This window comes from Bactrocera neohumeralis, chromosome 5 (assembly GCF_024586455.1).
Source record: "Bactrocera neohumeralis isolate Rockhampton chromosome 5, APGP_CSIRO_Bneo_wtdbg2-racon-allhic-juicebox.fasta_v2, whole genome shotgun sequence".
NCBI lineage: Eukaryota > Metazoa > Arthropoda > Insecta > Diptera > Tephritidae > Bactrocera > Bactrocera neohumeralis.
In genome coordinates this window covers 57,336,107-57,408,195 of record NC_065922.1, presented here as the reverse complement: position 1 = coordinate 57,408,195, position 72,089 = coordinate 57,336,107, and the positions used below count along the sequence as shown (strand labels likewise).

At 36.5% G+C, this 72,089-nt stretch overlaps 1 protein-coding gene and 1 long non-coding RNA gene across 2 annotated transcripts; one reads left to right on the top strand and one right to left on the bottom strand.

The window, feature by feature from the left end:
- Positions 1-42,793: 42,793 nt before the first annotated feature.
- Positions 42,794-48,769, bottom strand: LOC126758791 (chitinase-like protein Idgf4). Its single transcript, XM_050473171.1, has 3 exons — positions 48,563-48,769; positions 43,666-44,226; positions 42,794-43,604 (listed from the first exon to the last, which is right to left on the bottom strand). Exons 1-3 carry the CDS (start codon positions 48,672-48,674, stop codon positions 42,958-42,960), a joined length of 1,320 nt encoding a protein of 439 aa, XP_050329128.1. The 5' UTR covers positions 48,675-48,769; the 3' UTR covers positions 42,794-42,957.
- A 92-nt stretch (positions 48,770-48,861) lies between these two features.
- On the top strand, positions 48,862-66,846 carry LOC126758810 (uncharacterized). The gene is made up of 2 exons (XR_007666895.1): positions 48,862-48,948; positions 65,696-66,846. It is a non-coding gene; the product is annotated as an uncharacterized LOC126758810 (long non-coding RNA).
- Positions 66,847-72,089: the final 5,243 nt, after the last annotated feature.

Here is a 72,089-nt window from a genome sequence, read left to right as displayed (position 1 = left end):
CTTTTGTATACTGAAAAAAAAAGAATATTTAAAATTACCATTTTCTCGCTAAATGCGTACTATATACATATGTATATCCACATCTAACTGCTTATATCAATTTGAACTCAATCAAATACCTCTGGCTCTCAAACTGTTGTTTTCGAAATTCCACTGTTTACACATACTTATAGAGTGATGCAAACAGTGCAATTGCAGCATGCCAGAATGACATCCACAGCAACAGCCTGAAAGTATGCAGATATTTATTTCTCCACACATTATTCCTGTAGTATGTGGAAATTAAATTACCAGCAAAAGCTTTACATAGAACCCATTAATTTAACTCCCAACACCAAACACAGGATTGTGTGCTGCACTTAGCAACTATAAAGCACTGCAGCCTGTCGCAACTGCGGCTTCTTATACATTTCATTTTTGCCATTTGCAAATAATATATAATATAATAATTCTCTTAAAAAACTTACCTAACCGTCAGTTATGAAAAAGTTGGAAATGTTAACAACGCTTTAGAATATTTATTAAAAAAATTTTCGCGAATAAACCGCTCGCGCATTTGTTTTTTCGCGACGACACGAACACACTTTTTTTGATTCCCGAAAAACCGAGTGAAAGATCCTACAACTACTTTAATTTCACTTAATTACAACACTAACACTAGCACTAACACTTAAATTTGCACCAAAATTCAACTTTTTACTAATATGCTTTAGGATTTTCACAATTTTCACGGATTTCGATGCACGCGTCGGGGAAATAATTTCGGAACTGTTTGCAAGTAAAAGATGGCGCCGGAAAGTTTCCATTGCGCAGAGCTGTATTTATTGTCAAATTGCTTGACGTATGCTATTCACTGTGAATAATTTTATTTTAGCGCCTTCTAGCGAAACTCCCTGCTCATGACAATTTACATAAATTTCGATAAGGAGCCAAATGAAACGCAAAGACATTTTATGTGTTAATTTGATTTTGGCACCCTTTAGAAGAAAATTTTTCTAATTGTTCTCATTGACAATTGTACCGAGAATATACATATATGTATATTAGGGCGGGTCGATTTAAAAATCGCCTATTGCTCTATGAAAATCGTATTCTAGGGATCAAAATAAGATACTTTGCCGAAGGAACCATGCCTCTAAAACGAATTTTGATGTTCCATTTTTGGTGATTTACATGAAAAAATCAGCTAAATAGCTATGTTTTTTCTTTATTTTTATTTATTTATTTATAATAATATCTATTTTTTCACTTAAGAAATTTATTTAGTCAGAACATATGTAAATGAAAAAAAATAATTTAAGTGATGATCTTAAACTAACAATAGACAATTGTGTTTGCCCTTGAGATCGCAAATGATCCTAAACTAACAATAGACAAGAAACAATTATGTTTGCCCCGAAGATCAATTCTGAATTGATTGGTTACGTAGGACTGGAACATGAAACCGCTGAATACAAAACAACCAAATTAAATGGTTTTTTCAACGATAAAAATATATCACTGGATACATTAATTGGAATATGCACTGACGGTGAGCCAACAAACACTCGCCCACACGGTGGAATTATACGACGATTCGAATTGCTGTTAAAAAGACCATTGCATTGGCTTGTTTGCCTTCTACACTTCAACGAACTTCCTTTTCGGCATTTGTTTGAAGCTTTGGATAAATCAACCAGCACTGGACTAAGATCGGCAACCGGAAAACTGAGCCGTCAAATCGAAACTTGTGAAACTCTTCCGGTAAGTTATTGCTATCACTCATTTATTATAATTGTCAACCATTTCTAATTATTTTATTATTATATATTTTTAGGTGGTGGACGGCTTCCAGAATATTGAGTTGCAAAATATGCACCCTGCTCGAGAAAAAAAAGAATTTTCCACCGATTCGAAGTACTTATACGACATGGCCCATGCAATTTCTAGCGGCGTGGTTCCGGTGGATCTGGCTAACATCAAACCAGGGAAAATTGTACATTCTCGGTGGCTCACCAAGGCCGCTAGATTATTGCGATTATATGTGACAACGAAAAATCCAGATGCAAATTTAAGAATTCTGGTTGATTTTATAATTAAATGTTATGTGCCAATGTATTTCAATATCAAGTATTACAGCTCTGTCGTGTACGGCAGTGCATTATTGTTCAAGTTCATTGGTTGGTCACGATTTCTAGAACCTCGCTTACGCAAAATTGTCAATAAGTAATTAATGATAATTCATATTATGCGCATTCGGAAAATATCTTGTCATCAATGTTGTTTGATGATAGGAAAGAAAAGCGCGACTGTGCCATCAAGAAAATTCTACGCTATCGATCCGATGTTGACGAGCCAATGGAACTTAGAATTTATAAAAAACCAGATATAAATTTTAATTGCACAAGTTATACGGAAATGATCAATTTGAGTGATATAAATATCGTATTTGAACCACCATTCACGCGAAGCATTCCGTACGATACTTCTTCTTCTTCTTAATTGGCGTAGACGCCGCTTGCGCGATTATAGCCTACGTGGCGCCAATTGGATATTCCAAGCGAAGCCAGGTCCTTCTCCACTTGGTCCTTCCAACGGAGTGGAGGTCTTCCTCTTCCTCTGCTTCCCCCGGCGGGTACTGCGTCAAATACTTTCAGAGCTGGAGTGTTTTCATCCATCCGGACAGCATGACCTAGCCAGCGTAGCCGCTGTCTTTTAATTCGCTGAACTATGTCAATGTCGTCGTATATCTCGTACAGCTCATCGTTCCATCGAATGCGATATTCGCCGTGGCCAATGCGCAAAGGACCATAAATCTTTCGCAGAATTTTTCTCTCGAAAACTCGTAACGTCGACTCATCGGTTGCTGTCATCGCCCAAGCCTCTGCACCATATAGCAGGACGGGAATTATGAGCGACTTATAGAGTTTAGCTTTTGTTCGTCGAGAGAGGACTTTACTTTTCAATTGCCTACTCAGTCCGAAGTAGCAGCTGTTGGCAAGAGCAATCCTGCGTTGGATTTCCAGGCTGACATTATTAGTGGTGTTAATGCTGGTTCCTAAATAGACGAAATTATCTACAACTTCAAAGTTATGACTATGAACAATGACGTGAGAGCCAAGTCGCGAGTGCGACGACTGTTTGTTTGATGACCGGAGATATTTCGTCTTGCCCTCGTTCACTGCCAGACCCATTTGTTTTGCTTCCTTGTCCAGTCTGGAGAAAGCAGAACTAACGGAGCGGGTGTTGAGGCCGATGATATAAATATCTTCGGCATACGCCAGCAGCTGTACACTCTTATAGAAGATGGTACCCTCTCTGTTTAGTTCTGCAGCTCGAACTATTTTCTCCAGAAGCAGGTTGAAGAAGTCGCACGATAGGGAGTCGCCTCGTCTGAAACCTCGTTTGGTATCGAACGGCTCGGAGAGGTCCTTCCCGATCCTGACGGAGCTTTTCGTGTTGCTCAACGTCAGTTTACACAGCCGTATTAGTTTTGCGGGGATACCAAATTCAGACATCGCGGCATAAAGGCAGCTCCTTTTCGTGCTGTCGAAAGCAGCTTTGAAATCGACGAAGAGGTGGTGTGTGTCGATTCTCCTTTCACGGGTCTTTTCCAAGATTTGGCGCATGGTGAATATCTGGTCGGTTGTTGATTTTCCAGGTCTGAAGCCACACTGATAAGGTCCAATCAGTTTGTTGACGGCGGGCTTTAATCTTTCACACAATAAGCTCGATAGAACCTTATATGCGATGTTGAGGAGGCTAATCCCACGGTAGTTGGCGCAGATTGTGGGGTCTCCTTTTTTATGGATTGGGCATAGCACACTTAAATTCCAATCGTTGGACATGCTTTCGTCCGACCATACTTTACAAAGAAGCTGATGCATGCTCCCTATTAGTTCTTCGCCGCCGTGTTTGAATAGCTCGGCCGGTAGTCCGTCGGCCCCTGTCGCTTTGTTGTTCTTGAGGCGGGCAATTGCTATTCGAACTTCATGGTCGGGTAATAGAACGTCTGCTCCATCGTCATCGATTGGGGAATCGGGTTCACCTTCTCCTGGTATTGTGCGTTCACTGCCATTCAGCAGGCTGGAGAAGTGTTCCCTCCATAATTTAACTATGCTCTGGGCATCAGTGACTAGATCACCTTCGTGGGTTCTACAAGAGTATGCTCCGGTCTTGAAACCTTCTGTTAGCCGCCGCATTTTTTCGTAGAATTTTCGAGCATTACCCCTATCGGCCAGCTTATCAAGCTCTTCGTACTCACGCATTTCGGCCTCTTTCTTCATCTGTCTGCAAATGCGTCTCGCTTCCCGCTTTAACTCTCGGTATCTATCCCATCCCGCACGTGTAGTGGTCGATCGTAACGTTGCGAGGTAGGCAGCCTGTTTTCTCTCCGCTGCGACACGGCACTCCTCGTCGTACCAGCTGTTCTTTTGCTCTTTCCGAAAACCAATGGTTTCGGTTGTAGCTGTACGTAAGGAATTTGAAATGCCGTCCCACAGTTCCCTTATACCGAGTTGTTGACTAGTGCTCTCAGAGAGCAGGAGTGCAAGCCGAGTAGAAAATCGTTCGGCTGTCTGTTGTGATTGCAGCTTTTCGACGTCGAACCTTCCTTGTGTTTGTTGGCGTGCGTTTTTTGCTGCACAGAGGCGAGTGCGAATCTTAGCTGCAACAAGATAGTGGTCCGAGTCGATGTTAGGACCTCGGAGCGCACGCACATCTAAAACACTGGAGACGTGTCTTCCAACATCACAACATGATCGATCTGGTTGGTAGTTTTTCGATCCGGAGACAGCCAGGTAGTTTGATGAATCTTCTTATGCTGGAATCTAGTACTACAGATAACCATATTTCGGGCCCCGGCGAAGTCAATCAGCCTCAACCCATTTGGGGATGTTTCGTCGTGGAGGCTGAATTTACCGACCGTAGTGCCAAATATACCTTCTTTGCCCACCCTGGCGTTAAAGTCGCCAAGCACGATTTTGACATCGTGGCGGGGGCAGCTCTCATAAGCGCGCTCCAAGCGCTCATAGAAGGCATCTTTGGTCAAATCGTCCTTCTCTTCCGTCGGGGCGTGGGCGCAAATCAGCGATATGTTGAAGAACCTCGCTTTGATGCGGATTGTGGCTAGACGTTCATTCACCGGAGTGTACGATACATTGAAAGAATATTTAAATCAAGATGATCCACCGTTTAATGATCCAAAAATTCCATCACACATACAAGGAACGGAACGACATGTTCAATTGCTAGCTAGCGTTTCCAAACGCGTTATACCGGAAAATGTAGAGGCTGTTATGGCGACGACATTAGAGAGCCGTGCGAAATTGCCCAGACTTGAAAGTAAAAAAGACTTCAAACAATATTTTTTTTAATTTCTTTTCTATAAATCACTTAAATTAATTTTTTTCATTTACATATGTTCTGACTAAATAAATTTCTTATGAGAAAAAATAGATATTATTATAAATAAATAAATAAAAATAAAGAAAAAACATAGCAATTTAGCTGATTTTTTCATGTAAATCACCAAAAATGGTGATTTTTTGAAATGATTGTATTGGGAACCCCCCAGGGGAGTTCCAGGGGGTGTGCCACTGGCATGGGTGGATTGGCCGTCCAAAGTTAGTGGGGGTCGGTCATACATTTGGACTCGATTGGAGCACTCTAAATGGGTCAAAGTGGGATTTTTCAAAATTTGCCCCTACCCAAAGGTTCGACCCAAATTGGGGGACATCAAAATTCGTTTCAGAGGTATGGTTCCTTCGCAAAGTATCTTATTTTGATCCCTAGAATATGATTTTCATAGAGCAATGGGCGATTTTTTTGCCTCCCCACAAATCGACCCGGCCTAATGTATATATATGTAATAACTGTTTAATTATCCAATAGCATTCCTTCCTGCATCAAGTTCTTGTGAGTTGCACCGTGGGTATGTGTTAACATCTGTTGTAATTCTTTCTACGTATTTTAGTTTCGGTAATTGTGATTTCCTGGGTAATAAGAACCTAGTCGAAGCGATATGGCGACTACTTATGATAATTATTAAGCTTTGGTGCCACCTAGTGGAGATTTCTTTAAGATTGGCTCGCCTTAATTGCATGGGCACATATATATGTATGTACATATATTATGGAAAGTGATAATTTGGTCCAAAATATAAATTATATTTCTGTATTATATATACATATATACATATGTATAATTTAATTTCAAAATAAATTTTGATAATAATTTAACTCTACCGCCACCTATTTTTTATATATGAGCTCTCACTGGAAGCTGCTAAATAATTCACTCCTCATAGGGAATGGAAAATTTTGCAACACTGTGCTTCGCCATGATCCGCCGCCATTTAGGTTAGGTTAGGTTAGGTAAAACGGCTGATCAGAGATCGCACATGGAATAGAAGTAGTCCTTTGTGAAGCCATTGAAAATCGAACTCCCGCGCTCGAACTTAGAGATCGGCAAACCGTTTAGTATCCAATACAAATTTGCAGAGGCGCTTAATTTCAATGCCCGCAAGATCGGTGGGATGTCTGAAGGTATGTGCCCCCAAGTGCCTAGGTCTTGATCTCCCAAAAGCAGGACAGTCAAGAAGGAAGTGCTGGCTAGTTTCTACTGCATCTTCTTCTAAGAAGCTTCTGCATGCGGTGTCCGGTAAGATTCCCAGTCTTACAGCGTGTATGCCAAAAGGGCAGTGGCCCGTCAAGAGTCCCATCATTAATGAGAGGCTATTTAGCCAATTCCATATAAAATTCCGTGCGTGTAAGATGAAATTTGCTTATTGTCGTAAATAGCGTAAAATATACAAGTTTTTGTTATAAAATCGAAAGTTAAGTGATCGGGAATGTATAGATAAGTGAAATAAATGTGAGTGCAGTGTTTTCTTATAGGTTTGTTAGCAAAGTGTGCAATTATAGGATCGTTAGGAAAAAGTGAGGTTAAGTGTAGAGAGGGCTCGCAGTGCGTTTGCAAAAAGGAAAGGTTTGAAAGTTGTTAGTATTGCTGAAAAATAAAGAAAAAGCAGCGACGTTATTGGATGTGCAGAGATTTCTAATATAAGGTAATTGTTTCCTCACCAATTTTGATATTGGACTCCTTTCAGGTGTGTACCCACAAATTTGTAAGCTGCGCAGGCAACGTTGCTGCAGAGAACGTATAGTTTTATAAATAGATTTATACATTTAAACATTTATATTTATGTAAACAGAGAACGTTTTTAATATAACATTATAAACTACATATATATTTAACTATTATATTATAAACGTTCTCTGATGTAAATATACATATGTACTTTCCCTGGCTGCTGTTTCTCCTTGATTTGCTTTGTTGAGCTTTTTCGCTGTTGGCGAATTGGCAAGAGCTTTTGTAGAAAGTATCCTGTTTGTAGATCTTTTTGTACTTTCCACATTATATAATCCACATCATTCTTGGATTTAGGTGCTTGCAAGTACTATTCTTCACAATTGTTCAATAATACTTTTAAAATGTGAGTTGAGATAATTTATTTTGACAGTTTGGGAGCCATATGAGTTAATAGTATTTATTAGTGCTGTTATTCCTTAGTATGCAAATAAAATATAATATGATATATTTATTTTTATAAAGGCGAATTCTAGTCTAGAAGCCCGAATATCGAGCGGTCTATTGTAATTGATGGTAAAGGTAAAGGTAAATAATTTGTTTACTATCAATTTAAGTATAATCATTTTTATTTTTATTTCAAGAGCACACAAAAAAACTGAAAGTGACGGGTACTGAAAAATGAAAGGCAAGTTGTTTCATGAAATTGTTTAAAATATTACAAATTAGTAATTAGTTTATGTTCATTCATATGATAGAGAGATATTTAAAAAATATTCATTTCAATGTTCAAGTAGATCCGCAGATTAGAAGTAGAGATACGTAGAGAAAAACCGGTTTAAGGGGTTACGAGGGTTTCAGAGGTTCAAAAAGTGTATTTTTTACTATTTTTACAATATATTTAATTTGAACAATTCAGCATATTAAAGTTACATATTTAAACAAAACCAGATTTTCTAATATTGTATTTAAAAGTTTCAAAAATTCAGCAATTGTAACCTCATTTTCCATCGCATTCAACATTGTCGTGGACAACATTACTTACTATTGGTTCATCAAAAATGAAAAATATTTCGTTAGTACATGAATAAATTTGATTATTGGATGAAGGAAGAGTTCTTGATAGACTTTGAGTAAAAAACATATTTTTCGTAAATTTTTCAACATGCATTGGATGGAAAAATTTCGTTATAATGAAAAAAAATAAATAAACGCATCTTTCGTTCAATAACTAGATAATGTTATTTCAAAGATGGCCACAAATTTAAAAAAAAAAAAGTTTAATAAACTTTTCCTGAAACCGTGGCCTGACGGCATTTCCGAAGGCTCTATCTCTTTACTTCACTCTGATCAATTTGAAATTTTACAAGAAAATTTTAAACATATTGTAATATTTATTAAAAAAAACCCGAAAATTCTAAACACACCTAACCTCTTAAAGTTTTAAGCTAAGGCTAAGCAGACCGAGTTGCCACAACTAAAATGGCCATAACATTAAAAGTAATTTGAAATGGGTTTACGGAGATATATTTGTATATATCAGACAAGATATGTATGTATATGAAAGAAATTTTTTTCGATTTTTTAAATTTCTAGACTAGAATACTCCTTTAAATAAAATGTTTTTTTGAAATTTGTGTTCGCAAATTTAAAATTTTTGTATTGTTCAATGTTCAAAAAATAACGGAAATTTTAGTTTTTCATTGTCGCGTTGAAAACAGTCCCCATTGGTCGAAACACTTGTCAAATTGGATTTTGAAGCAATTTTCATCTATCTTGTAAAATAATGGCCTTTTAAGGTTCTCTCTATTTTGGAAATAGCAAAAATCAAATGTTGTCTTTTCTGGCAAATTAGGAGGCTGTGGCATCGTTATGGTGCTGTAGAGTAATTTTATCATTTAATGCTTATTAACTTTATCTGCAGATATTCAAAACGAAATGAGCCGAAAAAATCCAATTACACATATGTACATATGTAAATGATCCAGATGACGAGAAAAGTTGAAATCCAGGTGACTGTCTTTCCGTCCGTCGGTGCAAGCGACGTAATAATGATAATTTGGTATCCGCAATCTTTAGTAAAAAAAATTATAAGTTCGTATACGGAACACGTAATCGGGCCACTGCCACGCCACCAAAACGCGATTAACCGAAATCCAATAAAAAAGTGACATAACTAAGGACTGCTTTACGATATACAATTCTATATGTGTTAAGATCTCTTAAACAACCAAATTCGCCTGGCGCAAGTATTGTGATAACCCCTACCGACAATGTGAAAATGGATGAAATCGAATAATAATCCTAAACTAACTATTAAAAGCGCAATAAATCAATTACTAAGTGCGCCTGAGCCATTAAATTTTATCTCCGAGATGATGTGAGAAGGCTCTGTTGGAACCGGTGCGAAAACTCGACGATGGGCGTGCCACCGTTCACTTTTTGGTGAAATCAGATATCTTGGGACCCGACTGACCGATTTCGACTAAATTAAGGGCGTACCATTCTTCTTATATTTCTATGTCACAGTGCGAAAATGAGCAAAATCGGCGTGTGATTTGATTCTTTCATTTACCAATACAAAACCAAAAAGTAATTAATATGACGGGATAAATTTTGCAGTAATAATTCCTTTGAAGTATGCCACCTTATGATTAAAAATTCTCCAAATCAAACTAAACAGTTCAAGCCCCTAGGTGTCACATATGTATGTGAACTCCATTTTTTGCGTTTCGGTAAGACTGCTTCGATTGCTGTTGTTGTTGTTTTCAATATGAAGCAAATTTGTTGTTGTTGGATGAAATGGAGTGTGTAGAAGAAACAAACAAAAATTTAACGAAAATAACGGAGTATTTCTCACAAAAACAATACATTTGTTTGGTGCATATTGGCGTCAGAAGTTATTACACACATTTTATTCGTGTCAAAGATAATTACACAATGTCATATTATATGGTTTATATTAAGAATTATAAATTTTTAATTTTTTTTTAATTTTAATGAGTCACTATTTTGTTACTTCTCTATTGGCATCAATTACTGCTTGCAACCTGGCCGGGATAGACTCAATCAATGTGTGGATAAAAGAAAGAGGTAGTTTAGCCCAAATATTTTTAATATCTTCAATAGTGTCATTTAGGTTTTGATTTTTATCAATTGTTCGTTGTTGTTTCATGAAACCCCAAACATTTTCAATGATGTTAAGGTCCGGGCTTTGAGGGGGCCATGCAAGAACAGCTTGATCTACCTCAATTAAAACTGATACGCATCCCCAAAACATTACAGATCCTCCACCGAATCTGTTTAGAGGCTGCCGTGCTTTGCTTTTGAGAGTTGACAGTCGATGCATATACTTTCTTCCAAAAGAACTGGAACTGAAACGACTCGTTAGTCCACAGAATGTTGTACCAGAACTCTATGGGCTTATTAATATGCTCTCGAGCAAAGGCAAGGCGTTTGGCTTTGTTGTTTGGAGTTATGTCGATCACTTTGCGAACTACATACATAGGTCTTGATTTCCATGCTCTTCATCTTGCGACGTAAATTACCTTCACTAACTTTCTTCCCAATTAGTTCCTCCGAATTTTCTGCAAGACGAATAGGGCTTATTGTTGGATTTGCCATAAGGACTCTCATTAATCTTGTTTTTTCCCTTTGGCCTATAACGAGTTTCGGTCCATTTTTCTTTTTATCTTCTAAATTCCCACAAGTGTCCTTCTTTTTTACTAAATTGTACACAGTTTTCCGCGAAATTCCATAAATTTTCAGAAGATCCGAAGTCGAAGTTCCCATTTTAAATTTGGTCACAATCTCGGATGGTGTTTCAATATTTAAATGCTTCCTTTTGACCATTTAAGTGGATTAAATTAACAATATTAATTTTTGCGCAATCCTCTCTAAGAATCATGTAAAATGAGCCTACTTAACTCACAAGATAGCTAAAAACTAATGATCTTTACACGAATACAATGTGTGTAATAACTTCTGACACCAATATGCATCAAACAAATGTATTGTTTTTGTTAGAAATATTCCGTCATTTTCTTTGAATTTTTGTTCGTTTCTTCTACACACTCCATTGCATCCAACAATAGCAAATCTGCTTTATACTGAAAACAACAACAACAATTGAAGCAGTCTTACCGAAACGCAAAACATTTTAGTGATGTGTAGTAACACATTCGACACATTGATATCAGCGGCCTCAACACCCGCGTCGTTAGTTCTGCTTTCTCCAGGCTGGACAAGGAAGCACAGAAAATGGGTCTGGTAGTGAACGAGGGCAAAACGAAATTCCTCCTGTCATCAAACAAACAGTTGTTGCACTCGCGACTTGGCGCTCACGTCACTGTTGACAGTCATAACTTTGAAGTTGTAGATAATTTCGTCTATTTAGGAACCATCATTAACACCACCAATAATTTCAGCCTGGAAATCCAACGCAGGATTGCTCTTGCCAACAGGTGCTACTTCGGACTGAGTAGGCAATTGAAAAGTAAAGTCCTCTCTCGACGAACAAAAGCTAAACTCTATAAGTCGCTCATAATTCCCGTCCTGCTATATGGTGCAGAGGCTTGGGCGATGACAGCAACCGATGAGTCGACGTTACGAGTTTTCGAGAGAAAAATTCTGCGAAAGATTTATGGTCCTTTGCGCATTGGCCACGGCGAATATCGCATTTGATGGAACGATAAGCTGTACGAGATATATGACGACATTGACATAGTTCAGCGAATTAAAAGACAGTGGCTACGCTGGCTGAAAGTATTCGACGCAGTACCCGCCGTGGGAAGCAGAGGAAGAGGAAGACCTCCACTCCGTTGGAACGACCAAGTGGAGAAGGACCTGGCTTCGCTTGGAATATCCAATTGGCGCCACGTAGGAAAAGAAGAAACGACTGGCGCGCTGTTGTTAACTCGGCTATAATCGCGTAAGCGGTGTCTACGCCAATTAAGAAGAAGAAGAAGTAACATTTGATATGGCTGTATGTATTACTAGCAAAAACAGATAAAATCTTTCTTCTATATGTTTTGCGATTTTAATAAAAAAACATTTTCGAAGTGCGTAAATTTTTGAAAATATTCCAAAATTGAATGTTTTGTATGTACACTGTTTGCGTGTATATGCATTTCTAACGTTTTTTTTTGCGACAAGCCGCAATGTGTCCACAATAACGTTTGCCCATTTTTCCACGGTTTCAATATCTCATTTTATCATTCTTATTTGGTCTGGCATTATTTTTTGTATTTTTTCGCTATTCTCTTCACATTTTGATTCTTAAGACTGCTCGCAAAACCTGGCAATTTTCCGCCACTAGCGCTATAATCGCTGCAAGTGGCACCTGCTTTCCGGTTGAGCGAACGAGCTGAAACTAAGCTACAAACAAGTACACACATCTTCAGTTGAGAAAAAGAGTTTTAGTACCCCTGAATATTCCTGCTGTGAGAAGTGACACCCACAATTACACCGTGGCCGACAACACGTAGTTTCTTTTCGGCATTGCTAATACATACACCTATTTATACTCGTGCCGTTTACCTCGCTTTTCTTTAATATTCGTTTTCTATGACTTTTCTCTTAACGTCCATAATTTGATTTTTTTTTGTTTTCTGGGAGTTGCAATGTTTGTTTGCTCCCAGTGAAAGTTGTGTGTATGTGTAGGAAGTCTCTAGTGTGGGTATTAGCACTAGCAAAATGCTTACTCCTCGTCCTCCTCTCCGTTTACTGCGCTCGACGGCCGCCAGTTGCTGCCATTGAAATTTATCTTCCATTCATCTAAGCGCCATTTATATGCCTCCACTTGACACCTAAGCACATACATGCATACATATACCCACTCCGCGAAATTCGCCAACAATATTTTTCTTCACGTTGCATATCATTTATCAGTCTTGACGACAAATTTGTCATTCCGAAATCTGTCAATTCCTGCTTTATTAATATTACACCGCACACAGATTTCCAGCTGCTCGGCCATGTGTTGGTCTAGTCAAAATTCTTAGCCTCCTTTCCATTTTCCTTACCTTTCCATGCACATAATACAAACATAGGCACGAAGCGTATGTTTTAGTTCGACACGAAGGTTTACTTGGTTGTGGCCGTTTTACTACAAACATTTATTCTGTGGTGGCTGATTTAACATTTTAAGAGTCAATTTATCGTTGGCCTAGGTAAATATTGCAAGTGTGTTCCTCACGTATCGGCACACATTCAAACGGTCTGTAATAAGTCGCGTCAATTTGATATTCGTTCGACTTTATGCTGACAATAGAGGTTAGTGAGGTCACTTAAGTGATTGAGGGCAAACGAGCTCTTGCAATGGACACAGCGGCACAGTGGGTTGTGAACAATTGAATGACACTAATAGGATTCCGCTCAAATATTGAAACTTGAAATAAATTTTAAGGTCGTGTGATATGAGGCTTGTGTTGCATATTCAAGGTCGATTCTCTTCATTTTACTCCAAGTGGAATTCTTCGTCGATCTGCTTTCTCTATCGCTACGATTTAACTTAATCTCTACTTAACATTATTGTAGTGTGCGTCTTGGTGTTACCGTGTATTTTCAATATCTCGTTAGTTTTTATGCTGCCTTTTATATTTCGGGAATTGGCAACATAGTGTTGCAAACTTGAAACTCACAACTTTATGGTAAAGTTTAACATTTTTGATGTTATCGAGGTTGGATAAGAGTAAATCAATGATTTAAGGATGGTGTAAAATCCATCGGGGTCGTAGATCACTACATACTCGTATGAATTTCGTGAAGGTTCTGCATTGTTGTTCCGTCCAAACTGATATTGATCATTTGACCTATCATGGGATTGAGACAACTATAGACATTATTGGGGCCAGCATACTTTCAAAATTGCATGTGTATTTGACTCTAAAACAATTTATTCACGTTGGATTCCATGCAATTTGTTAATCTCTCAAAAAAATGCTCATGTCGAATGGTCGAGAGAAACGTTAAAATAATAGTACAATATCGGTGATTCGAAACATGTTTATGGCATGGATTTACGAGTATCAAGATGAGCTGAATCTAACGAACGTTATTTGTCCACGAAGCACTTTGAATCAAATTGTTTTCTGTTTTTTTTTTTTTAAATCTTGGCATGTCGCAACAGAACAATGCAGTGTGGTACTCATCCATTTGTTTGACAGTTGTCTATCAAGAAATCAGGAAAATCGACCGCCGAAGACGGAAAACGTTTCATCAAGATAATGCGAGCTCTCACACATCGACTGAAACAATTGCATTTTTGAGCATTCAGAACTTCGATTTGATGAGAACTCATCCTTGTAGTGTTAATTTGGCACCGAATGACTTCCTTTTATTTCCGTACATAAAATATAAACAACGTGGTCAACGTTTTTCGACAACGTAGGAGGCGGTTGATGAGTTCGAATGCATTTTTGGAGATACCTCAATGAGAGTGCTAAAGTGCTTCGACAATTGGTTCAAACGCATTCAAAGGTGAATAGTTCGTAATTGAGAATATTTTGAACAGTAAAACATTATTCGATTACACTGGTAAACACTGTTTTTGTCACATGATAACAGTTTTGTTTCTATCACATCCAGTTTTCTTGTGACAGCTACATATTAATTTCTGAACTCATATACATACGTTTCTTTGTTTACATATCTGCATTTAGTCGACTGTGTAACTATTGTGTTTGCTAAATTGCATTTTATTTACATTAGTTAGATCGTAAATATGCCACGAAAGTGTTTGAACAATCCGGACAATTTTTATTATGTGTGTGGAGAATTAACTTTCTACATCTCAGCGTCGAAATTTCGCATCACTAATTGAACAATGCTATTTAGACTATTTTGCTTTTCCTGTGAGAAATCAAGACAAATCTTGGGTTCCACATAAATGTTGTGTAACGTGTGTGAGGCTCCTTTTAGGTTGGGCTGAACAAGAACCTAGACATTTGTCATTTGCTATACCAATGATTTGGACGGAACCAAAGGATCATGTAAGTGATTGTTATTTTTGTTTGACTCAAACAAAAGGTATTACTACCAAATCCAAACACACTATCCAGTAACCAAACTTGTCTTCGGCCAAGAGACCCATCCTACATAGTGCCGAACTGCCTGCGCCGAAAAATGGAGATGGATTTTTATATCTAAAAGAAAAATTACCGTAAACTCAGCGAGGCGAAAATCAAAGAGGGAATATTTGTAGGCCCACAAATACGGCAATTGATGAAGGATAAGAGCTTTGAAGAAAAACTGAATGATCAGGAAAAACTCGCCTGGAAATGTTTTGTGAATATAGTTCAAAATTTTCTAGGTAACCATAAAGCGGAAAATTACAAAGATTTAATAAATGAACTTATGGTATCATTTAAAGCTTTGGGGTGTAGTATGTCCTTGAAAATACATATGCTGGACTCTCATCTGGATTTCTTTCCGGCTAATTTGGGTGCTGTGAGTAACGAACAAGGTGAGAGGTTCCATCAAGACATTTCCTTAATGGAGAAGCGTTATCAAGGGAAATGGAGTCCAGGAATGCTAGCAGACTATTGTTGGAGACTACCGGAAGCCAAATATTCAAGAAAATCATTAGTATCTATTAGATATTAGGTAATATCTCTGTAAGTGTGGCTGAATTTTGTACTTTTTACGAAAATATATGTTTTGATGTCACAAGAAAACATGATGTGTACATTTTTTTTCATTGATATATTATTATTTGGTGGCCCTAGTATATTCAAAATTTGATATAAATTTTCATGTGATAAAAAAAATTAAAAATTTGTCGACCAGTGTTATTAATGTTTGTTTTTGTATTCTAACCGCGAGATATAAAAGGCAACCCTCGTACCATCGAGTTTTAGTATCAATTATATTTTTGGTTTTTACTTGGAAAACATGTTAAAATGGTGTTTGTAAAAGGTGATCCATTTCGAGGTTCCTTATTTTTTCACTTCGAAAAAACATTCTTTGGCATTTATTTTTGAAAATTTTCTCTTTCAAATGTTAGCCTCGGCTACGTCACAGATAAATCATCCATTAAGTCCTCTTTTCCATGACTCGTTCGAGCATTTCGACTGGTAAATGGCAAATGATATGCCTGACGTTTTTCTTCAAGGCCTGAATCGAACCGGGATTGTCAGCATATACTTTAGACTTTACATATCCCCACAGGAAAGAGTCTAACAATGTGATATCACACCTCCTTGATGGCCAATCGACCGGCCAAAAACGTGAAATTATCTGATCACCGAAGTTTTCCATCAATAAATCCATTGATTGATGCGATGTGTGGGAAGTAGCGCCGTTTTGTTAAAACCAAAACCAGCTTTAATTTCAGGTGTCAAACGATAATTTTTGAAGAAATATGGACCGATGAATTCACCGGCCTACAAACCACACGAAATTGTTTTTTTTTTTCTGGATGAAATGGCAGCTCTTGAATCTCTTCAGGTTGCTCTTCATCCCAAATGCGGCAATTTTGCTTGATTAGATTCCCATTGAGCCAGAAATGGGCCTCATCGTTGAACAAAACTTGTTGACCATAAGTTGAGTGATGCGCAAGAAACACATTCTTTACAGAACCTTAATTTTCGTAATAAAGTTGAACGATTTGTAAACATCGTTCAGGCGTAAGTCTGTCTATGATGAAATGCCAAGTAACTCTGAACAAAAATAAAATGATAGCTTGACAAAACTCACGCGTGATCTTTCAAAAAAAAAAGGCTTTTGAAAAAAGTACCTTTACTTGGATCACCCAAAAATATGCATTGAAGGGTTACCTGGATAGGGTATAGTAGAGCTTTAGTGTTTTTTTTGATAACAACTCCTTTCATGTACGGTTGGTTTTGCTATGATAACAACACCCAACCAATCTTTGATATTGAAGAATAGTTTGAAGGCTGGAACCAATACACTTATGGTCCTAAACTTTCGTTGAACTTATTTTATTAGCGAAATTTAAAGAAAATATATCGCTCATTTCTTAAAACATGCTTTACACTTTTCTTACTTCCAAATGAAAAGATATAGAATTGTTTGAATTTTCGTATCAGCCGTGATACGATGAAAGTTCAACCCAATGGGGCTCTACTCCGCAACCAGGAATCCGAGTGGACGCATGAGGAAAGCTGAGAAATGTGACGCCATAACTCCCCGATCGGCTCTTTGTATTCCATCTGATGATTTGTGTTAATGATTTGCTTTGTGTTTCTTCTGAGGATGTGATAGTATTATGTCAGACTTGTTCTATAAGTCAATTTTGGTACAATATAAGAATAATATGTGTATTTATTTCAATGGATGCTAATTTTAAAACGGTAAACAAAATTTCAAAACCTGTCTGCAATAAAAAGTTTTTTTCAAGTGCCGAACTACATACTTCAACCTATTGGATTTTCGGCAACATTCTTTATTTGTATAGAACAAAGTTGTGCAATAAGCACACTGTATACTTTGTGTGAGCAATCCAATCAAGCGAATATCACCGACACACAAAAAATGTGAAAGTGTCAACCAGATTGTAATCGCATTCGGTCTAACCCCACTGCTATAAAATTCACACACATACACACAAATGTTCAAAGGACAGTATTTCATTCCTGCGTAATTTTTACCTACATACATATGTATGTATAAAAATATTTTTCTTGCTTTGGTTCGAGACATTTACTGGTTGCCCTTTTAGTTTTCCTTGATGATGCTTATATTATTTTATAGATGACATAATTTTCCAAAAATACAGGTGACATAGTCCGCACCTCAGGACAGGCACATACTTACACACTTAAGTAGGCAAATATGTTTTAACATTTGTGCTTTAGTATAATATATTATACATATGTATGTACGTGCACATGTGTGGTTCTAAGTTATCTTCAGACACATCTCTGCTGCACCTTTACACTTTTTTAAGGAGCGCGTTTTTATTGATGATATAAATAAGAAAAGGACAAACCAGCGCAAGCATATGCTTATAAAGTGCACACATACATACATATGTGCCCATGGGCTCATATGTATGAGGAGAGCGTCACATACAAACACATATATAAACGCATATGCCATTACGCATAAAATGTTGTCAACGAAATGGCAGGACATGAAAGTGAAGTAAACGCATACGCATTGCGCATACGAAATACCAAGGACGATCAGCTTACGGGCATGTTCCATATAAGGCGGGCTGGCGGTGAGTCTGACGGTAACATTGCTTTTACGAGATTACTTATGTTGCACTAATGAAATGATGTCCTTTCCGTAGCGTTTTTCCCCTCCGTAGCCTTCGCTCGCCTTCCTCGTTTTGACTTTTATGATACATATACCATATTCCAAAATTTTATATTTATTTTGGTGTGGAGGTGTGTGTGCGTGTGTACTCAGGCGCGTGATAAGTTGTTGTTTATCAAGCCAATGAAGCGAACGAATTGATTTTGGGACAAATGCTCGATAGCCAAAAGATAGTGTTGGTGTTGGAGATACGACTTTTGAGCTCACACCACTGCTGCTATTCACCAAAGTTGCTGTGACAGCTAGAAGGAAGGACACTGTACGCGGGGTGGTAAAGTAATTTAATGATAAGAGCAATTTTCTGGCTTGGTGGCACAGTGTTTATAGAACAGATGCGTATCAGATGTCCTTCGAGTGAACACGCTGCCACTTTGAATGCGCGGAAAATATTGATAGTAATAAAAAAATACTTAAAGTGATGAACATTGCCGCGGTCGCCTTGAGCTGCGGTCGTCTTCAGCTATCAATAATCGAATTATGTTCATGCATAAACCTATCAAATGATAATTCTATGAATTTTTATTGGCAAATTATGTAAAAGTGATTTGAATGAGGCGCTATTACGAGTCTAGGCAGCTATGCGAGTTATGAAAAAGAACAATAACAGTTTTAGAAAAGCATTCAAAATGATATAAACTGCAAAAAGACATTACATTAAGCGCGTATGCTATGCGTGCAAGAGCGGATTTCTAGTTCTAGTTGCATTTGGGCCGAATATAAGAATCTTAAGCTCAGTAAAAAGGGAACCAATCGAGAGTAAGAAGTTTTTATTTTTGTTGTTGTGCCCAAAGTAAAGCTTTAACTGAAAATCTCTTTCTCCATACCATAAATAGCTTGATTTGAGTTTAAAGCTTCACTGCTTTCGAGTTAAAAGTTTTAGCTGAGCATTCATCACAAGAGTCAAAAGAAACGTACCTATCAAGGTACTGTATTGGGTAGTCTTTTCGTATTTCTAATCAAACTTCAACATATTTTTTTTTTTAATAAACTTTAATGAACCAAATATGTACCATTTTGGTCTACCACTTTTTGCCATTTCTCCGCTAAAGAAATTATTCCATCAGTGTAAAACTTTTCTGCTTTCTCGGCGAAAAACTGCGATAAGTAATTTTCACAGGCTTCTCTTGAAGCCAACTTTACTCGATTAAAAGAGTTCTGCAATGACCGAAACAAATAGTAGTCTGACGGTGCAAGGTCAGGGCTATATGGTTGATGCATCAGAACCTAGCCAAGCTCTAACACTTTTTGCCGAGTCGTGTGTGGTCTAGCGTTATCTTGATGGAAGCAAAGCACTTTCTGTTGATAAGTTCTGGCCGTTTTTTTCGATTGTTTGCTTCAATATCATCATGGGTTACCCATGTTGTCGTCGACGTCAACTAGTGGTAATTCCCACGACAGACGGTTCTACGCACCGGAATTGACCCGGATTTTATCCGGCCAATGGCTGTTTTTTCGGCGATCTAACCTCGTTTTGGATCGGTAAGTGTTAATCTTTGTTTGTCGTTATTAGAGCACTTTTTGTCTCCTGTTACTATTCGCTTCAAAAATTGTTCGATTTCATTTCGTTTGATTAATATTTCTTCATAATTTTCATTCATTTTTGAACAGCTGTAACTTTTCTTCAGACTTTGTTTAAGCCTTTCGTCCATGCTTTAATATTAAAATATTGATAAAGTTTATGTTGCATATTAAATTCAATTTCCGAAAAGACTTTCAGGCGTATCAGGGTAAGACGAAATGCTTTAATGACGTACAGGATTGGCAAGATCATGTGCAAGAGGTACGGCTCAAACATTTTCGAAAGGACTACAGGTCCTGGCAGGTCACAACCTACCTCCATCACATGCAAGCAGATGAGACATAAGTAACGATGATACATGCAGAAAGTGCAAGGAAGTAGGCACGAAAAAGACGCTGACCAGCTCTATCTAGAATTCGTGTTAAATATCTATGAGCTTCGCAGGTTAAGGGACTAGATGAATTTTTAAAATTAGATATGAAGTCGTTCTCAAAATTCACTAAAAGCGTTGTTTTCCTGTATGACACATACTTCAGCTCAAATTAAGCTACACTTAAAACTGACATTACTAAGAATCCAATAGGCATATGTATGGCGTGACACCCGGCCAATACAACCCAACCTAACCTACTCCACTACTGGTTACCGCGCTTAAATCGTATTTCTCTTACATAGAAAACTCTGGCATTCGTGACACAAAGTAACACCTGCTGCCTTACCTGATGCATACTCGTATAGCCGCAAGATGAGAGCAAATGGCGATATTCAGTTGGCACTCATAAATACTTCGGTTCAAATAAATATTAGCATAATACTGGCTTCTGGCTCAACATTCTGGCCAAGCAGACATGCTACATGTGTGAGTATGGAGTTTATTTATATACATATATGTACGTATGCATATTTAGTTTCGTATGCAAGCACAAAGTTATCTATGATGAGGCAAATAGACAAAACCACGTTGAAGTGCAGCAGTTGATAAAAGATTTGTCTCAATGTGCACTATGTGCAAGTATTGCGAACGGAAAATGCAATTCCAGCTGCGTTTTAGGACTATAAAATCAAAATGCTTTTTATTTTGCGTTTTACGTTTTATTCGGGAAAAATTCACAATATTTGCGGTATATGTATGAGTAAATGTGAAATTGCTTGTGTGGTTGTTGCATGCAGCGAACTGAACTATCACTGTTGGCTGATTCAAAAAGTATTTCTGTGGTTACATCTTAATTACACTTTTGGCTTACGCTCGTCGTTGGCTGCCAGTTGACCTGACCCACATATGTTGCCGCAACTAAAACAATGCGTCCGTAGATTCAAAATTAAAAGTTCGTATGTATGTATATACATATATATACATACATATACATATATATACATACATATATATATATATATATATATATATATATATATGTATATATATATATATACAATCATGTTTATATATGTGCATAAAAAGGTAAAGAGAGAAAAAAGAGTTGTAACTGAAGTTGGTGGTATTTTTTATGAGAACCAGTAAATTGCAAATATACCTACATACATATGTGTGCATTCATACCTTCACATATGCAGCAACGGATTGCGATGTTAGGAAACAAATTTCTAATCAAAAACATCAAATTGAAGCATATATTCCACAGCGAAAGCGTCCATCGGCAAAGGGTTTAATTAAAAATTTTTGATGACCTGGGCACAATAAATCTACCACAACAGTAAATCTGTTCTTGAATAGATTTTGCATAAATACGCAAAGAAAGGTTTAAAAATTAATATAAAAAGTACATTAAAGGTGACGAAGTAAGTGCAGTAAAGAATAAAGAATTCGAGGGTCATACTTTAATTTCTTTATTATTTCTTACATTGTGACAAAAAAGTATCCGGGAATTGTAATTAAATTCCCCATGGAAGTGGTATTTAAAAAAATGTATTTTTAAGTTGTCCTTAATTACTATCTTAAATATTAGAGCGATCTCTCAACCGTTTTGTTTACAGCAGCTGATTAAGTCGATACTTTGTATTTGTAACCAAATTTCGTGTACGGAATCATTGGGAATATTAGAAAAGGCTTACGATGATTCAGTTTTATTAACTACACAAGCTTACAAGTGGTAATAAGCCTTCAAAGACGATCGAGAGATCGTTGAAGACATACCACGTTTTGAACGATCTTTAGCCTCTTTAACTAAAAAAAAAATTAAAAATATGGTGTTTAAAATCATTATGCAAGTGTTAGAGAGATGATAAGAGAGCTTGACATCTCCCGCGAGTCCGTTCGAATGATTTTGGTGCAGATTTTGGGTATGAAACGCGTTCTTGCTCGACTCGTCCCTATAAAGATTTTTTTTTAAAGAATACAATTGTGACCGAATTTAAAGCTATCTATCAACCTCCGTATTCACTAGATTTGGCTTCGTGAGATATTTTCTTGTTCCCCAAATTAAAATTGCTGGTCCGTTTCAGTCAATCGAATAGATAAAACAAAATTCGCTGAAGGAGCTTAGGGCCATCCCAAAAAGTGCTAATGAAAAGTGTTTCAAGAACTGGAAAAATTGTTGGAATAAGTGTATTACGTCTGGTGGGGATTACTTAGTAGACAACAAAATAAATATTGATGAATAATTAAATATTTTTCGTTTTATTTTCAATTTTCGTTTATTTTTTTGTCACAATTTATGTATTATAAATTGTAGAAATATTTAGAATCATTACTTAATATGCTTCCTGCCTGCTGTGAATCTTTATTTTAGTGATGGCGTCCTGCGTCAACCGGAACAATTGGTAGTCAGAAAGTGCAAGGTCTAGACTATAAGGTAGATGAGGCATAACTTCCCAGCCGCTCTTCTCCAATTAGTTTTCGACCGATATTGCAACCTGAGGTTGAGCGTTATAGTGATGCAAAATTATAGCCTCGTTTCTATTTACAAATTCTGGGAACTTTTCGTCAACTGCTCGTTTCAAATTGATGATTTGTTGTCGGTGGAATTCCCCATTAAGGGTTCCGTCCGGGCTTAGAATAATACAATGCGCTCTTCTCATCCAAATACAGATCATTAATCGGCTTTGCCGTTGATTTTGCTGGTTTGCCCGATTTCACATATGTATAGTATGTTTTGGTTAGGTTATCGAAATGGATCCATTTTGTATCTCCAGTCATAATCCGATGTAAAACCGTTTTATTTTTATCGCGTCTAAGTAGCACTTAAAACGTCTCTTGGCTTCATTTCATATGACACCAGATTTCCTTACAGATGAATGTATCCTATTGCTATTCAACGTTTTGAAATGACAGCTTAAGATTCTTCGAAATCTTCTGGTGCTAGTCAATAATCTTCATCGAGTTATGCCTCTAGAGTCTCTTTCTAAAACTCTTTGGCGGCCACGATGTTGTTCGCTTTCAAACCTAAAATCTTCACTTTTAAAATATGCAAACCAATTTTGACACATTCACTCAGCTAGAGAAAATTCACAGTAAACATTTGGCAAAACGATGATTTTCGTCTGAGGCTTTCACCATATTTTTTTGACACAAATTTCGACATACATTTTTGAGTGAAAAAAAAACTACTTCAAATAAATGAGATGTACCGCGAAAGATGTACAGTGACAGTATCTTTCCAATGTATGCTCGGAATGTTGGAAAAATGGAATAATAATAAAGTTACGCCATCTCTTTGTAAATCGCGCGAATATAGTAACAAACAAATGATACTATATAGGATTACCTTCTTTTTGTTTATTGGGGCAGACACCACTTACGCGGTTATAGGTTATATATTGTTTCAAAATAGACGAAATTAACTACGATTTCGAAGGTATGACTGTCAACAGTGATGAGGGAGCCAAGTCGAGAGTGCGACGACTATTTGTTTGATGACAGGAGATATTTCGTTTTGCCTTCGTTCACTACCAGACCTATTTGCTCCGCTTACTTATTCAGCTGGAGAAAGCAGAACTAACGGCGCGGTTGTTGAGGCCAATGATATCGATATCAAAGTGATATCATGTCATCGGTTGTACTTTTTCTATTCAGCTCGAATTATTTTCCAACAAGTAGAATGGAAAAGTCGCATGGTAGGGAGTCGCCTTATCTGAAATCTCGTTTGGTATCGAGTGGCTCGGAGAGGTCCCTCCCGACCCTGACGGAGCTTTTAGTATTGCTCAACGTCAGTTTATTAGTATTGCCTAATTATCACAAATAAAGACATATATGACGCAATGAAAGTGACTTAATTTCAAGATTGAGATACAACTTTGGAATAAATGATAAATACTTCTCAAAAATATTTCAGAAAAAATGCTTAAAATATGTTTGGCTTCGTATAATTGTTTAAAACACTTCGGCGTAAATTAAGTGCATAAAGTACATATATTAAGCACCACCTGATGGGCACGGGCTCACAGCCTGCCTCCTCATAAAAACGCGCACAAACAAACATGCAAATTGCGATTGCCAACTTTTATGAATGTCGGCACTTACGCGTGAAATTGTAATAAACTTCCCCATTTCGGCTTGCTCGCCAACCAGACAAGCGGCGACTACTGCAATTTGGAAAGTAATAATAAAGTGAAATTATTCATGTTGTAAATTTGTAATAAAGTGAAATATTGCAGTGCATTTACGCATATGAATGAACTTACACACACCATCCAACTAACACATATGCAAATGAAAATATTAATTTGGTAAACGTAAAGCCAACGTGCGCCTTTTGCCCCTTGCATTCGTGAATTCAACGAATGTGCAAAAAATGCACTACAATGGGCTTCATTAATGGGCCAGCGAGAACACGACGCTCTTTCAGAGCTCCATATGCATAGCTACGACCACACTTCTATGTGCTTTTATTTGTTTATAACAAAAGCACAAATATTTGTAGCCGAGTGGGGCCGAAAACATGTAAATTATGGGCCACCACAATGACAAGTGCTGGCCATAACGGCGGGTGCGCATGTGGGAAGGTAGTCAAAAAAATATACCATAATAAACGTATTCTGCGTCAAATATGCAGGATTTAAAAATATCCAAAAAAAATATCGAAGCAAAAACACAGAAATTAAAACCATGTCTTTTAAGATAACATTTGTAACAAATATGTGTGTATGGACTATACCGGATGAGAATATCCCATAAAATTGTATATCCTTTGACTTAATGTTGTACGGCGAGTGCAAAAAGCTTTTGGAGAAATAGGTCATTTAATATTTGATACTATAGTAGTCGATCCAATAATATTTTCACAGATATTTCGAAATCTGCGACATGCTATTGATTAAACTTGATTTATTTAGAACCAAAAAGTATAATATCATGTGAATACATATTAAATTAGGAGGACCATAAAATCTATTTAAATGAAACTTAGTGCAAGCTGACGATATCCACCCGTAACTTAACTATCTCTTAATTTGGCGTATGCCTGGACTTTATTCCGAACATATTCGGATATAGTTTAAATGTCATCATATTAGCATTAGTGAAGCTGATTCAATTATAATTGAATGGATAATAATAAAATAATTATTTATCACTACCAATTATAACAGCCATATATCCATAATAGCCATAATTGGTAGCGATAAATAATTGACTAATGCATTAAATCATCTTTGTCTTTGTATAGGCTTTTTAAACTAAGAAATATATTTGAGAATTAACTTTTACATCTAGTATATTCTAAAATATAATCTAAGTTGAGTTAGCCAGGGAAATAACTTCAGGTGCATTTGTAAGTTATGTTAGATCTAGGGAAGTTTTCACCTGATTTTAATCATTTTAGGCACAAAGATGTTGCGTCGTTAGAACAGCACGCTCCCCAAATTTTATTAAAATAACTCACATATTGGGCGATATATGCAGTAGTAAGTCAGCTGGAATTCCGAAAATCTTTCTGTTAGGTATATGTGGGCTAAAGAAATTATTGTTCCGATTCCACCCATTTTCAATATACAGGAATATCATAATTACAAGAGGATTCTCTACGAAATTCTGTAATATATGTATATCACAGATTGACCTATGTTTTCGATAAAAGGTTCGCATTTGGAATTTTGATCAACACTTTCGATATATGGGGACTTGAATGAATTTTGTGATAAGGTGGCCTTCTTTAAGCGTGCTATCACAAAACATTTATTGGTGCATTATTAGTATTCTGGAAAATGAAAGAACAAGAGGAATTTTAAATTAATCTAAGAAGTAGGCGCGGTTGTAGTTCCATTTCATTTGTTTTCGCACTGGAACATAGGAATGTCAAGGTAACATTATATGCTAAATTTATTCGACATCGGTCGAGTAGGACCGGATATATAGATTTTCACTGAAATCATCATCGTCCATTTTTGACTCGAATTCTATAAAGTCATCTTATATCATCCCAGCTGTAAAATTAAATGCCTCTGGCGTACTTTTTTATTGATTTATCGTGCTTTCAGTAGTTTTTAACGTAGTTTTTTTTGTTGTTGTAGTGATAGAATTCTGCAGAGTTGACAGTCCTTGGCCGACTAAAAATCCGGGTCCGTTCCGTTTACGTAGACCCGACCGTTTAAAGCTTATTTTAATGCTTTGTTATGGCGTTTTATAAACTTCCGATTCATGTTTTGTTGGCATTCGGATATTTCAGATATCTGGGGTTCAACGTCTCGCCTTCCTGATAACACTGGTCTACATCAAAATTGCCTTCTACATGAAAATATACTATATTGATTGCATTTCACTCGTTGAACATAAATATACAAGTTAAAATTCATAATTAGTTCGTATTGTGCATTTATGCCTTATAAATATAATAGAGGGTAGCGCGACAGATTTATGACATTAATGATGATAACTCAAAATATTTAGTGATTATCCGCGGAAATTTTATTATTTCACATTTGTTTGTTGTGTTTAACGTTGACTGTGTTTTGTTCAACAGTTAAAAAGTGAAATTGTTACCGTTTTTTTGTCATTTTCAGTGAAAAATCTACAGTTTTCGTTATGTCGCGTAAATGTGTTAATAGTGCAGACAATTTTTGCTACATTTGTGGTAAGGTGACCCTTACTAACCAAAGATGCTCAATAACACAACGTTTAGAAACTGCTTACTTCTATTATTTTGGAATTAAAATTTAAAACCAAGACAAATCGTGGGTACCACATTTTAGTTGCACAACTTGCTCCACAAATCTGATTAAGTGGCTAAACAAAAAGAAACGTTCATTGCCTTTTGGTGCACCAATGATGTGGAGGGAACCTACCAATCATGCGAATGACTGTTACTTTTGCTTGACTCCACCCATCCAGCACGGTATATCACGAAAAAATAAACGAAGCGTAGTATACCCTGGCGTAGCCTCTGTATCGCGACCTGTACTACATGGAATCGATTTACCTGTTCCTCGAATACCAGCAAGATTCTGAAGAAGCGATTAATTCAATGGAAGTTGACTACAATGAGCCTACAACCTCACAATCGCCACAGTTTGTGGGTGACAATATTTTTTGTGACGAACCTCATAGAATTTCGCAAGATGAACTCAGCGACCTTATACGAGATTTAAATTTGCCAAAAGATAAAACGGATTTAGTAGGATCGAGACTTAAACAATGGTATTTGCTTAAACCGGATATCAAAATCAGTTTATACAGATATCGTCAGAAGAACTTGATGCCCTATTTCTAATCCGAAAACCAGCTTGCATTCTGTAATAACGTAAATGGCTTGATGAACGCTTTGAACATTGAATCCCATCCACAGGAATGGCGGCTGTTCATAGACTCCTCAAAATTAAGTTTAAAAGCTGTTCTCTCCATAATGGTAACACACAACCATCGATTCCGTTATGCCACGCTGTGCATACTAAAGAAGCATACGAAAATATGAAATTAATTTTAGATGCTATATCATACTCAGAGCACGAATGGCAGATTTGTCGTGATCTAAAAGTCATAGCAATGGTGTTGGGTTTACAAATGGGCTATACCAAGTACTGTTGTTTTTTGTGCGAGTGGGATAGTCGGGCTAGATCTTTATATTACATAAAAAAAGATTGGAATGATAGACTAAGCCTGCATCCTGGAGAAAAGAACGTCCAGCACCTTCCTCTAGTTAATTCCCAAAAAATCTGGGGTTCAACGTCTCGCCTTCTTGATAATTTATATACATTATGTATAACCCTATATCTATCGCGAGTTGTTGTCAAAATATGTTCGGAGATTGTGGCGATGATTTGGATACTAATTTGTGCCAAATGTCGTGACGATACCTTGTCAAATATAAACGCTTTTCATGCAAGATTTTGGTTTTGAACGGTCAGTTTTTATGCTAAAACTGTTCAAGATCGGCAGACGGCAGCTCTGTGGGGAGAAACGAATTTCAGATTGATATCTTGAGAACTAAAGGACTAGTTCGTGTATATACAGACGGACACGGCAAATCGACACAGCTGGTCATGCTGATCATTTATATATATATTTTATATGGTATCCGACGTTTCCTTGTAGGTATTACAAACATAGTAGTACAGTTAATATCGTATACTCTGCTCAGGGTATAAACATGAAAATAAATTCGCGAGATTCAGAACGAATTTGAACGTAAAGATTTTTCAAATCTTTATATAACTAAAACTTCTGATGATCTAAAATAATCGATTCTGTATGACTATAGTAATTTTTTACTTGATTTGTAATTTTTTGAAGCTGTGCTTTAAAACTATTGGTACAAGTGCTTCTCGGGCTCGGATAAATTGGAAAATCTTAATTGATTGAAGGCATGACAAATATCCAAAAGTTATATTTCATAAACCGGTATATATAAAAGTGATACCTTACGCCGAATCAAAAGACTTTTTCTTATTATTTGAAAATCCAGCAGGGGTTGTACATATCCATGCAAATTTATCCCTTAATCCAAGCAAACTCAGTATAACCACGTTACACCGAGTCGCTCTTTCCGAATGCACACCATGCCTCTATCTACTCCTTTATAGAATTTCCGTTTGCCGCTGCAATGAACTTGAAAATGAATTATAAACTTCCAATTGAGATTCCATAAATCGAACTTTTTGCCGATTGAAGTGGCGTCTAAGGGCTTCAACGCAGGCAGGCAACGCAAGCATACTTTAAAGGATTAGGATGAATTTCAAATGCTACACACAAAACAACGCATAACTAAATAAATTTTAAAAGTTTCAACAAATATGGCTGAAAAGAGGAAATGCGATTATCATCGTAGAACTATGCTGAACTACAAAGTTTAGAGGGAGCGGCAAGAAGCAGCAGCAGAATTGTTGTAATCTATTTCGGAACACAGAAATGAACTTGTGTATTTGTGAGAAAGTGCTGGAAGGGAATAATAACAAGACATAAAGTAGACAGATGGGAAATATGCACTCAATTCAAATGCAATGCAATGCAGTTGATTGCGGCCAGAGATTATAGTACGCACAGTGGTCAATTGATAGACCTACAACCCCGTACATATACTATATATGTGCAGAAGCTGACACTCTGTTTGCGGCGGTATAAAGTTGAAAATTGAGAAGTGGCAGCAGGTCATGCGCAGTTACACATAAACATTGGTTGGAATATAAGTCTGTTTGGCATGTCTGACTGTTTATGGCTCACTTTGTGTATTTATCTCATTTAAGGTATCGAGAGATCGGTGTTTTGTCTTGCAGGCAGTACAAAGATTGCATTTCATATGCTTAGTAGATACATACATATGTATTTATTTGTTGTGGCAATGCTGCAACCAGGGATTTGTGAGCGATTACTAGCAATGAATTGCACTCGTGAAAGCAAATTTTGCTGTTTGCGTCACAAAAATCCAATCAAAATCGGGCTCATTGAGGGCAACAGCAACAACTTCTGTTGCATGCAACAACAATAATCGATGCGTAAAAAACTGTTGAATTGCAGGCAATATTATGCCAGTGCTGTTTATCGTATTTTGTACTTTTTTCTTGGGTATCTGAGCAGTGCTTGGTGTTGTTGCGTAAACACCAATAGTATTTACCTATAATTTCTGGAAGTTTTGGTAGTGATTGTAAATTTGCAGTTTTTCATTTTCTTTGGTAGTAAATTTAATTTGCTTGTATTTTATTTGCTGCCATTCTTCTTTAATTTATGTTCCCATGGCTTTGTACCACTGAACCTTTGTTTATAAATTATGACCTCATAATAAAAGAAAAGCATATCCACTGAAACTTTATTTTCCTCCGAAACTGAGGAAGGCGTTGGAGCTGTCACATGTTAATCGCTTTAACCTGGGAGCAAACCCTTCACTACAAGCATTAAATTTTACTGAGAAGTTTTCTGTATTCAGACACATATCTATACAAGTGGCCCATATACGTAGTCTTACGTTAAGTTTCAGTGTCAAAGTAGGTATCAGTATCATTTATACAAGATTTTGTGTAAGGATTTTGGTTTGTCGGCTCACAAAATCAAACTCGTTCCAGAATTGAAGTCGAACCACTATCAAGCGCGTCGCACGTTCTGTAAATGAACACAAAATGAGATAGCCACTGATCCCGAATTTCACTTGAAATTATTCTTCATCAATGATCTATTTTGTTTGCATGTTTCTTACATACTACAACAGTCGGCGTTACGAGATTTCGAGAGAAAGGTTCTATGGAAGATTTATGGTTCTTTGCGCATTGGCAACGGCGAATACCGCAGTAGATGGCACGATGAGCTGGACGAGATAAACGACGCCATTGACATATTTCAGCGAATTAAGAGACAGCGGCTAGGTCATGCCGCCCTAATGGATGAAAACACTCAAGCAGATCTCCACTCCATTCACTCCACACCAGGTGGAGAAGGACCTGGGTACGCTTGGAATCTCCAAATTGGTGCCAAACAGCGAAAAAGTAGAACGACTGGCCCGCTTTCTATGCTAATAAAGAAGAAGAAATCTGGTGGGCGACTTTTGATTCCAAAAAGACGGTGCTATATGCTATACAACCAACAAAACAATCGATGGTTATGTGACGTCACTTGTCTGCGCTGGTAAGTCCACGAAATACGAAAATTGGGCCTCTAATTCAAGCCAGCTCCAGCAATCCTTTGCCCAAAATTAGTTTTGAAACATAACGACAAACCCTTATAATCTTTCTAATAAAGCTAAATTATTGGCTATAACATTAAAATTTAAGCGCTTTGTTTTCTCATGAAAGCCGTATGATTATAAAAAATCCCTAGTTAGAAGGAACTCATTATTTTTCCAATTAATGGCTTTAGTTATCTGTATCTTACGTTGTAACGCAAGGCCAAATGGAAATCTTCGAGTCCGAATGTTTTGTAAGCACTGTTTCAATAGTCCAGGAACTAAATACATACTTCACAAAAATTCCATTTAGGATAATTTAAAATCTGTGTACAAAAACAAGTTCGATGTATAGACGCCATACGAGTTAAGGCAAAAACAACGAATGTCATTCTATTTCTGAAGCAGATGGTAACTGGTAATGAAAAGTGGGTCATTGGGTCACTTACTTACGACAACGTCAAGTGAAAACGTTCGTGGTAGAATCGCGGTGAATCGGCGCAAATGAATTGACGGTCAGAATAGCTTTGCTTTTGCGTTTGCTGGGATTGACAAGGAAGCATCTACTATTCCTTTCCGCTAAGCTCTTAATTAAGACTGTCAAACGCCCAAAGGTAGTGACTCGTTGGAATGATGCATCAGCCTTATGATCCGGACCTTGCAGCTTTCAGCTTATCAGCTGTTTTGGTCTATAAAGAATGATTATGCTAGTTAAAACTTGCCTCAAGAGAAGATTGTGAATCGATATTTGAATAAAGCCTTCCATTTAATGCAAAAATAATATATTTAATTTTACAAGATGTTGCTATAAAGGATAATGGTTATCCATTTTTAGTACTAGATTACTGAAAATATTTGAATTTTAGTACATTAAGTTATCTTACATCAGCAATCGATGAGTCGACGTTACGAGTTTTCGAGAGAAAAATTCTGCGAAAGATTTATGGTCCTTTGCGCATTGGCCACGGCGAATATCGCATTCGATGGAACGATGAGCTGTACGAGATATACGACGACATTGACATAGTTCAGCGAATTAAAAAACAGCGGCTACGCTGGCTAGGTCATGTCGTCCGTATGGATGAAAACACTCCATCTCTGAAAGTATTCGACGCAATACCCGCCGGGGGAAGCAGAGGAAGAGGAAGACCTCCACTCCGTTGGAACGACCAAGTGGAGAAGGACCTGGCTTCACTTGGAATATCCAATTGGCGCCACGTAGCGAAAAGAAGAAACGACTGGCGCGCTGTTGTTAACTCGGCTATAATCGCGTAAGCGGTGTCTACGCCAATTAAGAAGAAGAAGAAGTTATCTTACATATTTGTCGGATATATTGAATATAAATTGTGACAAAAAAGTGCTCGGAAATAGTAAATAAAACTCAAAGTATTTAATTATTCATAAATATTCATTTTGTTGCTTTCAAAATAATCACCAGTAGATGTAATACAGTTATGCTAACGATTTTTCCAGTCCTCGAAACACTTTTCATAAATACTTTTTGGATAACCTTCAGCTCCTTTAGTGAATTTTGTTTTATCTATTCGATCGACTGAAAACGGATTCAACGGAGCGACAATTTCAGTTTGGGAAACAAGAACGATATCTGGTGAACATTACATTTCGGCTTTAAATTTGTACACAATCGTACTCTTTTTGAAAAAATTCGACTTTATCGGGACGAGCCGAGCAAGAACGCGTTTCATACCCAAAATACCTACCAAACTCATTCGAACGGACTCGCAAGAGATGTCAACCACTCTAGTCGTCTATCTAAGAATTGCCTGACGATTTTCAAGCACTACATCCTTTACTTTTTTAATATTTTCGTCCAGAATGCATGCCTTCTGCAACGCACTACGGAGGTGCACAGACTTAATCAGCTGCTGTAGAGAAATTGGTTTACAGATCGTGCTCATATTTGGCAACTTAGCTAAGTACTTTTTCTTGAAATATCATTTACCCAGTAAATTTAAATACAAATTCCGTTTGCTTTTTTGTCACAATGTATATAATACAGGGTCAACTAGAATGACGAGTATACTATATGCTGATCACTATACTTTCAATACTAAGCAAGTCCAAATAAGCTGTACTGATGCGGTTTTTTCATACTCTCGCAACAAAGTTGCTAAGGAGAGTATTATAGTTTTGTTCACATAGCGGTTGTTTGTAAGTATTAAAACTAAAAAAGTCATATATAGGGTTATATATATCAAAGTGATCAGAGTGACGAGTAGAGTTGAAATCCGGATGTCTGTCTGTCCGTCCGTCCGTCAGTCCGTCCGTCGGTCCGTTCGTGCACGCTGTAACTTGAGTAAAAATTGAGATGTCATGATGAAACTTGGTATACGTATTTTTGGCTCCATAAAAAGGTTAAGTTCGAAGATTAAAGGTTAAGCAAAATCGGCCCACTGCCACGCCCACAAAATGGCGAAAACCGAAAACCTATAAGGTGTCATAACTAAGCCATAAATAAAGATATTAAAGTGAAATTTGACACAAAGGATCGCATTAGGGAGGGGCATATTTGGACGTAATTTTTTTGGAAAAATTGGCGTGGCCCCGCCCCCTACTAAGTTTTTTGTACATATCTGCACATATCATATAGCTATGTCAACCAAACTCTACAGAGTCGTTTCCTTCAGGCATTTCCATATACAGTTCAAAAATGGAAGAAATCGGATAATAACCACGCCCACCTCCCATACAAAGGTTATGTTGAAAATCACTAAAAGTGCGTTAACCGACTAACAAAAAACGTCAGGAACACTAAATTTTACGGAAGAAATGGCAGAAGGAAGCTGCACTCAGGCTTTTTTTAAAAATTGAAAATGGGCGTGGCCTCGCCCACCTATGGACCAAAAACCATATCTCAGGAACTACCAGACCGATTTCAATAAAATTCGGTATATAATATTTTCTTAACACCCTGATGACATGTACGAAATATGGGTGAAATCGGTTTACAACCACGCCTTCTTCCAATATAACGCTATTTTGAATTCCATCTGATGCCTTCTCTGTATAATATATACATTAGGAAATGAAAATACAATTCAATACTCAAAGTACACAAATTGATCTAATCTAATTAATTTTACAGCAAAATAAAAAAAAAATATTTAAATGACGGATAATGAAACCTCGATTATCACTTTTTCATGCGAGAGTATAAAATGTTCGGCGACACCCGAACTTAGCCCTTCCTTTCTTGTTTGAATTAAGCTTCAATATTAAAATTTGATATTAGGCTTAAATTAAAGCGGACACTCCGGCTCATCTTAACCCCGATTTTATCATTCGGCACTATTGCAACTTTTTGGAAGCTCTTTAAACTTCATATCTAATTTCTTAATGTCATCGAATTTTAAATTATCCTTCGAAATGTTACTGTTATAATTAAGGAAAAGTTTGATATTTTCGTAATAATTCTTTCAAGTAGTAGTTTTAACAGAAAGTATTGTTGTTGCAAAAATAAGTAGAGTGTCCATATACATATGTATGTTTGAAATGAAATTGTTGCGCTTTTGTGCATGCAAAATTAATTTACAAAGTAATCGCAAAACTGCGGTTAGCCACGTAGTCTATACTTCCGTTTTACCCCTAACCTCACACCTTGCTACGAACACCTGCTGTGGTAGCCATTGCTATCAACGGTCGACCATCAGCATTTTATATTTGCGGTTTCTTACACATTTTCTTGCAACTCACTCTTATTATACCGTATTTATGTGAATAGTCCTTTTTGTTATTGCTTTATTTATTTATGAAAATCAACAGTAAGACGGCGTAGCGCATTCCACTTTCTTACTTCATTTTTACCTCCAGCAAAACGGAAGTTATTCTGCTTCTTGATTGCTTGGCCGTTTGCCAAGTTTATGATAATTAATTAATGATGCAATTGTTGCAGCAAAATAAGGAGAATAATAGCACGGACTTAAGTAAGGCAAGGAAATGTATTAAAGTTTCCTCTTAATTTACTTCTGTCATTTGTATATCTTTGTGGGCAAATCACACTGTCGGACTTAATATTTCAATTAGTGAATGGGCCATAGATAAAGCATTCATTTCAATTCCAATTATTACGTAGTAACGCAAAAAACTGTCGCAAAGTTTCTCTAAAGTTGTAATACTAGTTTTAAATTCAGTATATACTTTATGGAATGACGCTTTACAACGAAGTAAAGTAGCGTAGATCATTGTACCTTTATTGAAAGATTAAGATTATGGTTCGTAAAGGATCTTGATTTTGTTTTGACCATGTGTGAAGTCAGACGTTCCCGCGGATATTGGAAAAGTGGAAAGATAGTGATATCGGAAGATGATGATTAATGTTTTAGAAAGAGGCATCACGCATTGAAAACAAAGAATACTTGAGTACTTAATATGGTGACATTTCCCCTTCGATGACGAGCTTCAAAAGTGATTTTATCGAATTTAACTGTGGTTGCATGACGGTTTTTAATGAGCTATGCCTAGGTGCTCGTTCCCACGACAGTCGGGTCTAAGTAACTGACTGGCAACTCGGCAATTCAGGAATGTAACGAAAGCGTAACAACCTGTCGAGAGACTTGTAACAATATGCATTTTAAAATATCGCATAAAATATTGGGCAGAGAAAGCTGTTAATTCTGTCATTCTGGACAACAAGAGCAACTGTTAGGCCACATTGCAGTAAAGTTTGGTGCTATTTAAGGGTAATCTGAAGTTGGTTTTTTCGTAGTTACGCGACCTTCCACGAGGCATGAATCTACTGGCACGCACCAGAGAGCAAAGAACTGTGGGAAACAGTGAACTTCACCTTATGATTTTTGTTTTGTTTGCGATGTTGAAAAAATCATGAGGTTTTCACAGCAAGTAAGCCTACTTTACAGGCAGAAATATTTGGATATTATTTTAATAAATATCTGTATAGATGAATATTTGGAATGAAGTGAGGTAACTTAAAGAATATTCCATTTCAAATGTTACTCCATAATTTTGACGTAGTAAACTTAGCATCTCAAAAGATTTTTTACTTAAAATAATCATTTACAAGTAAATTCTGATACCATATGAGTCAAATGAATCAGCCGGTCATTTATAGGCATATTTTTGAAACGGAAGTATGTATATGTATGTATTATCAAGAGTCTCCTCTTACTTCTTGATATACTTTCTTAAAATGTACTCCCAATTCTGTAATACTCTCTTTTTCCTACATCCAAACATATTCAGTTTAGACATTTCTGAACACTCGAAACTTTGACATATTTGCACAGAACATTTCTGTCATAAGTACACATCCAATCATTTCTTAAATAGCAAGTGCAGAAGATACACTCAAAATGTAGTGTTATTTCTGACATTGTAATTTCGGTTTTGCGTTTATTTTGATATGTCAATAATGTATGTGAGCATAGATGTAGGTGTTTCCTAACATAAGCGCATAGGAAGACTGTCTGGACACAAGAATACGATGCATATGGCTACTCAATTGTGTCCAGGGAAGCCCAGTCAATGACAAATAAATGTACTTGTATGTACAAGCGAACACTTGCATAATGCCGGAAGAAAGATGAATTGAATTGTGAACCGCAACACATAAAACAATCACTAACAGATCACGTCTAGCAAGGAGCATGCATCAGCGTTGCCATTGAAATTGAAAGTTGAAGTGTTATTTCTTAAAAATCAGTTTTGGAGTATAAGTTGGCTCACATAAATTAATAATATAATTTATTATTAAATTTATTAATAAATAATAAATAAATATAAAAAATAAATAAATATAAATTTCAGTACACATGTATATATGATCCACTCAATTAGTTCCATAAACGCGTCAAAAATTTTGCGAATATTCGCTTTTTAGCTTCGCGAGTAAAAACTTCAAGTGATAAATTCTTTTTCAACATTAAGGCAGTTTTCCTTTAATTTATTGTCCCATTATAATCTTTAAACGGTAAAGAGTCTCTGTCCATTCATATCTTAGCCAGTACCATACTGAAAATTCATATAATGCTTTATTCCATCTTATTCAGTCTAAAATCTGCAGAAACTCTCGAGTTTTTATAGTGCCTTACTTATCTACTTGCTCTTTAACCTAAGTATACTCGGAATACTGGTTATAGCTCAAACTTTTTTGTTAATGTGGATTGCTATTTCAAGTTGGACGCTAGTGTCACAGCATCGTAGTGACTATAGCTAACTCTCGAATGTGAATAATTGTAGTTTTTATAAATGGAAAATATACAAAATGTACAGGTCGCAAAATCAAATAAGAAATATTTCTCGTTCCTTATTGGCATAGACACCGCTCACGCGGTTATAGCCGAATTTACAACAGCGCGCCAGTCGTTCTTCCGTTTCGCTGCCTGGCGCCAATTGGAGCTCCCAAGCGAAGCCAGTTGATTCTCCTCCTGGTTTTCCCAACGGAGTGGAAGTCTTCCTCTTTCTCTGCTTCCCCCGGCAGGTACTGCGTCGAACACTTTCAGAGCTGGAGTGTTTTCGTCCATTGGGACAACATGACCTATCCAGCGTAGCCGCTGTCTTTTAATTCGCTGAACTATGTCGATGTCGTCGTATATCTCGTACAGCTCATCGTTCCATCGAATGCGATATTCGCCGTGGCCAATACGCAAAGGACCATAAATCTTTCGCAGAGTTTTTCTCTCGAAAACTCGTAACGTCGACTCATCGGTTGTTGTCATCGCCCAAGCCTCTGCACCATATAGCAGGACGGGAATTATGAGCGACTTATAGAGTTTGGTTTTTATTCTTCAAGAGAGGACTCTACTTCTCAACTGACTACTCAGTCCGAAGTAGCACCTGTAGGTTCTTTGTTGGATTTTGAGGCTGACATTTTTGTTGCTGTTGATATTGGTTCCAAAATAAACGAAATTTTCTACGACTTCGAAGTTACGACTGTTTGTTGATAACAGTGGATATTTCGTCTTGCCTTCAGGCAGAAAGCAGAACTAACAGCGCGGTTATTGAGGTCAATGAAATCAATATCATGTGCGTTTTCCGAAAACCAATGGTTTCACTTGAAATGCCGCGAAAAGTATTTGGAGTTTTCAAATCAAATTTGCTGAATGTCTAGCATTCATTTGATTTAGGATAATTTTGTGATATGGCAACACTGGCATGTAGGTATGTGGCCGTGTGAAGGAAGTGGCAAAGACGAATGGGTGACAGTCATTCAAAGTATGCGGACACGGGCGAGCAAGTCCAGACCGCAAATGCAAATCCTCACACACATATGCATACATCTACTTTGTCGAATTGTGGAAACTTTTTTAGTGTCGCCCTCGCAATTCTGCTTGGCCTTTGAATTTCAGCAATTGCAAGCTGCGATTCCTCGATGGAAATGAAAATAAAGTTGTCAATTGTGGCAGTCGTGCAGTAACGATTTATGTTCTTCCTTCGATGAAATTGATGTTGATGAATGCAAATGCATTCGGCGTAAATACGTAAGCGTGTATGTTTGTACATAGTTTGCGAGTTGATGTACACACTTATATACATATACAAGTGTTTGGGTACATGTATGTAACGCTATGGACAAATATCACATTCGTCTCCTCTGTGGTCCATTCATTTCATGCTATAGGCGTTGGTAAATCACTGTGTAATTTATGCATTGTTGTCATGAAACAATACACAATGAAATCGTCTCTTACTTACTCATTTACACAGTCGAAAGTACCGTTTGCAGCCATTGTGTCGCTACACTATCTTAGTAGGCAATGGAAATAGTTGGTCCGTTCATTGCTTTAGAATAGCCTCTGCTATAATATTTTATACTTTCTTAAATTGAGAAGAATTTCCAATTTTTTTTTGAAGAACAAAAACAGAGTGGGGGGTATTGGTAATGCACATCTGGGCTGTAGGGAAAAAATTGGGGATCAGTTTTACACATGTTTAAATTTTCTTGGCACACTTCCACTCGCCGCAATTTCTGGTCCTCTGTGAGCACTTTTGGGACCATTTTCGCGTACACCTTGCGCATGTTCAGATGTTCCGTCACAATGTTATGAACCACAGATTTTGACATTGTCGCTGTTTATCGAAGTCGCAGGTCTCCCAGCACAGTCTGTATCTGCGAACTCTTCCCGGCCCTCCGAAAATACCTGTTGCCACCGAAACACACCACTTCCTGCTACAGCAACATCTAGGTAAGCCTGCTTGATCATATCAAACATCTCTGTCACAAATTACCGAGTTTCACACAGAATTTACTCACGTACTTCTGCTCTTACGAACCTTCTCATTTCAATAGATAACAAACTGACTGATCAAAATCAATTCCTTGTGAGGAAAACTTATTTTCGTAGAATGATGTTTACGTTAAATTTGCCATATATTGTTGACTAAGAAGATAGTTTAATCTCCGATCGCTTTGACAACCCTAGTATGAAAGCTGGCAACTCCCAATTTTATCGTAAGTTTTGACAGATGGTATACATACTCAGAACGTTTTAACTTATGAGCGCTCCTTGTGTTGTTTATAGTTACTTAAAATACTCATCTCTGCCAAAAAATGGTAGTTATTCAATTATTGGCAATGGAGCATCATTAAGGACCAGTGTTTATGTGTGGTATGGTGAATCTCATCGAGGTCGTAGATAACATCAAGACGAATTTCGGGAAGGTCGTTCAAAGTCAGTTCTTGTTCCGGAAGTTATTGATGCTGTGGGCAATTTGATATTGCAATATCATCACGTGACCTATCCAGGGATTGAGGGGGAATAGCATATATTGGTTGTCAAAAAAGTCTTGCGGTATTTTTTATTGAATTTTCAATTGTTTATAAAATTGGTTACAATAATGCGATTCAAGTCAAATATGCGCCGTTTTGTTCGATGAGGCGTTCTCAACGAGATGCCGACTTTATAATGCCCCTCTCATAGAAGCTCCCTATTGGCAAAAAACTCGGAGAGCCAATTTTCACAGGACTCTCTTGTGGCCAACTCCAGACTACCAAGCGCGTTCGCCATGGACAGAAACAGGTGGTAATCACTTGGTGCGAGATCCGGACTATACGGTGGATGCAAAAGAACCTCCCATCCGAGCTCCCGGAGCTTCTGGCGCGTTACTAAAGATGTGTGTGGCCTGGCGTTGTCCTGATGGAAAACAATTCGGCCTCTGTTGATCAAAGATGGCCTCTTCTGCATGAGTGCTGCCTTCAAGCGGTCCAGTTGTTGGCAGTACAGGTCCGAATTGAGCGTTTGGCCATAGGGGAGTAGCTCATTATTCCCTGCCAATCCCACCAAACACACAGAAGAACCTTCCTGGCCGTCAATCCAGGCTTGGCCACCGTCTGGGCTGCTTCACCGCTTTTCGACCACGACCGTTTGCGTCTTATGTTATCGTAAGTGACCCACTTTTCATCGCCGGTCACCATACGCTTCAAAAACGGGTCGATTTTGTTGCGATTCAGAAGCGATTCGCATGCATCGATACGGTCAAAGATGTTTTTTTGCGTCAATTCGTGTGGCACCCATACATCGAGCTTCTTAGTGACTCCAAGCTTCTTCCAATGGTATATAACGGTTTGATGACTCATGCCCAGCTCTTGACCGATGGTACGGCTGCTACTATGCCGGTCTCTATCGACCAATTCAGCGATTTTATCGCAATTTTCGACGACAGGCCTTCCGGAGTGTGGCGCATCTTCGACCACCTCTACACCAGAACGAAAACGTTGAAACCATCGATGTGCGGTGGAAGTGGAAACTGTATCGGGTCTATAAATTGCACAAATTTTATTGGCGGCTTGAGATGCATTTTTGCCTTTATCGTAGTAGTACTGTAAAATATGCCGTATTTTCTCTTCATTTTGCTACATGTTTGCGACGCTATAACTCACGAACGACTTAAAAGAAACGACAATCAATCAAACACGTGTTAGTGCGCGAAATGAGCATTCCAAAAAGGTATAGCATGACCCGATGCGACGAATAGAACTAGAACCACGCGCTTTCAGCGCCAACTAGCGAAAATGCCGCAAGACTTTTTTGACAACCCATTATTACAAGAAAAGGGTGCATGTTTTTTAGCCGTTTTTGAGCTTTGCAACCAAACAACTAAGGCTCTTCCTTAGTTCGGGTGTAACCGAATATTAAAAAAATTGGGGAGAGCAATTTTTTTTCGAATTTCGGTAAGAAGTTTGCATTAGGAACTGGGGTCCACATATTCTGTATCTGGGAGATTGAATAGTTTTCATACGACTTGGACAATTTTTTGCCATAGGTCAGCACATCTGATAGACACTATTCACTTTACTTGGAAGCATTGTTTGGTTCCTGATTTGTATACTAGAAAGTGAAAGAATAAGATGGAATATAAAATTATGTATTATAACAAGAAAGGAAGGGCTAAGTTCGGGTGTCACCGAACATTTTATACTCTCTCATGATAAAGTGATAATCGAGATTTCATTATCCGTCATTTACATATTTTGCAAATACCGTATTTGTGCAAAGTTTTATTCCGCTATCATCATTGGTTCCTAATGTATATATTGTACAGAGAAGGCATCAGATGGAATTCAAAATAGCGTTATATTGGAAGAAGGCGTGGTTGTGAACCGATTTCACCCATATTTTGTACATGTCATCAGGGTGTTAAGAGATTTAATGTACCGAATTTCATTGAAATAGGTAGAGTAGTTCCTGAGATATGGTTTTTGGTCCATAAGTGGGCGACGCCACGCCCATTTTAAATTTCTAAAAAAGCCTGGGTGCAGCTTCCTTCTGCCATTTATTCCGTAAAATTTAGTGTTTCTGACGTTTTTTGTTAGTCGGTTAACGCACTTTTAGTGATTTTCAACATAACCTTTGTATGGGAGGTGGGCGTGGTTATTATCCGATTTCTTTTATTTTTGAACTGTATATGGAAATGCCTGAAGGAAACGACTCTGTAGAGTTTGGTTGCCATAGCTATAGTAGTTTCCGAGATATGTACAAAAAACTTAGTAGGGGGCGGGGCCACGCTAACTTTTCCAAAAAAATTACGTCCAAATATGCCCCTCCCTAATGCGATCCTTTGTGCCAAATTTTACTTTAATATCTTTATTTATGACTTAGTTATGACACTTTATAGGTTTTCGGTTTTCGCCATTTTGTGGGCGTGGCAGTGGGCCGATTTTGCCCATCTTCGAACTTATGGAGCCAAGAAATATGTGTACCAAGTTTCATTATGATATCTCAATTTTTACTCAAGTTACAGCTTGCACGGACGGACGGAAAGACGGACGGACGGACAGACAGACATCCGGATTTCAACTCTACTCGTCACTCTGATCACTTTGGTATATATAACCCTATATCTGACTCTTTTAGTTTTAGGACTTACAAACAACCGTTATGTGAACAAAACTATTATATGTACTCTCCTTAGCAACTTTGTTGCGAGAGTATAAAAAGTAAGTGCCTCGTCCATATAGTTTAGTTCTTGATTTATCGCGCTTTTAGTAGTTTTAAACACAGTTCCATATTTTAATTTAATGCTTAACTGTACTTTATAGGGTTTAAGGGCGTTTTGTGGACCAAGTTTTATCAACATATCTTACTTTTTACTCAAGTTACAGCTTACACAGGCAGACTGACGGGCGGACAGACAATCATTGGATTTCAACCCGTCTCGTCTGATTATTGATCATTGATGTAAGTATATATAATTCCATATCAAACTCGATTATTTTTCGGTGAAAATTCGAGTTTTGCTGTCCAAATGAAGACTGACTTATCGTCCTTAAAGTGTTTTGATTAATAGCTTTTATTTTGTAGACAAATAACTGCACTGTGTGCTGGGAACAACCGAAGCATTAGCATATATTCCTATAGAATTTATAGATATAAAGCCGCTCCAGTTGAAAATCCTTACACAAAAGACACAATTTATGAGTATGTATATATGTTTTGGTTGTGTATTTTCTGTTTTGGTAAATGTGACAATATTACATGCTCCGAACAATGAAACTTAAATGAGCACGAAACTTAAAATGCGTAAAAGCTTTTAACAAATTTATGGTATAAACCAACTTGTTTAACTAAGTTCGTTTTACAACTTATACTTGATGGCACGTAAGATTGGATACTTATCGCCAGTGCAAGCACCGCGGAAGTCATCGAAAGACAAGTCAACCAAAGCTATACCGCCCAAACCTCTGGCCTTGACAAAGGCTGCTTTATTCGCTGCGGTGTCAGGATCGTCATAGCCAACCCAAATGCCATTATCGCCGCTGTCATCAGCTGAGCGGTAAGCATAGTTGCCGAAACGTTTGGTAGGATCACCAACCTTACGGAGTGGACCATCAGCGCCCTTCAAATGCTGATTGGCGGGATTTGGTAATTTGCCGCACACCTCAGGCCAGCTGAGCAGACCAGGTTTTTGAGTTTGCGTACCGGCTGGGGCAACGCCATCTGTTTCCACAACTGGTGGCACACCGGTGAGACCGGAATCCTTAGTCATTTTCCAGGCACGTCCATAGGCGGCAACAGCGACATTGATTTTAGTTGCAGGGCAGTGGTTGTTTAACCAATACTGTGTTTGGAAATTAATATTAGCTTCAGGGTTACGTTCATTTAGCTCGTAAATGGGTGCTGGGAAATCAGCAACTTCAGGGTTGCGCTCAGGTGTTTGGAAATCGTAGGCGTGCAAGTTGACGTAGTCCAAATTGTTTACAATTGCGGGCACATCGTAAAATACTGTAAGAGAAAAAAAAAAGTTTTTTGTATGAAATGAAAACTAAACTCATATAAAACTTACGTGATGAGTTCACGTTGGGTAAGACGGAGAGTCCCAGCAAGTAACCATCAGGACGGAAAGCGTTCTTTAGTTCGCGCACCAAAGCTGTGAATTCTTCTTTATGTTCCTCGGCCTTCTCATCGACCACAAAGTCGCCAGAGAAAATTTTCTTGAAACCCTTCCACAATTTACCGATGCCGCTATGCACCTTTTTGGCCTTATTCTTGGGGAATTGCCAAGCCAAATCGAGACCATCGAAACCGTAAGTCTTCACCAAAGAGTGCGCACTATTTATGAACGGTATGCGCGCATTGGTGCTCTCCAACAAAGTCAAATACTTGTTGTTATCTGGATCGACTTCGTCTCTGTCGCCACCAACGCTCAACAACACCTTCAAGTGTGGGTACTTCTTCTTATAACCAGTCACTGTGCGGTACAGTCCCGAACCGATGTCCAGATCGAGCTTATCATTGCTGCTGACAAGTTTATTTGATGTCGGACTGATGCTGGCATAACCGTAAACGAGGTGCGTGCAGAATTGTAAAGCTGGTTCTAGATCGTTTGTGTGCAATTTGGAGAGACCTGTGCGAATGTGAAATGAAAGCGAATGGATTATTAAAGGTGTGACTAATCAGGAAGCAGGTTTCTGTATATACTGAATTTATATTTTGATAATTAATGCAAGTATTTCGTTTGAAATAATAATTGAATACAGTTATTAATATCGATTATTGTCGATGTGGGGGGCAAATCGCAAGGTTTTGTCGCCACCTGGTTGTGCTCTCAATGTGCTTATGTAAACCAATGTATGACTAGTTTTCTATTGTAATTATAAATTTCTGTGTAAGCTATGTATATTTTTTTGTAATTTGTAGATATGTATATTTATTGTATATTTTTTTTCTGAACTTTTAGCGAAAATATTCGAAAGCAAATGCAAATAATTTGCGGTTGCGAAAAAGGTGTAAACAACAAAAAACTGAATTACTTATTTACAGACGTACTATACTTGCACATATGTACGGATGTACGTATGTGCTTGTATTGCTTTATATTTTCAATTCTGCGTTTCTTTGTACATATATTGCTGCTTTGTTGTTTAAACAATTAGCATCATCTTATATGCTCTCTGAATACAAATTAAGCAGACTTGAGCTCAGTGTCGCATGTGACAGCCAATGAAGGCGTTGGATTAGGGGCTTTTAGCATGGGACTTACTATTTTCTTAGAAGCAATCAATGCTATACATACATAAATATATATTTATATGTAAAGTAGGTAAATTTATCATTTTCATGTAGTCTCGATAGTCTCTTAATTGGTAACCCTAGCATGTTTGTTTATGAATCTTTTGGCGTAAATAATAAAATAATTGTATTTCCAAGACCTTTATTGCTTTGCTTGTAAATATTAGCACTCGGCACTTACTGATATTTTATGTCTTTGACAAAGAGGGTTCGGCAGATCACAAGCTAATTATTATTACTCGCGCTTATCCGCACCTAAATGCCCTTCGAACAATAGCAAACATAAATCTGAAATTCATAGACAATTTTTCCATCTAAACGAGAAACGGAACAGTTATAGTATTTGTTGTTTTTTAGACAATTATTCCAAAGTCGTTATAAATCATTCTCCAATTGTCTGAGTGGCTTACACATATGGCTTTGAAAACTAACTTACCGCTGTTGTTGGTGCTGTGTTTGAAGCTGACTGCCAACAACAAAAAAATTAATTTGTTTACAGCCACCCACGTACAATGAAGGAAAAAAAACAACCATGTAAATTTTTCTCGGAAACTTTTCAATTGAAAGTAATTGATCTTATGACTGTCAACACTTATGAAATGAATTCGAACGCATATTAAATTAGGTTAGTTAGTTATACATCCATAATAAAGCAGAAAAGTATTAAATCCCTTAAATCTCTACTTCTCAAAGTAAACGCCAATTTAATATACATAGTTGCTTAGGGTCGAGAGAAATTTTTTGAAATTTGTTTTCTATGAAAATAAGATTTTCCTTTAGAAAGGGATTTCTACATAGCACTTAAATGTGATAAATAGAAAGCTGCATTTAATCGTGCTTAAAATGGTTTGAGTAATGTTTGTTTTTTAATTTCTTCTACATTAAAATTCATAAATCGTTAGCATATCTTTATGTGTGATCAATTCATAACGAATTAACGAGTCCGTGCTTAAGTGAATCACCGTTTTTCACGCTACTATACATACATTCATCAATTTGTATGTTTTTGGGCGTATTATTAATATAAATTTTTTCTCGTGTAAACAGCTTGTCACTCATAATTACTCCAGATTTCTTTCCGCCATATTCCGCCATTAATAAATGTGTAGAATTAAGTATATATAAGTATATAATTGCAGATCATAAAAATTTAGAAAACACTCTACAACAAATTGGTCAGAGAGGTTATCACTTTGTGCTTGTGGCACATTTTCATAGGCAATTAAGACTTATTCTACTTACATACATATGTGGGAATTACATATGTACATACATAGCTACATATAGAAACAACACATAATTGTGTGTATGAAGGCTTAGTCTGACTTCGGTTTTTATACAAAAATACCATAAGAATATATAAATGTATTTATGCGGCTTTAATTGCTGCCTAATTCCTAATCTGTGCGGTCACGTACTCTCGTGGCGTATACTTTGTTAGGTATGTTGGTCTCCATAGAAATATACATAAATCTGCTTTGTAATTATAGGAAATCGCTTGTTTTCTAAAAACACGATAATCTAACACCATAAACAGCTTAAAAAGCTTTTTTTTCAGCTTATCGTGAGAAGCTTGATATGACTTTACGAGTTCATTTCAATACAGTCGAGAAGACTCGATGGCGTGGGGCCAAAACGTTACGAAATACTAAGATTATATCAGCTAATAATATAATAAAGATTTAACGACTTAAAAGACTTTAAACCTTGTAACTTTGGCTTACGGGCTTAAAAAAATTGATTTTTTGTTATTATCCTATTAAATTCTACAGAACCTCTAGCAAATTTTGCCAAAGTTTTCAAGTTGATCCGATTAATAGTTTCGGAGATACAGCCTTGAGAACTTGTGCGCTTGAGGCTTGCTAGGCTAAGTGCGCCTTCTTTAAACACGTTTTTCTCGAAAGTGTGTTTTTGAAGTCGGTTTTCAAGATTTCTCAAGAGCTACTCAGACGACTTTCATGAATACCGATCAAATCATGGAAAACATCGAGTTAGATCAGCATGTGGCATCTCGTGACATCGCCCAGAAGATGGGAGTTAGTCACCAAACCATACGCAAAAAAAAACTTCAGGACCGAATCAGAGCCTGCGATATGCTGCTGAAACGGAACGAACTCGACCCATTTTTGAAGCGGATGGTGACTGGCAACGAAAAATGGATCACATACGACAATATCAAGCGAAAACGGTCAAGGTCGAAGGCCGGTGAATCGTCCCAAACAGTGGCCAAACCGGGATTGACGGCCAGGATGGTTTTGCTGTGTGTTTGGTGGGATTGGAAAAGAATCGTCCAGTATGAGCTGCTCCCTTATGTCCAGACGCTTAATTTTACCATCTATCGCGGACAACTGAACTGCTTGAAGCAGGCGGACGACCAGATACAACGACAGACCACACACTTCGGAGGTTTTTGTCGCATCTACCATATAGCCCGGACATAGCGCCAAGTGATTACCACCTGTTCCTGTCCATGGAATGTGAAAAGTGTCTGTCCGAGTTCTTCGAAAATAAGGGGCTTCCACGGGGGTATTATGAAGTTGCGAAACGGCGCATATTTGAACTAAATCCGATCAATCTAACACTTTTTATAAACATTGAATAAAGAGCAAAAAAGCGGAAGGAGATATTTGGTAATCTAATATAAAAATATATCTATAAGTGATCAGCATGATTAGCTGAGTCAATTTGGCCATGAACATCTGTCTGTCTGTATATACTCGAACTGGTTCCTAGGTGTTTGAGAAATTGATAAGAAATTTGCATACGTTATTTTTTCCCAGGAAGCTGCTTATTTATCGGAGCCGCCGATATGTATCATTATAACATACAGTTGACGTAAAAACTGAACTATCAGACTCCAGTGTTTGCATGAAAACCTTTATCATTTGGCAAGATATCTTCACAAAATTTGGGTTGGATTATTGTCTAATGGATCTGAATTCTTGTAAGGATTTTTTATTTTTAAAGGGTATTATAGCTTCAATGCATACGAAGCTAAAGTTATTTCTTGATATTTATAATCGTTCAAAAAGCTTAGGGACTCTTGATGTATCTCGCACTCGAGTTAATTTTTGTTAAAATATTTTAGGGTACGGGTTGTGAGAGACGATCTTTTTTAAAGTTTAGACTTATTTTTTCAATCAAAAACCAAAATGTATGTTATTAATAAATATAAGTGTAATTCGGCTTCAGTTTCATTTAGATGTCTTTATACACTAACCTAACCACAATCACCGGTTTCTATTTATAATGTGTGTTATTTCGATTTGAAACGACGTTTGATAACCTTTAGCTCCAGTATTATGCTATATGTATTTTATAAATACAAGTTTATGTGACTGTTTGGTATGTATAAGTATGCTTGGGCAGAGAAACGGTGAGTTTTGTTGAATTCCATTTCAATTGTTATTAATCGTGTATTTTTTATTTGTAAGCGAATTTCTAGAATATTCCAATTTAGAGAAATTTGAAGGCTGCGCACTTTCAGTTTCATTTGTTATTAGTAGAAGTATGCAAATTTCACTGACAGTTCCACAAAACATGTATTCAAAATCGCCTGCACTTCATTTACTATCCAGTTTGATACGATTTTTTCATATATTTTTTTACATATAAATACATGTGTACGTATGTTTATATCAAATTGTGTTACTGATTTTTTATTGCCTTACCTTCGCGCACATAACTGCTGCCATCGTAGTAGCAAACAAGATGTGAGTTGCTCGCATGCTGGGCGCTAGCCAACGCAGCCAGCGATAGCGCTAGCAAAATGACAAATTTCATTTTGTGAAAAATTTACGAAACTTACACAAAATACAATTAATTAAGTGTGACAAATTATTTTCGTATGCTTTTAAGACTTATTATTATGAACTACTCGCTTCCAAAGTAAAACTTAAACTGCCAACTGATCCCAGAAAGTGGTTTAAGTTAAAGCCGGCGCGCCGTCGCGAACTGCCAGTCGATTGCGGTTCGGTTGATTGATTCAGTGGCGAGCAGTAGCCGACTTAGGCGTCACAGCAAAGTAAACGCCGAAAACAATAACAAAACCAGATAAGTACGCAAGTGATTGTATACAAATATACAGCATACAAACATACTTATATACATACATATGTCTAAATAAGTTACGAGATAAGGTGAAGCTTGGAGCATCAGTTGAGTCAACTTGAGTTGAAAACGAGATCGAAAATCTATTACAAAACTATATTATTTATTTATTTACTATATGTACATATTATTTTACTTGTTGTCAGAGCACTTAAGCTTCAAAGCAGCACTAGGAGCTTATAAATATTTTACTTATAGGATAATTGCTTTAGAAAGTGTATTTGCTGTACCGGTGACAAGCCTATTTTCTGCAAGAGATATGATCGTGCATATCAGTTTCGTATGCTTTAAGATAGCTCAAAATGTTCGGTCGAAATCTTAAATTATAGGTAGTCTTCATAGAACGAATATATGTATAAACCTATGCTTTCGGTACTAATGTATTATGTATATATCTTGAACTTAAGGTACTGTAATAACCTTACTTAAATTTGTTTCAACCATAAAAAAAGATATATAATATGTTATTAGAATTATTTATTGTTACAAACATATACTATTAACAAAGACAATATTATATTTTTGAACAAAAAAATATACATATATATTTTAAACTCGGCCATTGCGACGCCATTTCCGGTGACCTCTCGGAAAAAAGATGCGCCTGCGTTGGTCGGATAACTCCTTATAGGATCATCTAAAGTGAAAAAATACGTGTTTTAGTTAAAAACTTAACTTAGAACTTGAACAAACGAAAAAAAGAAACTGAAAATTATATTTTTGGCAGCCATTTTTACAAAAAAATTAAAATTTCAGTGAAAATTTACGACATTTTTTTCAAATAGTTGTAATCGAAGAAAAAACCTTTGTTCAAGTCTTTAAGAATGGTATCTTAAAGACCTATGTAAAATTTCTTGAAGATCGTGAGCAGTTCTTGAGAAATCTTGCCAACCGACTTAAAAAACACGGCGCACTTAGTCTCTCTAGCCTCGAGCGCACAAGTTCCCAAAGCTGTATCTGCGAAACTGTTACTCGAATCAACCTGAAGGTTTATGAGAATATTCTAGGGGTATTGTAGAACCTAATACGATAATAAAAAAATCGATTTCTTGAAACCCTTGAACCCATTTAACCCCTTAATAAAACTGATTGACTTGCTATAATCGATGGTAATATCCAAATTAAAGACTTCTTGTGAACTTTCCCTGAATTTTTCGTTAGATCTACTTCAGTTGACTTCTTTAGGAAGTGATTTATTTAATAAACTATCAATTGAAATAGTGTTCGAATTCAAAATATGTAGTAAGTAAAGAGAGTAATGTTCGGTTTAAGCCAACTTTCACTGTTACATCACTTTTCATCTTTCTGGGGTATAATTTGGACAGACATTAGTTCAAAACTTACGATTACTTCAATTGTGTTATCTGTTTAGTAACTAAAGTTTCCGAACTGGAACCAATCCAAAAATTATGTAGAATAATTAAGTACTAAATATACATATAACTGATATTTCAATAAAAGTATAATTTTCTTAAAATAATAATTATACTTTATTTTTTTTATTTAGTGCAACATTGTCTTTTTCGATTTTTGTTTTTCATTATTTAACCTGACAAAACTTTAACAGAAATCCTTTGTGATAGTTTATTTGTTGTTTATTAGCTGGCTGTGGCTAATTATATGACGGTGACTGTTAACGCAATTGTTTCTCTCAGCTGATGTCTCATTGTTGATGTCATCACTTCACACACTGATTTTCAAGCACGTAAAGTGATATTATTTTGTTTTTATTTGTACTGATATTTTTCCGGTAACCGCTTGTTTACGTGAACGTTCATACCTTTGTACGTATATTTAATTTATAAATATGAATATATTTTTCTTACACTTATAATACCATTTATAATATTTCGCTGTGAAAATCAATGATGTTTCTCCTTGCCATAGAGAATGTTATCTGATAAGGACAGATTAGAACAAGGACTAGCTAGTTGACTTGGATGTTAAAACTTTTGAGATACAAGGTCAGTCTGGAGTTCCGATGGACTGGCAGTCAATTGAATATATGTACATATCATCACCTAAAATGTAAAACAACGTATCATAAAAAAAATCGAAATTTAGTGGTTTTTTGCTTATTATTCACTACATCATAATAATACGTACATAAGATAAAATTAGCAGCTTCCGCTGTCAAATATAAACAATATGTAACCATTTTATAACCCAATCTCAAATTCTGTTTCAATATGAGTGATTCCTATTATATTTCGCCTGTATACTTATGAAATGTGAAGTTACATTATTTTGCATTTTAGGTAACAATATATTAAAATAATACTTTTAAGCAATCCCTTCAAGAAGGAAAACTCGAAGTTTGTTAAAGCAGATCACTTCAATAAAACTCGAACGTTTTATCTCGAGCCAAAAATATTGTGTCAGGTTAGTTTTCATATTATTTAGCTAGTGTCTCAAACTGATGCTAAATATATGAAAATCTCATACAATGCTATGCATTTGTTAACTATAAATTAATCTCATCTATGCGACTTTGTGAGGGGTATGAGATTTGCAAATTGGCGTTTTTTTTATATGTCTACCTTTTAACAATCAGCTGACAATGAGCTGGCGCTCTCTCAAGTCGTTTACTTTATTTTACACTAACCTAAAACGAGAGTATTTATCATGATTGCTTTGCTTTTGTTGGTGCGAATGTTAGTCACATTCCTAATATAAACAAGATGCATAATTTACTGACTAGATTTATCACTGCTTATCCAGAGCAAGAGGTTAGCAAATATTCGTTTAGTGATTAGCATTATCTCCTGTATACAAACATATCCACTGTGATTTTCTCTATTTGGAATTTAGGCTCGTTTGTTTTTGGGTACACCTTAGGTAGCTTCTATGCCAATGTTCATAATTTAATTAACAAAATGTAGATTTTGGATTGTTATTGTTAGGGTGTGGGCTCATATTTTTTCATTTGATTCAATTTTAATGTATTCGAACTGTTCTATACAGAGTAAATGAGTCCTCATTTACATGTAATAAATCATTACATGTGTACATATGTATGTATGTATATGTAATTACAAATATGTAAATACCGAGGCTACCGCAAAGAATGTATATACATACATATGTACGTACATGTGTATGTAAGTATAGAAGTTTAAATTTATTTCGATATAATTTTACATTCGTTTAGTTCAGCTGTATATGGTGATTTTATATTTAAATTGCACACAGTTATCACCGTTATTTAACTTTCTAAACAAAAGTGCAAGTGTATGTGTTATGAACCGAATGATAAATAATTTCAATTCAGGAATATCTATTTTCATTAGGGTAGTTTTTTTAAAAATCATTATAAATTTCTTTATTAGATTTACATCTAGATATCGTCACCTAAAATTCAAAATAACGTAACATCACTCTTCCTAAGTTTACAAGCGAAGAAAAATAATATAATATATATATTTATATAACATATACATATATGAAAAAATTGAGTTTTGGGTAAAAAATTGATACATATTGGTTATATCTGACAGCGGAATCCGATAATTTTATGCAATATGATGTAGCTAATTGTAAGCAATAATAAACCCAAGTCCAATTTTTTGGATACGACATTGTTTTGCATTTTAGGTGACGATATACATATATGTACATACTTTAATTTACAAACATATACTCTTTATATGACTATATTGGGCAGGGTTGATTTTTATGTAAAGTTTTTGAAAAAGCTTTTAAATAAAATTAATAAATAAATTCATTCAATTAGACCATGTACTAAAAAGCCCTTGGACTCACGACGAGGACGCATCGTAAATAGAAATCTCTAATTTGTCTTAGGCTAATGTCAGAGTGGGAGCAAGAAGTGTTGCTACTTCTACCTATAAATCGCATTATGTGTTTTCTTATGCTAATCGCTCAAAATTGTCAGAGTGAGAGCGAGCGCCAAAGCGACTTTCGGCGACCTCAAGAGTGCCAAGCTTGAACTCTTTTTAACTGTTATTAGAGTTTGTTGTTTTCTTCTTTACTGTTTTGCATTTTCTAGTTATTATTAATTATCACATCAGTGGCCTCAACTTTAAGAGCGCTACGTCGAAGTTTGGTATGTCAGATCAACAATTGATTGTATAGTGGAAACATTTGAATCCACTGGCACAGTACGAAATGCTTGACCACCAGAATCGTCGCATTTTCGTGAATTGGGCACAGCAAAACTTGAAAATAATTCGGACTTTCATAGATAAATCATTTTCAGCGATGAGGCTCATTTCTGGTTGAATGGCGTCGTTAATAATCAAAATATGTTTTATTGGTCAGGCAGCAATCGACACGTACTCCATGCATACCGAAAAAATTACGTTTTGGTGCGGTTTATGGGCTGGCGGCGCCATTGCACCATACTTCTTCCGTGAGGATCAAGACCGGAGCGTTACTGTGAATGGGAATCGCTACCGTTCAATGATAACCGAATATTTTTGGCCCGAATTGGTTGATATGGATTTGGATAATATATGATTTCAACCGTACGCTGCCACAAGCTACACATCGAATGTGACAATCGATTTATTGAAAACAAAGTTTGGTGAACGTGTTATCTCACGAAATGGCATAGTCAATTGGTTGCTTCGTACGTGCGATTTGACGCCGTTAGACTATTTGTTGCTTGGTCTATGCCAACAAGCCAGCGACGATTGATGAACTGCGTACGAATATTGAATGTGAAATTGCAGCAGTATCGGGCGATTTATACTTGAAAACGGTCGACAATTGTGTTCAGCGTCTGGACTTCTGCAAACGTGCCCGTGGTGGCCATGCAAAAGAAATCGAGTTCCATACATAATGGAATGCAATGTACTTCCACAGGAATAAAGAATTTCATTGATGTCACAAAACTTTTATAGTGCTCTTATTGACCGTTATATCCGTGACATTTCATATTTAGGCACTGAGAGAGAAGACACCTATATTTTATTTTAAGGGCAACTAAGATGAAGGATGAATTAAACGCTATTATTTAAGTAAAATCTGTTCTAGTACATTGAAGTTCCGAGTCAAGTATAAATAGGAAATATGCTAAAACTATACAAAATGTATGTATATACTTATTGCAATTAAAACGCGATTATTTTTTTATTATGGAAAATTCCTGACAGTTGTTTATTGTAAATATATGTGTTACTCTATACTTGTAAAAAATAACGTATATTTATAATTATTACCACAAATGTTTTTAATAGGATTTCGAAATGCTACCTGTTTAAAATATTTTAAGAGCCTTTTATGAAATAAAATCTACAGTCTTGTCTGAATATAGTGAACTAATTTTTGTAAGGTACATACAAGCTTGGGTTTTGTGTTTCAAAACTATTTTTTATGTGCTCAGAGTCTACATTATGAATAGAAATTTTAGAAAAATAGAGAAAATATGTAAATAACGGTAAGAAAGACTATTGAGGGAGATCGATAGTGATGTTATTGTTTTAGAATCATTTTTTTCTTAAGATGCTAGATCTGATTGTATCAAGCAACAAACAAATCAAGCCAGAAAATGTTTATTGAATTGAATTAGTCTAAAGAAACTGTGAATAAGTACAACTCATCTAATTTTTCGAAATTTTATCTGAATACGAATAAATCGTGTTTTCAGAAAAGTGACCTTATATAGTATACGTTGAGTAAACTTTGTATTCCAAAGGGAGTTTAGCTTTTAATTTATAAACAGCCGCGAACAAAGTAATTAAGCCCTCCGGAATACACTGCTTTCAGGTACACAAGTGATGATAATTATACATATGTGTATATATGTATAGGTATACGCATTTGTATGTAGATAGCAATATATAAATAAAATTATCTATAAATGGTTTATGGGATTAATTAAAACAACCACAATTTATGTAAAAATGCTTGTATTGGTATTATTGGCTTTGCATTTGGCATTAAATACATTTTAATACTCGTATAATTATGCCACACAGCACAGATATCTTATGGTAGAAAATGGAAAATCTGTTTTATATCATTAAAACTTATTTAATATAGAAAAACATTTAATGAACTTGATAATGATAAATCTGTTTCGGATATGCATAAATAATATTTAATAAACATCGTTTAATGATTAGAGTCAACTAGATTTAATTGTGGTGTATAAAAATTTATTGTATTTCACAAAATAGCCAAATAAGAATTGGTGATGGAAAAAGTTATCAATTAAGCATACTTTTTCATAATCGAACTACAAATAGAAAAACATCACACTAGTACCAATTATTGTACCATAGTTTAAGAGATTATTATTCGGTTACTGATTTTGCTCTGTAATCAACCACACATTGCTTTTCTATTGTCTGGTAATGGCACCTCGAAAGACTCGCGACAAATGTCACCAAGCTAGTTTGGCTTGTAGTAAAGACTGCAGATAGTGAACTGCGTGGTACAGTGGTTTATACCTGTTTGTCTTATAGAAAGCAGAGAACTTCCGTCCGAACTTACTCGTTTGCTAATTCCATTATAGGTTCGAGTGAAAAATCGAATTTTAAGTCTTGATTCTTAAAATGGTTAAAATAAATATTAATTAGTAAAGGCAAAATCTGGTCAAAATATAGAGATATATACTTATGTATGTACCATATTTTATTCGAATGTGTATGTGCTTATAACTCCATCGATGCGTGAGAATTGCTGTCTGTAATGTCTTTGATTTCATGTTTTGCATAATTTTAGGCTCATTATAATTGGAATATTGATAAGCTCTATTGAACAGTTATAATTGAAAGTTTTTTATACCCAAGGTAACATCTCAAATACGTATAAAATGAGTTAAACAGCTTTGTTTAACACTTTGCTAATTAAAGAGGTTCTAAAATCTATAAATCAAATTTAAAATTTTCACAATCATTAAAAATGTATTGAATTACTTAGGTCGCAAACGCCGATTATACTCGCAAATAGGTATTATAATTGTTTATTTATAAATACAATATATTAAAATAGTTTAAATGAAAGGAGAAAACGCGTTTTCTTCTCTTTTTCCTCTTTACTGGACATTTCTTATAGTGACTATCATCATCATCATTTTCTGCATCTCCCACTGGAGCATAAGACCTCAATAAAGCCATATGTTCCTGTTTTCTGCAAGTATCTATAGTTCGCTCCACGATTTTCCGCACTTGTCGTTTTCTTTTTGTAGGGAACTCTTCAACGTGATCTTAGGGAGTCCATTGCGACTTCCTTGTTCCAATCTAGAGTTTGTCGGCAAACTTCTGTAGCGTCTGTATTTAATGAACCAACCATCTCCATTTCGCAATTTCATATAGTTGCCCAAGGCTTCCAGATTGCATTTGTTAGTGGGTCGGTTACAAGCCGGGCTTCACATCCATAAAGCAGTACAGAGATAGCGTTGAACTTAAATATTCTGATTTTTGTTTCGAAGGTTATTTGCATTGAATTTCAGATTTTACGTAGCTGTGTATATGCGCCTATTGTAAATTTTATTTTGGCCAAAATGTCCTTTCTAGCACTGTTTCCGCAGATAATATACTGTCTAGCTAGGTAAAGTCTTCACGACACGACACGACATATAGGATTTATATGTATAACTACACTTGAAAACTAGTTTGAAAAGAAAACTGGTAAAAAAGACAATGTTAAATCGACTCAGCTCGTTACGCGGAACCTTTATACTCTGATATATAACACAAGGTCTCTGACCTTTTCTTCCGATTGCTGTAAACTTAGTATATCATGTTCAAGGTATAAAAATAAATCATTTATTTTTTCGGGGAAAACCCTTTTATATCCCCCCTAATTATACCATTTGAATGTGTTTCAAAAATTTATCTGAAAGAGCTGCACCCACGACGATTTTTGTTCAATCGTCAGAGCCCAGTTTTTATTTATTTGACCTAACTACATCTCTTCTTCAGTCCGATTCGCATGTTGCCCAGTCTTTATGTCATGCGGTAAACAGTGACTTTCCTACTTTTGTCCTTCAAATTTTAAAGTATTCCGTGTAGTTTCTACAGAAACGTGAATATCACTATTTTCAGTTAAAGACCTTGAAAGGTATTACATTTTTCTACCGTATTATTACTACTTGGTCGATCTGTCATATCTTTACGTTTATTGGGTACTGTTCTCTCCAAAACATCCATTTGTGAAAAAGTTCCTTTAAACTTTTACCATTTCTATAAAATTTGCTACAAAAGTTGCAGTTTTGTATGTAAAACGAAATTTCACTACTCAATCTTATGTATTTTAGTACCTATATTTAATAAGTGTCCCTAAAGGTTAAAGGAAAAAGGTATTTTGCTAAGTTATTAGAATTGTCCTTTGTTACTATGCCAAGTATGAGCGCGATCTGCCAATCAGTTTGTTACAGTTACAGCAGCTGTTTAAGTTGGTACACCTCAGTAGTGCGTTGCGATTTTTTACACTGGATAAAAATATCGAACACAGAACTTTTTCAAATTTTGTATATTTAACTAAATTTAGGATGCGGTGTGATGAAAATTTTAAAAAAGTGAAGGATATGGTGCTTGAAAATCGTCAGACGAATGTTAGAGAGATGGCAAGAGAACACGACATGCCTCGCGATCCGTTCGAATGATTTTGGTGGAAATTTTGGGTAAAGCTGAATTATTTTCAATTAGAGTACCTCAAGTAGATCTATTTGGACAGGCTTGAACGTGCGAATTCTGTTCCCAAATTCATGGAAAGCATTATATGTAATGCTGCCGATTAGACATGGGTTTATGAGTTTGATTGAACACAAACAACTGTTTAAAGAAGTTGTAAATGCACTGTATTTAAGGTTACCACTTAAGAAAAATATAAAAATAAACTAAATGTGATTTCGTTAGGAAACACCTCAGTTACACTACTCATAAAATCTGAAGGTAAAATTTGTGACTGATGTAACAAGACATCTGTAAGGTATTTGAGGTGTCCTGATGATAAATTTGAGTTCAAATTTTCCTTATAAATATATATAGTATTATCTAAATATTTTCCTTATAAATATAAATATCATGGTCGAAAAATAACTGTAAACTAGTGTTATTATGCTGTTGTAAGAATACGTGAACACTAGTTTAGATGACTGTTATCGATTGTTATGTAAGATGAGATGAGATGGCTTTATCAGTTTAGAGGGACAGTGTTAGTTTCTTCACCCAATCTCCTAGCCCCAATATACTTAATATTATGATATTTCGTACATAATATAATAATTATATATTATATAATATATAATATAATATTATAATATTTTAAACAAATGCAAAGCTTTTAATAGTTAGTCATTTATATCGACAGGAAATATTATCCTAATATGCACTATGTGTGTATGTTTTTGTTAATGGGAATATGACCTATACACTACATGCTAGGACACTACAATGGTATTAGGACACGTAATCAACCCTTTTCAGTTTCACTCTGCCTCTGCATATACGTAAGTTATTTCATCACAATTTCTCCATCAAGATTTTTATGCATGTAGGATACTCATTTTTAATATATGAGAAGAACTACAAGTATTTTATAAAAACGGCTACCTCCTTACGTTATTTAATGCATATTTGCTGCATTTTTCTAAGCTTGCAATGCCCTTGAGTAGGAAAAAGCGATGCATTACAGAAATGGTATGCGCAGTAAAATATTTTCCAAGAATCATGGCTACTTTATGAACTAATAGTTAAGATATTAGTGTTTCGCCTTAGTAATATACTTGAGTGTTATCGAATTCACATGCACCCTTATAGGTATGCATGTATGCACAGAGGTAGATATGGATTTCCAGGAATTTGCGCAAACCAAAAGCAGCAGCACCACAGAAATAGTTTTGGTGGTAACTTACAAGTTCATGGAATGGCAAGTGAAAGGAGAATTCTTTATTATTGAGCTTATATCCTTGCATTGCACGAATATCTCCATATATACATATATATTTTATATATACTATAACATTGCGTTTTATTAACTGAATGGCAAATTCCTTTTGAAAAAATCCGTTTTTTCGCTTCCATATGCTACAGCGTAACCAAAGCGCATTGAAGCGTTAGCAAGGCGCATTCGATATTGCGTGCATCAGTGCAAATATGCGTGAACTTTATTTGCATGTGGCATGCCGCAACCAATACATACCATATATGTAGTATATGTGTATGAACGTAGATAATACTATATTTGATTGTATTTATTTGCTTGTGTGCGGTGCATTGATACCTGCCCATATCGAACACGCAATACGGTAGTCAATAAATGGTAAAACTTGGGGCGAATGCCGCTCGAATTCCATACATACATGTATAGTACATGTATAGTTTCGTATCCGCAATCATTTTACACACCGATTGCTAGAGAATCGTTGCACTATATATGCGCAATGTATATGGTATGTGAATGAGTTTTTAGTTACCTCAAATTACTGTGTAGAAAGCTGAATTGGCTGGCTAACGCGCCAAAGTCGCGCTGGATTTACAATTGGATTTTTTGCAAACTTTCACAGCGTTCAGAGCTGTGAGAGATACCAATTTTTCGATATTTGTAATGGCTGAACAATTTCGGGATTCACAAATTATTGATAGCATCTACAAGTTGGAGTTTTTAAATTAAATAGTGCTTCTTTAGTATATATCTGTAACGCCTTTTTTAAGTAATAAAAAAATAAAATATTGAATAACATATGTGTAAATAATATTAAACTCTCTAAAACTAAATTCTTTCTTCTTCTTCTTTATTGGCGTAGTTTACAACAGCGCGTCAGTTCTTCTTCTTCGCTGTTTGGCTTCAATTAGAGATTCCAAGTGTAGCTAGGTCCTTCTCCACCTGATCTTTCCAACGGTGTAGATATCTTCCACTTCCTTTGCTTCCGCCGGTGGGTACTGTGACGAGTATTTTCTGAGAATTATTTTTGGGAGAACTTTTATCCATTCGGACGACGTGACCTAACCAGCGTAACCGTTGTGTTTTAATTCGCTGAACTATGTCAATGTCATCGCATATCTCATACAGCTCATCGTTCCATTGAATGCGATATTCGTCGTGGCCAATGCGTAAAGGATCATAAATCTTCCGCAGAAGCTTTCTCTCGAAAATTCGTAACCCTGACTCAGCAGCTGTTGTCACCGTCTACTTGTAGAATATGGTTTTGTTCATCGAGAGATTATTTAAGAGTTATTCTGCCTTGGATTTCGACGTTGACGCTGATCTACGACTTCGAAGTCGTGGATCCGACGACTGTTTGTTTGATGACAGGAAGTATTTCGTCTTGCCCTCTTTCACTAACAGACCCATTTTCTTCGCTCCTTTGTCCAACTTGGAGAAAGCAAAGCTAACAGCGCGGTTGTTATTGCCAATGATATCGATGTTATCGGCGTAAGCCCGCAATTGTACACTCTTTTAGATGATTGTACCTTCTCTATTCAGCTCTGTACCTCAAATTGTTTTATCCAGCAGTAGATTAAAGAAATCGCACTATAGAGCGATACCTCATTTGTTATCGAACGGCTCAGAGAGCTCCTTCAGATAACAGCCGTATTAGTTTTGCGGGGATACCAAATTCAGACATTGCAATATAAATGCAACTCCTTTTCGTGCTGTCAAAAGCATCTTTGAAATCGAAGAATAGATGGTGTTTGTCGATCCTCTTTTCACGGGTCTTTTCCAAGATTTGACGCATAGTGAATATCAAGTCAGTTGTCGATTTTCCAGGCCCAAAGCTACATTGATATGTTCAATCAGTTTGTTGATGGTAAGCTTTAATCTTTCATACAGTAAGCTCGATAGAACCTTATAAGCGATGTTGAGGAGGCTTGTCCTACGGTAGTTGGCGTATATTGTGGGGGCTTCCTTTTTGTCGATTGGGCAGAGCACACTTAAATTCCATTCGTCAGGCATCCTTTGTCCTACCATATTCCACAAAGAAGCTGATGCATGCTCCTTATCAGTTTTTCGCCGTTATATTTGAATAGTTGGGCCGGCTATTCATCGACCCCCGCCGATTTGTTGTTCTTCAGACGGGTAATTGTTATTCGAACTTCTTTCCTCTCAAACAATAGAACGTCCGCTCCATCGTCCTCGATTGGTGAATCGGGTTCACCAACTTGGTGCCAAATTACTAATAATTAATATCATATTTAAATAACAATTCGATGAATACGAATTACCGGGATTTACAGCAATAGTGTGTGTATACCACATTTTATATATGTATCTAACACACATACGTATTAAAGTGTGGTATATGCTTCTACTTAATATCCTCGTGCTTTGCTGTGTGCATAGGCTTGTATGGGGCTCAGCGAATCGTTTGTGTTAATTGTGTGCACGCGGATAATTGCTTCAAATTATGTGCAAATAGTTTAATTCTACTTTATCAAACCATCCTTCATATTTTATGTAGCATGCCACTGTATACGTTAATTTGCATTTTAAAGAGCCTTTTTCGGTTTATTTAACGATTACACATGCATACGTGCTAACATCTGTACGCACATACATAAATTCATGTTTTTTTCTGCAGACTGATTATATGATTGGCTGTGTTTGCCCTGATTGTTTGCTTGGTATATCCGCAATCACCATTATTTACATTTGTCATCAGTGTGAACATATTTGACAGTTGAAAAGTTTAACAACATTCGTGCACACAAATTATTATGTAATGGAAAAGTCAGGATTGCTCTAAGGGGCAATTTTGTTTAAAAGAGCTCAAATGAGGCAGAAGTTGAGCATTCATTTGAGCAGGTAATACTCAAAGCAATATTACATCTAGACCGCACAGCACACGGCTGTTGATTGGACCTAAACAATTTTTTCGAGATATTGAGTATTCTATGTCTTTCGAAGTTAGTCTGGAAAATCGATTAGTTGAGTATTTATTTTGAAACTGAGCTTATTGAAAATATCATTATATCATGGTTTCTCTGGTTTGTACGAGGAAAAATCGGATACCCTTCACTACGAGTGCTTTATCTTGCAATGGCTTATTTAAAAGCCCAGATTTAGGCATTTTAAATTAACCCATATAATAACATAAACAATAATAAAATCAAGTTAGATAGGTTAAAGTCAATTATGCTATAATTTCTCACTTTATTAAATGTTCACTGACTTTGTACTTTCAAGTGTTTATCACAAGATAATGAATGCAATCAAATTAATTTACACTCAATTGTTTGCTCATTTCTCGTTTTATTCATATCCCGCTCTACATTGTGTAGTATATAGGAGTGCGCACATAACATAAGTACACAAATATGTAAATAAATTAAATAATCATGTTGCCCGTGTGAAGAACCCTGATTTTAAGCACCCTGTGTGCAAGAAATAGTAAGACTTTGGATTTTTTTTTGAGATAGGTCAGGAATTGTCTCATGCAAAATTTGTTTACTGTACATATCTTCATTTAAGTTGATGCTAATATTTCTGGTTTTGTTCGTTGGAGACGTAAAGTTCTATTAACAGTATTGCATTAAGCCTAAAAAGCTTTAGAATTCAAGAGTTTTACGTTTCGCCGAATAAAATCAATTGTGGCCGGGCGTGCATATGATCTTTTTCCATCCAGACTGTGAAGGAACAACCAGCTTGATCAAAATTATTATTAAACTATTAATCAAGCATTTGCAGTGGTTTCTATCACTATTCTTCAAAGAGTTTCCTCTCTTTCTTATCTATGAAACATAAAAATGAAATTATGTCACTTAATTTGCTGAGACAACTTTGAAATCTTATGACATCCATATACCAATTTTGAGTTTAATGGTATATTTAGTGACTGAGATACAACACTTTATGCATTTCCGTTTAATTTCATTTGGTGAGGTTAGTAATGGTCCGATTATTACCAAAGGTTGAATCAGATATGGGTTATGATGTTCCGGTTTTAGATCTTGAAATACATAGAGTTCCACAGAATTCTGTGGTTTCAGGGAAAGTAATTGTGCGAGAAGCTAATGCATTTGCATAGTCAGTATTGAACTTGCTACTAGTCCATGCACTTGCTGCCTTATCTTGAGGGTGGATATTCATATTTCAGAACACAAAAACGCCTTTTAATCAATATGAAGATTATAATCGTGGTCTTCGTATTTACCATACTGGCCTCAATCGTAGACAGTCGCGAAATATACAGATTAAAGCCAAATTTAAAGAGTCCGGAGACAGTGAAGAGAACGGAGAAGTTACAGAAACTAACTCTCAAGAAGAGGTGCAGACAGAGGACGGTTTAACCAGTAACGAAAGGAATTTTTCGAAGCAAAGTTTTTTAGAAATAGAATTTTAGGTTTATTTGAATCTTTTGGAGTTTCTAAAAAACTTGCAAATTTTTTTTTTTTTCGTTTGGTACTCGGTACTCATTGAGTTATAAAATTCATAAGAAATAAAAAATTTTCCCAAAAATAATCAAACTTTAACTGTTAATATCTTTTAAACGTTTGGGTTTACGAAAAAATCATAATAGACCTTTTTTGTAGAGCATTAAATTTCCTATAAAATCTAAGGAACAATATATTTTTTTAAGTAGTTGGAAGCGCGATATACATTTTTCTATCTGATAATAAGAAAAAATAGAAAACTGTATGTAGGAGGACCTTCCCGTTACAATTAAAAACTCATGTTTGGAGAGGCATCCTTAGAGGTGTCTAGGAACCTATTTTTCCGAGTACCAAACGAAAAAATAAATTTTTTTTTTGAATCACTCTAATATGTATATAAAAAGTAATCAAAATTTTCGTTGAAAGAACGGGCTCACGTATCCAAATCAAATTTCTAAGATTTGTTCGGACTATTTAGTAGATGGTTTATGTTTGCATAAAATTTGCCGAGCGGTTCTTTATTTATCATAATAAATTCAATAAAGACGGTATATCAATTAATAAAGTACCTTTTTGTTTGAATAAATGGATTTGAAGTTAAAATAAATATTTTTTTTATTCATTTCCTACTTTTTTTAAATAAAAACACAGAAACTTCAAGAGAATAGAGGATTTTTATTATCTTTTGAAGCTTATCTCTGTTAAATGTTTGCCGCGGCTACGTCTCAGATGGTTCATCCGTTGAGTTCAATTTTCGATGACCCGTTCGAATATTTAGACTGGTAACTGTCCGCATAGACTTTAGATTTTACATATCCCCACTGGAAAAAGTTTAACGCTGTGATATCACACGATCACACGACCAATCGGCCGGTCGAAAATGTGAAAATGTCTGCTCACCGAAGTGTTATCTCAATAAATCCATTGATTGACGCGATATGTAGGAAGTGGCGCTGTCTTATCGAAACCAAATGTCGCCGAGATCACGAGCTTTAATTTGAGGCATCAAATAGTCAGATATCGTGACGCGATAACGGTCGCCATTGACGGCTACCGACATCACTATACTATTAAGTTTGCCACGAAGTTTGTAACACCCAGAAGGAAGCGTCGGAGACCCTATAAAGTATATATATACATAAATGATCAGTATGTTTAACTGAGTCGATTTAGCCATGTCCGTCTGTCTGTCCCTCTGTCTGTATACGAGGGCTGCTATATATATTCAGGCCTAGGGCAACACTAAGTGTTGCCAGGTGCAATCTGACATTACCATAGGAAAGTTTGACATTTTTATACTCTCGCAACAATGTTGATAAGGAGAGTATTATAGTTTTGTTCACATAACGTTTGTTTGTAAGTCCTAAAACTAAAAGAGTCAGATATAGGGTTATATATACCAAAGTGATCAGGGTGACGAGTAGAGTCGAAATCCGGATGTCTGTCTGTCCGTCCGTCCGTCCGTGCGAGCTGTAACTTGAGTAAAAATTGAGGTATCATGATGAAACTTGGTACACGTATTCCTTGGCTCCATAAGAAGGTTATGTTCGAAGATGGGCAAAATCGGCCCACTGCCACGCCCACAAAATGGCGGAAACCGAAAACCTATAAAGTGTCATAACTAAGCCATAAATAAAGATATTAAAGTGAAATTTGGCACAAAAGATCGCATTAAGGAGGGGCATATTTGGACGTAATTTTTTGGAAAAGTGGGAGTGGCCCCGCCCCCTACTAAGTTTTTTGTACGTATCTCGGAAACTACTATAGCTATGTCAACCAAACTCTACAGAGTTGTTTCCCTCAGACATTTCCAAATACAGTTCAAAAATGGAGGAAATCGGATAATAACCACGACCACCTCCCATACAAAGGTTATGTTGAAAATCACTAAAAGTGCGTTAACGGACTAACAAAAAACGTCAGAAACACTAAATTTTACGAAATAAATTGCAGAAGGAAGCTTCACCCAGGCTTTTTTTAAAAATTGAAAATGGGCGTGGCCTCGCCCACTTATGGACCAAAAGCCATATCTCAGGAACTACTAAACCGATTTCAATGAATTTCGGTATATAATATTTTCTTAACACCCTGATGACATGTACGAAATATAGGTGAAATCGGTTCACAACCACGCCTTCATCCAATATAACGCTATTTTGAATTACATCTGATGCCTTCTCTGTATAATATATAGTACATTAGGAACCAATGATGATAGCGGAATAAAACTTTACAAAAATACGGTATTTAAAAAATATGTAAATGACGTATAATGAAATCTCGATTATCACTTTATCATGCGAGAGTATAAAATGTTCGGTGACACCCGAACTTAGCCCTTCCTTACTTGTTTAGCATGACATCACTCAGAACGTTTTGTCATTTAATAGTGAATTGTTTTATTTACAGGGAACATTTTCGTGCGATCATTTTTCACAACTTTCGACGTGGATTATCACGACAAGAGTGCATCGATGAACTAAAATCTTTGTATGGCTATGAAGCACCATCCTATGGCACTGTGAAAAACTGGTACAACGAATTCAATCGTGGCCGACGCTCGCTCAAAGACGAATTCCGTGAAGTTAGTCCAAAAACAGCCGATGTGCCAGAAAACATCGATGCCGTACGTGAACTGATAATGCAAGACCGTCATGTAACATACCTTCAGATAGAGGCATGCCTATGCATTTCTCCCACCAGCATACATTCGATATTGCATGAACACCTGGCCGTAAAAAAGGTTTGTTCTCGTTGGAATCGCTCAAAAAAGGCTCGTGTGGATTGGTGTAACGAAATGCTGAAAAAATAAAACAAAAAAAAAACATTATCGTTGATAAATATGCCTATTTACATTATTAGGGCAGAAATATATATAGCCTTGCTTGAGAAGATGGACGTCTTCGCTTTTTGTACAAGTAGTATTTTGTACGCTTTCAATTTAAGATCTTCATGTATAATGCGCTAAGCCGTTCTATACGTCAGTCCAAGTTGCTGCGAACGGCGCCGAATCGACTCCCCACGTGTGCACTCTCAGCTACGGCTGATATATTTTCTTCACTTGCTAACTTAAAATTTTAATAATTATTTCGTTTTCTTTAAAAAATTTTCGAAAAGGGTAAAGTTGTAAGGCTGTAACAACTCAACTAAAACTTTTTGACAGGTTGAATTGTTTTCGATAATACCAAAATTTTAAATTGAAACTTAAGTCGTAACTAAAAACTGTTTGTTTTGGAGAAAGCTAGTGAAATAAGTTCGCGAATTAGGATTATCTTTGCTTTTGATGCTGACCTTTCTCTAGTACTTTGAATATTATATTTAGTATAAAATCTGTATACTGCTTCATGGCAAAAAGGCATGGCATGGCATAATTCCTGTCAATCTTTTGTTACAGTATTTGACTGGATTCCTCTGAGGTATACACACATTTGAAGTGAATAATGAATTTAAAAAATATTTGGTTACTTCCTTAAAACAATGAAACTCCTTTCTGTTGCTTTAAAATATACAAAACGGATTGAATTGCTTCACAGATGTTGAAAATGTAAGCAGGAAATAAATTGTATATTTATTTCGTGGAAATAAGAAAGCCTTTGCTGAATTCTTTAGAGGTTTTTTACTGTATTATAAAATTAAAAAATAATCAGTTCTATATCTAACACATCTTAATGACACCTAGTTCACAGCCATGCAATTTCTTTTTTATAAGTTAGGTTAGGTCACGTCTTAGGATTGATCCAAAATTGATGAATCTTACCTGAGATATTCGGCCTTTGTGCTAAACACAAACTCCTAAAAAAAAAAAAAAAAAAAAAAAAAAAAAAATTGGGTCCTCATAGATCGACGAAGCATTTTAAGTAGACCACAAATTTATTAATCAATCTCAGCCACTTTGCTAGCTTCGGTAAACGTGTGTCAACACAGATATTTCTAACTCAGGCTGGAAAAAGTCGGCCAGAACATGAAAAAATACGGTGAATTTGACTTTATCTTACGGTTTACTCTGGGCCAGAAGAATCTCGCAGTCGCAAAAGTTCTGGTTGTTGTACAGCGCATGCTGCTGAGGTCCACAGTTATACGTGCAATGCCAGAACACCAGAATTCATCGGAAAACCGACTCGCTTCCAATCGGATAAAATTAAAGTAAGGATGCCCTTCGTAGCAACCCTTCGGCTTTGAAGTTTCCGTTGATGCCGCAGAGACCGGTCTAATCATCGGTCTATATTTCTTCAAAAATGGTGCCGGTGAGAACGTGACCGTAAATGGCGCTCTTATCGCGCCGACTATTTAATGCCAGAGATTGAAACTCGCGATCTCGACGACACTTGGTTTCAACAAGACAGCGCCACTTCCCACACATGGCTGGTCGATTGGCCACCAAGTTGATGCCGCTCACTCATCCGTTTGACTATTAAACAATTTAATTTGCATTTTGCGAATTATATTATTTTTATAAAGAACTTCTCTAATAAAATTCACATGTCAAAGATTAGCAGAAAGCCAGATAGCCGCATAAAAGAAATGAAAAGTAAAAATTAAAATGATTAAACTAGAACACTCGAAAAGTCATGTTAGCAATGCCATTAGATAAATGACTCTGGTGCGTAGATTCAGCAATTGCCAGTGTGCATTGTTAGTATTTTACCACAAGTGCCCAATGACGTAGCACTAACTACTAAACACTACTAACAAGTGTATACTACAGAGCGATACGATAAAAGCCACATTTGCAGCAACAGCAATTACTTCCAGCAAACGGCAGTGAATAGTGCAAGCATGCGTTTACGCAGCCACTACATGGACTTGGGTTTGAATGTGTGTAGTTGGCAAGCAGCAAGTCCCCAGTAACTCTTTCCGTTTGAGTACTCCCATAAGTGTCGTAAACATATCCTGCTAGCTTGCAAACGTGCTGCCACCTTTGTTTTTAACTGTGGCTGCTGCCACATGTAGTATTTGGCTTTGGTAGCGCACGAAGGCAATAAAGTGAAATAGTTCGTACTCGTCTTCTGCAATAGTGGTACATGAGTCTCACTTTTCTAGTTGCAAGCTCAGGTACTCATAGTTATTGAATTTCATTTGCATGGGTACAAGTATTGCCGGCTATAATAAAAACAATGAATATGAACAAGTATATGAGTATAAAAGATGAGTGTTCTAAAGCGTTAGAGCGTTTGCATAAAAAGCTGAGTAATTTGCGCCAATCAGCTCAGAATACTATATATAGTAAATGAGCAATCATAGTTATTGAATTTCATAACTTGCACCTTACACCAAGAAATGGTGTTTATATCGGGTGATTTTTTAAGAGCTTGATAACTTTTTTTTTAAAAAAACGCATAAAATTTGCAAAATCTCATCGGTTCTTTATTAAAAACAATGAATATTTTTGAAGATAATTTCAAAATGTTGACTCATGTGGTTTCAAAAGATGGCGCTACATGCCACACAGCTCGCGATTCTATGAAAACTTCGTTTCTCAAAAATGGACCCGTGTTGGCCAGATAATTTAACGCCTTTAGACTATTTTTTGTGGGGCTAGATCAGTCTAAAGTCTGCTTCAGCAACTATTCCAAAGACAACATTTCCGAAGAAACTATATATAGTAAATGACTTTCAATGGACCACCTATAGCCGCGGTCAACATTTAAATGAAATTTCTTCAAAAAGTAACTGTAACAATCTAACGTTTCAAATAAAGAACCGATGAGAAAATTTTATGCTTGTGTTTATACATACACACAATTTGCACAAATTTTTACACTTACACAACATCTTTTCAAAGAGTATTCTTTAACATTGAAAGTTTTGTAACATTTCAAAATAATCGAGCACCATTTGAAATAACCAAACTAGATCTCGATATATATGTGGTGTGATAAATCGCAAAAAATTTAGATACCTTGATAAAACTTGGCTCACAGTTCAAACTCGTAGACCTCTAAGCCATGCTTGAGCAGTTTGGTCCTTTGCGATACCAGATCGAGTACAGTCGCTAAGTCCAAGAGGAGTAGTAATCGTCTATGATGCCTTCTCTCTCTTCTATCGAGTGCCAATAGGAAGTTTGTATACTTCCAATCTACCGTTTTGCACATGACTTTTGCGGTTTTGCGCCCTGGTAGCCAGTTCCATCGGGTTTTGATTTTTTTCACCATTCTTCTGTCGAGATCGTCGTATGGACAATGCATGAGTTTCCCAATGTTGACCATGTTTTGGAATTTTAGCCATATATCATTCTTGGCAATCTAGTCCATTATTTCATTTCCCTCGTTGCTCTTGTAGCCTGGCACCCAGTAAAAGTGAAGTTGCTTACTTCTGGAGACACTTTCCACTGAAAGCCCTGCTTCCCAAGATTCCTGTCTGATATGCCATGCGAGGTTACTGCTCTGGAATTGCCTGCAGTGTTGCGCGTAGCTTATACACCTTTACGCCAGCCATATTTTTCTATCTTTGCTGTGAACCTTCTTTCCCAGTTGAAAAGTCCGTTCATGTAGACAGGGTTGCCCAACCGCCATTACCAACCAAGCTATGGCCCAAGGTCTTATATGTAAATTCTTCTGCAGCCAGTAGTCGTCCCGCCGTTTTTGCTGCGCAGTTTTCATCGAAAATTCTATAGGTTTAGCTTAGTACTAGTTCAAGAGCCGCCGTTAGAGTTGTTCTTAAAGCTCCCGTTTGCACAGCGCAGCGAGCCTCTGAACCCTTTTTTGTGTTTTCTTGTGAACACCAGCAGCAGATCCGCTTTTCCGGGTTCAACCCCAGACCCACTTGTGAGCCCAGTTCTGGACTGTATTGAGAGAGGTGATCATAATACTGCGAAAGCTCTGTAGACACCTTCCCGTTTTTAAGTTGGCAATGTCGTCCGCATATGCCGCAATCTTAAGGGCTTTGCCTTTCAAGTTCCTGAGCAGTTTATTCATGACTTATGTCCATAGAGGCGGAGATATCACTCCATCTTGGTCATTTTAGCGTTGTTTCATTCTGCTCTTATCCGTCTAGAGGTCAAAAGGCTTATGATGCGGCGATGTATAGCAGGATCTACACCTATGTTGAAGGCTCCAGAAATGTCTAGGAGTGCTCCAAGAGCATATTCCTTATATTCAAAAGCCTTTTCGATATTAAATTATTTTCTCAAGCGTTTCCAACAGGAAGGAAGTTAAGCTTATAGGCCTAAACTCTTTTGAGTAGGTTGGGTTGTTCCTACCTACCTTCGGTATGACAACTACCTTCACCTCTCCCCTTGAGTGTAGCACATAGCTGATCTTCAAGCATCCCCTAAAAATCGCCTTCAGTCAAGGCATGCATAGACAGTGTGCATTCCGCAGCATTGCCGAAATGATTCTGTCTTACACCCCGAAAAGGCACTGACTAGGTCTTCCAATGAGTCATGTCAGTTGTCCGTCCACTCTCCGCTACTTTTGAAAATTAGATCGGGCGAAGCGGGGCTTTTAGATATTAGTTTCTTAAGTGTCGTCACCTCTTGGATTTTTTCAAATACACTAAAAAGTTTTTCCAGGATTATCGATTTTTCCTGCACACCAACCTCCTGTATTTCCTTAGAAAATCTTTATATTCGTTCTAAGACTTTTCGCCTTCTGCTAGCTTGGCCCAATTGAAGCATTCTCGTAGTTTGCGTCTGCAAGACCCAAGCTATCGGGTTTTTTTTGTGCTTGAGTCGCAGTGTAGGGTATGCGTAGTAATAAGCTTTATTTAGGGCATTCGTAAAAACAGTCACGCCCTTTTCAAGCTCTTTATGTGAGTTCAATCTAGTAAGCAATAAGAGTACAAAATACACTCAGTATTGGTAGTGTGTACCCCTTATCTTTAGAGAACACAGCAGGGGCTTGCAAACTGCATATTGTAATCAGCATAGGCTAACTATACATCAAATATGGGCTCCTATTGTTCTCACTTTTGCCTTATTACAAATACTAATCTTCTAAATTAGCTCCTTCTTATTTGCTATATTTATTATATTACTTAAAATTCTATCGCAGATAAGAGCTTAAAAAAAATCTGGGTTCTATTTGCGATATTAAATTGCCTTAAAAGCTTAAGTAATATGGCATAAAAGCGTTATGATTATACTGATATTTGACACTTAGGTACACATGCATATCAAGTCATCAGGCCAAGTCATCAAAGCTAAATGTTAAAAGAAGCACAAAATTGTGTGGTGTGTCATTGGTCAAATGAATATTAATGCATAATGTTAATTAAGAAATGAATTCCCAGCAACCTTACTTCCATGCTAAGTTGTGTAAATGGAATTGAACGCGAGATCTTATCAATTTCTTCATCTACAAATGGACGGCTAAGACATCTACATACTGCCATTCAAATGGTTGGCAGGATATAAAGCTAAAGCCCTGGTGAAGTGCGGCTGGATTTTCTGGTGGAGAATTTTGTTTCGTTTTTACACGCCCATGTTTTTATGGATTTTATGGGCGAGATAAGAATAGATGGAGGTGACATAGTTTCTCTTTGGAATGAGCAAGGCGGTTTTGTGACGAAATAGAATTGACAGCATGCGGAAGTGTGTACGTCAAGTTGTGTGTTATTGGCGGTGGTCTAATGGATATGCCTGACAAAAATTGGCGCTGTATGCATTGATGCCTAAGGCCTTATGTTTGCATAGAATCGTTGCATAACCTTGAAATATCGTAGTTTTCGGTTATGCTGGTGGCTTTATACCGTTTATGAAATAAAATATTAATGCTAATTTAAGATTGTGTGACATTGTTGTAGAATTATATAAAATTTAGTAAATGTCGAATATAATATATTAGAAGTTAAATATTAAAAAAAT

What these genes read in the sequence shown, in the direction of transcription:
- LOC126758791 (XM_050473171.1), bottom strand. Translation starts at nt 48,674, where the DNA reads ATGAAATTTGTCATTTTGCTAGCGCTATCGCTGGCTGCGTTGGCTAGC. An exon ending in CAGCAGTTATGTGCGCGAAG is followed by an intron (nt 44,227 to 48,562) that starts GTAAGGCAATAA and finishes ACATTCGCACAG; the next exon opens with GTCTCTCCAAATTGCACACA. An exon ending in ACCCAACGTGAACTCATCAC is followed by an intron (nt 43,605 to 43,665) that starts GTAAGTTTTATA and finishes TTTCTCTTACAG; the next exon opens with TATTTTACGATGTGCCCGCA.